Raw genomic sequence first — 59,382 nt, forward strand, 5'->3', positions numbered from 1 at the left:
AAAAAGCACCTGGGCCTCCCCACATCGTGGCAGATGGAGGGACAACCACACACCCACTCAGGGCTGCAAGCCCCGCTCTGTGGGTCCAAACATAACAATAACCCTCGCGCTGGTCAGCGCTCAAACGCTGCTCTGCTTTCAATGAATTTGCAATGTTGAATCCAAGGTTTTCCGTGGTCATGGCCAATGAAACCTCGGTCCAGCACTGCTCTACCCTCTGTGAATTTACAGTGAATGATTTAGTGCTGGGTGGGCATTAATAGAACACATAGGTGCAATAACTTGATATCTGAGTGGGGTAACTAGACAAAACAATATCTCCATTGTATTACATAACTCCACAAAAGAACATATGAGTGGTTTTCCATATTTTATCCAGTTTCCTACACATCACAAATACATTATTGCAGGCCATTTTTTCAAAGTACATCATAAAACAGCAGTCATTGTTTTATATTACAGTCAATGCAGAATGAGGATGACACCTTAAGGTAAGTAGTGGCCCAGTAATATAAAATAACTATGATGTTTGGCAGTTAAGGGGCTCAAACTTGCAGAATCATTGGAAAGGTCCTTAAAGCTGACTTTGAGGTGCGGTCCAGTATGTGCTTCAGTGTGACGCAAACATGAACTGTTTAATATTCACATCAGTTGGTCTTGTATTTAGTCCCTTTTAATAGGGCAGATACCATCTTCCTGATTTACTGCAGGGAATACCTTTGCAAACCAATAAAACTGCAATTCAAGAAGCAAGTGAAAGAATTCTTCCTCCCCCTGCTGGACATGTGCTGGCAGTGCACCTTTTCACAGGCCGAATCAGCAGTTAAATGTTACTAATTCTTATATTTTTCTAACTGCAAGCAAAAACACCAATTACGTTTGATTATTTAAGGATTACATACAGTTTGAAGGGTACTGATTTATACGGATTTACAGATTATCAGTTAAAGTACAATAATCCCCTTCTCTACAGTCACCATTAACATTAACAAACTCATTTTTATGTAGCAAGCTAAACGCACTTCCACTAAAGGCTGAAGGCAGAAAAAGTTCATAAAAAACAACAAAGTCACTGATAGTGGTGATAAATCAGGTAGAGCAGAGGTAGTGTAAAAATGAATTACTAGACTACAGTAACAAGAATATTGTGTCTGGAATGTACATATATATCTGTGTTTATTGCTAAGAGAATCATGACTGATGCATTAATTTTTCCATGAAATAACATACTTTTTGTAATACAGAAAAGAAGCAGTTGGAAGACAAAGTAGAGTGTATTCTAATTTAATGCTGGAAGTAAACAGAGATAATTAGACATTAATTGACCATGTACCTTATAAATAAATGTCTTTGTAAGGTTTATCAGCTCTATACATGTGTCAAAGGTATTTGAATAGAAACTTAGCAGTGCTCATGTTCACACATATTAAGCCCAGTATTATTATGAAGTGCTTTTCAGACTCTTGTACATAAACATTTGTCAGATGTTGACCTGAATTGGACTGTGGAAATGAGGATGTTCACCTGGACCTGAAGACTGTGACACTACAAACTCTGGAGTGTATAATAATAAACAAACTGTGACCTGAGCAGCGAGCATGAGAACTTCCCTCAACACCACATGGAAAATCCCGAGATCATTTACTGTCTCAGTCACTGCTAAAGCAAGAAGTTTCAGGGGAAAATAATTAATCACAATGGTGTGTGGAATCAAGTAGACACTAAACTTAAAGTGTGGTTGATTTTAGTGATATTTTATACTGACAAAAAAAGGAAAAACATTAAGATCCAAATATATTCTATATATATTTGTGTATATATATATATATTATTTGATATTTGTGATATTTGCGTTTCTGCTATTTCCATGAAAGGGCATCATTGTTTTGTATGCATTTCAGGGGTATCAGAGCAGAGCTGTCGACTAAGATAGAAATCAGTCCGTCTTTTCACTGCGAGACAGGAGCCATGCTACATCAACAACAACTATTTATGTGGCACCTTCGCTTGTACCCAATTTAATAAATACACAGGATTACATTTAATTGTTAATCATAATCTATATGTTATCAGCTATACCGCCACTCACCTTGTGGGATTTTCAATACTTGCAACAACACCGGAAGCACTCTAGTTTAACCGGAAGTGAGCGAGACTGTTTCTCTTGCTAACCGCATTTATCTTTGTGTGTATCAGGCCGACACCGGCTTTCGGGAGGACAGACAGGTAGTCCACTGAGGTGAGTGGAGCATCAGTTCCCCTTACAAAACGAATTTAACAATAAACCACGTCCATGTTCATGGACTTTTATGAGTACATTTTTTGTGTTTCCGTTAGCTTCTCGTGTTTTCTTGACCTTTCCGTCGTTTTCTGAAGCAAATAATAAGCGAGCTACAAAACGTCGAACGTAAGATAACACTTTACTGCTAGCTAACTGCTAACTTAACTTCAGTTATTCAGTTCGGTGTGTTCAGGTTGAGAGCGTTGATATCTTGCCTATACGCGACATTGTGAACAGCTGGTGAGCACAAGATACGTTCACGTTTGTTTGGATAGGTTTGTAGCGTTAGCCGCACTGTAGCTCATAGCTAGCTAACATCAGTTTTAATTTTTGATGTAACGTTCGTAGCCCCTATTAAAGGATTACGTGATATTTGCGTTCTTCTTAAGCCGAGTGTATACAGCCCTGATGAAGCTTGAAACGATCAATTTGCTCCTCGCGGTGTTAATGTGGAAACACCCACTAGATGGCGCCGTGATACACATAAAGAAAACTGGGTGGCACTCTCCAACTCACCTTTTGTAAAGTTGTAACTAATGCCTTTCTTAATGCTTTATAATCCATTTACTAACGTTTGGATTGCCATGTTGTGAAAAGTCAAGTCATTAATTGAGGTTAACAAGTGTCATTAGCATTCAAACAGTTTCAAGTGTTAATTAGTGAGTAATAACAAGGCTAAGAACAAAACTTACTAATTTCTGTAATTCTAAATGTTTGATAAGATAGTAAGAAATACATTTTGGTCCAGATGCTCTACAGTATTTTTTTAAATCCTTGTAAACTAAAAAGCTGGAGGAGGAGAAGGAACACAACAACGCATTAACTAGATCTCAATGAAGCCAGTGGTTACAGCTGATAAACTCTTTACAAAACGTGCCTGCCAGAAAACTGCCACCACAGTAAACACCTTGCTTGGGAAGTATTGTTATTCTATGCTTTGCTTGTTGTGTGTATGAGTACAATGTAACAGATGATCACTTTCCCTAATCCTTGATCTTTGGTCTCTGTAGGTAAGGCAGCCCGAGTGAACATGTAAGTTCCCTCTGTTCAAATACAATGTTTTAAAGAACAGAGTGACAGTACTTTGGGAAGAGTAATATCTTAATGTATATATTTATTTTTTCTCTTGAAGGTCTGGCTTAAAATGTCACATGTCGCTGCCTGTGGCAGTGGGTGTGTTGTTGGTTGGCCTCCCGTACTCCATCTCTCTAGCTGCTCAGTGGCTTTATGGCTGGCCCAACAAGCCTGGATATAAGAAGTACATTGAAGCACTGAAACCAAGGTAAGTTGTAAAACTCTGTAGATCATGTTTGGTTCTGCTTTTTTACTCACTGAGAAGAGCTGGTTATTAATACCTGTTTCATGTTTGGCCTCTCCATCAGGCGAATATACTGTTTGACCAGAGCTGTGTTGGAAACTCTCAAATATCTGCAATATGGGAGACTTTACTTTCAGTGGAAGTCATGGTACAAGAATGCCGAAAACCAAAAGCATTACGAAAAGGTGTGTTAAGCATAAGATAGACTCATTGATGAAATTACCACATTTATTTCTATGTGTCTTTACATGGAAGAGACCAGGCATTTCTTTAACATCTAAAATTAAATAATCACAGATATATTTGTCTCTTTGTCTCTTTTACCGCTTGATGTGTTCCCTGGAAAATTTGCTATGTAATACCAAAAATTGTGTCAAAGTTCACAGCTTTGTCTGTCTGGAAAATCCAAAGGGCATCACATTTGGCCGCCGAGGCAACAAGTTGGACTTGTACCACCCTCCAAACGTGGACAGGTATAAAGATGCGCCTACACCACTGGTGGTTTTCATCTACGGAGGTGCGTGGGGGTCTGGAGAAAGATATATTTACTGTTTGCTGGCCAGGCAGATGGCTGAAGAACTGAGTGCCACTGTCATTTGTCCCGATTACTGCACCTATCCAAAGGTAAGAGCTGCTGGCATTCTGATTATAGATTTTTAGCACATACTGTATGTAGAGCATGAATGACTGGAATTTAAAAAGTACTTCTCATAACTGTGAACTTTAGGTAAGATTTATACCGCAGCAACCCAAACGGCAGATAAGAAATTTAATTATAAATGTTACTGTGGTATCTGGACTGACTGCTGGTTTCATCGGATCGCCAGGGGAACGTTTTAGGGATGGTCCAAGATATTGCTGACTGCTTGATTTGGGCCCAAGAGAGTGCACCGAAGTTCAACTTTGACAAAGTAAGATGTAATTTCAAAAATTTTTTGGAAATTGAGGAAAACTGTCAGATTAGAATGTCAAGATGGCCAAGACTATTATGAACCCCCCATAGAAGGAACACTTTTAACTAATCAAAATACTAGTGTTTTCTTGGAGAATATTTATTTATTTTTGCTTTAAGATATTCATACTGAGTTATATTTGCTATATCCGCATTGATCCAGTGTTGTTGTCTTAATTTTCTGTATTTCACAGGACAACATAGTGTTGATTGGCCATTCAGCGGGTGCACATTTGTGTGCACTGACCACACTGTTCCTCATTGATGCAAGAGAGGAGCTTTTCATAGAGGCCAGCAAGCAGAGGGACATCACACTGGCGATGAGAGGAGTCATTGGTAAGGATTGCACTGCACAGTGCATCACCAAGTTTCAGTCACAGTTGCAACCACATTTTATGCTGAAGAAATCTCAAATTTTTGTGTTTCTGTGCTGAATTATTTTTCTTCTTTTTATTGCTCTGACCTGAGGGCCTGTGGAGTTCTTCAAATACAAACTTACACAATGAGTTGGACTTCAAACAACTGCCTCTTTCAGAGTTTTCATGAAGTATTCTCATATTTACTCATATTTCTCACACAGGTCTGAGTGGTGTCTACAACATCATGGACCATTATGAGCACGAGCAGAAGCGAGCAGTCGAATACGTCTCTACCATGCACAAAGCCATGAATGGAGTGGAGAACTTCCCGTATTACTCACCAACTCACATACTGGAGAAGCTCAGCCAGGACAAACTGAGCAGGTGTTGCAAAAAGACGAAAATAAAATGATATTGGATTCAACAGCAATGATCTTTATGAATATTTTTGTTTATGTGTGTTGCATCTGGGATTTATTTAATTTCTGAATTTTTAGTATGAAAATTTTTCACCCATGGTCTTCTCTTGTTTTGTTTGTTTTTCCAGAGTGCCTCCTTTTGCTTTGCTCCACGGGACCAGTGACATTATCGTTCCTGTTGCATCTTCCACAAAGTTCTCTGAGCTACTCACCTCCCTGTCCATAAAGGTGTCGCTCTACCTGCTGCCCAGAGTTGACCACACTGAAATCGTCACTGACCTCATGGCGACCGACCGGCGCTTCTACCATCTCATCTACAGCTGCATCAAACAGGAGTACAGAAAACTTTTGGGAACCTGCTGATGTCCCATCAGATCATGAAAACATCAGTTTATCCTAATATTTACTGATCATGCCATACACTTACTTTGTTTACATTATCTGCTCTAATACCTCAAAATGAATTGCATTTAACCTTGAGTTTCACTTAATTCTCTGCGCTGTAATTCTGTAGTAATGATTTGGCAACGCTTTATATGAAGGTACACACATTCAACATTAACTAGTTGCTTATTTGCGTGCATATTGGTAGCATATTGGCTCTTTATTAGTCACTCTAAAGCATTTATTAATGTTATATACTTGGTGTTAAGGTTATTGAGGGTTAGGTTTTGGTTATTGAGATTGTAATTCATGTACAACAACTTCCTTAAGAAGAAATCAGTAATCAGCAGTAACCAGTAATTAGGATGTTATTGAGAGAAAACTCTGAGTTAAGTTAATTAACTCTTAGTTGTAGAACATAATCATGCAGAATGAGTCATTAATAAGTTCTTTTTTAACTACTAATAAAAAGCCAATATACTACTAATAGTTAGTTAATGGTGAATATGTGTCCCTTAATATGAAGTGTTATCAAAGATTTATATGTCATACAGTTCTTTGATTCTAACTGAGTAAATCCAGGAGCTGCATCTGATTAATTTTTATTTTATAATCTGAAAAAGTGCACTGCAATTGGGCTAACATCATTCTCAGAATGTAATGTAACGAGTCATGAAGCAATATCATTACTGTACAAAACATGTAAAGCACAATGCATAACATAAAAATGAAGTCCAGTTAGCAAAACTGAATCTCTGAATGATGTTCCACTGTTTTTATCAAATGAAACTTTCTATTAATTTATTGGAATATCTTGAATAACTACAGTATTTATTGATTCCAGACATATTAAACCCACCTGAAGGAGCTGATTTTGTTCACCTTGTTTTTTCTTTATCAACTCACAACAAATCTCTCACACAGAGGGATATTATACAAGTATTTTCTTTTTTTGCCACGTAGCAGCAAAAATATCATGTACATTGTAAATTGTGCAACCTTATATTTAACATAAATATACAGTTACAATATATAAAAATCTATTGAAGCAGGAAATATCAAGAAAATGCATGCAGTATGATTACATATTCAAAATGCATCCAATGTGAAAATGTGAGCATTTAAAATTACATTACATTACATCGCAACATTAAAATACATTTCTGTGTCTACAGTTTGCAGCAGGGACAGAAAACGTAGAAAATGCAATATTCATAATTTTACTTTCGACGTTATAATTTGCTAGTGGTGCCTACATTATGCTAAGCTAACTGTATAATGCATTTCAAGCGGCTCTACCATAACTTTTTAAGGACTGTATGGAAGTAATTGGGGTCTTCTTCTGCTGCTGCCGCTGCTGCTGCTGCTTCCTCGTTTTCTTCTTCTTCTTCTTGTGTCTTTTATTTTGAAAAGTGAGAAGAACACACACACGGGCACGCGAGGCGGAGTTCACGAGGACCTACATCGGAGCCTCAGTTTAGTTCAGGGTCTGCTGCATATCTCCACACTCAGTCATTCTCAGCCGTAACGGTTGTGTTTGACGGTACCGAACCGTGAAGAAGTGAAAACATGCCTGTAAATATGTAACTGCGCAGTACGCTAACATGAGTGTTTCAACCAGGAGAAGAAAGATGGACTCTGTTGGGAAAAACACCCAGAAGAAGTTGTGGCTCCGCGGTCTGCTTTGGTGGTCGCTCCTGTTCGAGCTGGCGTCCGGAGGTAACAATGCAACTTTTCGACTTTTTCTTTCAATGAAAACAAAACAGAGATTAACTTATTTCATGGTGCCTTCAGTGACGAGGTGTTTATTACTGTAACCGTACCCTACAGTTGGTTAACGTTAACGTGTTTGTTCCCGTGTATGTAGTTTACTGAGGAAATACCTTCACCCTGAAGGCTACTTGCCAGGTTTTAACTACCCTTTCAATGACCATAAACATTAGCATTTACCATTTTCCCTTCTTTTTGGTGGCTCTGATTTCCTTCATATGCAGGTAGCAGCTCTATTTCTGTAACGTCATGAGTGCGCCCTCAAAAGCAGGCTTGGTATCACTTTTCAGAGGATTGTTTTGCTTTATATAGATAGATAGATAGATAGATAGATAGATATACTTTATTTATCCCAAGCTGGGAAATTGCAGTAAATTGCATATACGTGCTGTTGCGTTGCTGTTATGGTTTTCAGGTATTAAAATGATAACCCCAGTGTACAACAATTGAATAAACTGTGTATAATTATAGGCTTGTCCAAAATCATCATCCAAATTATATGATTTTAATGATTCTGCATGGATTTTCCAAATTAAAAGCATCAGTGTTTATCTCACATAAATGACTGGCAGTAGACTTTGGATAATCTGTGCATGCATGGTGCACTCACAGGATATGCAGTTTATCAGAGGCAGCAGCAGAAATGGGACTGTGATGCCCACTGCACTGGAAGAACTATCTGACTGTGACAATAACACACTCAAATGAAATCATAGAAATGGACAGTCGTGAGATCTAAGGTGGAAAATGTTGGGTTTTTTAGTGAGTTATGGCTTCAGATGTACATTATTTACACCCATGTGTGCATGCATTAGCCTCTCTGGTTGATTTGATCCTGGGCATGTGTCATCTTAATCAGCCTTCATCCAGGCTTTGCCCCTGGGGATAATCAGCAGTCATTTCACCATGACTCACACTCGCCATATCCTTCATTGAAAATAATCACAGTATAGACGTTTGTTTGTACTCCAGTGCATTTCAGATTGTGTACATCCTCTGTGTAGCATTCTGAAACAAGCCTTTGCTAAAACATCCACGTCCCAAGCTTTGACAGTGCATCAGCAACAAAGTGGCATGACAGTCTACAAAAACCCAAAGAGGCACTTCAGTCAAGTTGCATCTCTGATTTTGTTGTATAAACGGAGCACACAGGCAGTGACAAGCACTGGTCTTACCCCTCAAATTAACTGTAAGCGGGTGTTGGCTAAAAGGTCACTAGCTTTGTTGTTGTGAAATGTTACAAAAAAATGTCCCTGACGCACAGAAAGCTGCCCCTGCAGACATGAAAATTACAGAACCACCTCCAAACACCTCCTGTTTCTGCTTCATAATGCACACAGTCAGGTGTACACGGGTATGTTTATGTGTGGGTATTGTTTTCTGGCAGTCTACTGTGCCCTTTCATTTACAACCCCCCCCCCCCCCCCACCCCCCCCCCCCCACCCCCCCCCCCCATGTCCATGTTTAGGCACTTACATCAAACAAAAAAGCTCAAAAAACTTAAGTTTTCTTCCAAACACTTTCTTACCTTATTGCCATCTTCTTTTAAAGCTTTCCAAGATTTTATTTCCCTGCGGGGTAGTGAGCTGAGGGGAAGACCCCTTTGTTTTAACCAGACATGACATTCAATAATACGATCTCATTGTGACAATGCGAAAATACAATTGAGCATGCATGTCCATCCTTGTGAATTTAAGGGAAAAATGTCATTTCATTCCTCTTGGCCAGTTTTTAGAAATGCTCCCTTCCTGCTATATACACAGAGCCAGTCAGATGAATGGCCATGATGTGTAAATGAGACAAAAACTCAGTCAGTCTGACTCAGGATCAGAGTAAGGAGAAGTAATGCTGCATGCTGTGTGCCTATGTGGGCCAATCAATTTGTTTTTTCCCAGCTGTTTTTAATGGTTGTTAAAGGCACATTACACCTGACTGGCCAGTCTAACTCTATTAAACAAACTGGGCACAAAGGGAGTTAGCCGTGACAGTTAATTCTATGTAAACAATTGGAATAACTGCAATTTAAAAGTAATTTATTTAAATAGACACACACAATCACACACACCTGTATATTAGTAGATAGAGCTTTGGGAGGAGTCTTTGGTAAGATAAGAATATATTTATATATTGTTAGATATCTTAAACTTTTTTTAACCTCTTGTTCAACCTTGTATCTGCCTTTACTTGATAATTTTAATGTGCCTTAGTATTGATGTCAACATTTGCTTTGCTGAGAGAGAAAGAAAAATTAGCTGCTTACTTAAGGACCAAACCTAAACTGCACATTTAGGATAACAAAATATTACATTTGTATGTAAAATCTTGTTGTATATACAGAAGATTGTCTGAGAAGAAAGACCTGTATGTGCCCGCTTGAGATCTGGTGTTTTACCATTCAGTGTTGAAAATTGTTTCAATCTAGAAGAAAAAAACAGATTTCCTTAGAGTGCCATCTCAATGACACAGAATTAGCATCATTTTGTTTTTACTGGGATCCTGGCAACACTTTGTGCATCAGCCATATTTTGAAAAATCATTTTCTGACTGATCGGCTGTTCACGTGCCAAACATTTAAATTATCCAGATACTTGGACAAAGCCAGCAACAGCTGTCCTGTATTGATATAGCTGAAGGGTTAATTTACATACATTACTTGTTTAATTGTGTTAATTTATACTGCTCAGTCCATACCGATTGGATTTGGCCAGGCAAACTACCCATTAGTGCATTAAACCATTTAGGAGTAAAAACAGTGTCCCCAGTCATCGTGTCCCATTAGCAGCACTGTGTTTCTTTCTCTTGGTCTGAACTGCAAATAAATCAAACGTGCAATGGACATGTTTCTTCACCGAGGCGAACATGTTTGTTAACCTTTGACTATGCGTGGGACTTGGAAGCTCATTAAAAACTGAACTGGTGGTGCCCGGGCATGGAGGCTTAGATGAGAAAGCTTCAGAGCGCGTTAGCCCAGATTACAGGGTGATGCGAGATGGCTGGGAGGTGAGGTAGAAGAAACAGCTGGGTCCGTCCGCCAGGCTCTTCCTGGAATATGGGGCCACAGACAACGTGGGGACGTCAGAGCCTTTCATGTTCAGGTTGAAGGTTCCTGTCAGGGCAGGGCAGGCCCAAACATGTCTGACTCCCTCCAAGCCACCTCCACATCCACCGCCTCAGTTTGTACACAGCTGTTGTGGCGTTAAAGTCAAATACCTCTAAAATTAAATTATGTCATTCCTATGGTTTTGGACAGTACATGAACAGCTTTCTCCAAAAGCTGCAAATGAATGGAGACATAAAACTGCAACTCAGGTGCAATGCACAGGCGGGGCTTTTGTCTAATCCTGAAGGTGGTTATTATTCTTCAGGTAAAGCTGTGATGCGTCATAATTATACTCTCACTCGCACTTGAATGCATGTAAATCTTAATGGTTGAGCACATAAAGTAAGAACACAACTGGCCCACCAGGAAGGCTATGCTCAGCAGAGTCTTAAAAACATACTTTTAAATCAGGTGAGGTATAATATGCGCACAGTGTTATAATGCTCTGTGAGTGTGTGCGCACGTGCACGCGTGTGTGCCTCCCACGTACTCAGACTCTGCTCGACTTGTAAAGAACAACCAGGATGATAATTAGCCTGGCTTTTATCTCTAAATGTCACATGTTGGCTATATTAAGACCGCAATGCCTGACTTGACTTGCTTTGCGTTTGCTGTAATCACTACTACTGTACTTTCTGTTCCAGCTCTCCTTCTCTTTCATACTCAGCTTTCTTTAAATGAGTGTCGAGCATTGATTCAACGGCCTGTAAAAGATAGTGAACACCACATTTCAACACATTCTCCCTCTTGTTTCGCATTTCTTTTGCTTTTTTTTAAAAAAATATATCTATCTCTAATCTCTCTTTATCCAGCTTCCTTCTATGGTGATGGTTTTGTACAGCTCAAGGCAACAGAGTCGTCCGACCATAACACACTGCGCATTCGCTTCCGAACCTCCAGCACCAATGGCCTGCTGTTTCTCGCCGCCGGCCAGACCAGCTACTTCCTACTAGAGCTCCATGCTGGTCGCCTGCAGGTCGGTACATCCGTGTCCTCAGCATATGAGCATATGTGCTCAAGCATACATGAGCACACACATGCATATATATGTACAGGCATGCAATACACACAGATCTTTGTGTTTGAACACATGCACGCGTATGAAAAGACATGACAGACACACAATGATCACCTTAAGCTATTGCTCCATCTCAGCTGACAGTGTCAGTCTCTCAACACAGTAACACAACCGGACAAGCCTACATGGCGTTAGCTGAGTGTTAACTCCATACCAGTCACTTGTCACTATGGAAGCTAGGAGACTATGAAAGCAGCTGATCTGTGTTTTTATTGTATTTGAGTTATTGAGCGATCAATGCATGATTACAATGTAGATGTGAGCCAGATGATTCGTGACTTGATCACAGTGCAACACACATCTACTTCTACCACCTCTGTCCAACAATTTCATAATTTTCTTGCATTATAAAAAAAAAACTAATCAGTGTACTGGTTGTATTCACTTAGCTTCTGCTACTGTAATCACTCTATAATGTAATGTAATGTGGTTTTTGATTTTTATTATTAACAAATTATTCCATGAAATGTGAGAACATTATGAAAAATTTCCATCACAATTTCTCAGAGCCCAAAGTGACATCTTCATATGTCTTGTTTTGTCTGACCAACAGTCCGAAACCTAACCATATTCAATTAAGAATTATATAAAATAGAGCAAAGCAGCAAATCTTCATTTATGAATGAAGAAACAAAAAGATGACTGAAATTATTAATGTTGAACAACAAATTGATTAATTGACTAGTCATTTCAGCCCTAACATGATGTGCAATTCTCTGTATATGATGTTATATGCAATCATTTGAAGAGACCATGCTTTACTTTGTGCAGTCCTTTTGTTATTAACGCTGTCACTTCCTGTATTACTGTCCTGCTGTGCAGCCATAACTGTGTCTGCTCAGTGACTGCAGTGCCTTTTGCTCAATTCCATCACGAGAGTTACTGCTAAAAATGAGCCTTCAAAGCTTGCTAAGTTGAAAAGCAAAACTTAATTCATTTCAAGAAGCTCAGATTTAAATTATGCATTATACATTTTTTTAAAAAGTTACTAAATTTGAAATCTGCAACAATTAACATTCCTATTTGTATAGGGTGTATATCCATATTGAAAGGTACTGAATTCCATAGTAGAATAAGCTTAAATTACTAGGTCAGGAAAAAGTCCACTTTAATGTCAAATTCAAACTGTGATACTGTCAGCAGTAAAAAGACTAACACTACCACAATATTTGTCTGACTCCAAATAAAACAGAAATAAGCATAACATGCGATATACACCTCATGAAGAAATATTTGTATCTTGGGCATACTTGGGCATACATTTAGAATGGGTTTGTGTCCCAAGACAGATGCACTATTTTTAGCTCGCAACACAAGCCTTGCTGGGAGGATTTAAGGGTGAAATACATGTGCCCCTTCAAAACCACTCTGAAGACTACTCTAAAGCATCCAGTGGGCAGCTCTGCCAGGCTAAATCAGCATACAAAATGGACAGATGTACTGTAGAAATGTACTCTACTTCTTTATATACAGACACATTCATAAGAAACATAGGAAACCCTGAGATATGCATTGTAGCTTTTGTGCATCAAACTCGAGAAATCCTAGTGACTAAGCTTCTATTCGCGTTAGACTTGTGCTACCAGGAATGAATCACACTGTCGACTGTGTTGCATTGTCGTACTTCAGTGAGCATGAGGAGTGAATCGCTCATCCCTGTTCCTTATACTGGCACAGGTCACCAAAATAATTTTTTTGTTGACTTGCAAACGTTATCCCTGGGCTTGGGGTCTCATTCAGTGTGAGTCAGTCATGAGCATTTGCTCCCTGAAAACCTGTGCATGAATAGCAGGGACTCAGCAGCAAGCCTTGACAAGCATGTCATCTAAATGCAGCATTAGTTTGAGATGATGACATGATGCTCTGAGGACGTAGCCGAAGGCAAAGAGATAATAGTTCTCTTCCTGCTTTAAATCACGGACAAAGCTCACTGTTATAACAACATGTGACATCACGGAATATAAGCAGTGTAAATCCTGTGTTTCCCTTTCCAGGTGTCACAGTGTCCACGGTTAATCCTTTAAGACTTATAAGTCACAATGTTGTAGGATATAGAAACAATTCTGCCACCCGATACAATCAGAATTTTTAAGAATCTAGTATTATTTTCCTATTTGAAAAGCAATATTTTATATGTTAATAAACAATATTATCCCTGAGCGTAGTTATAGAAGAAGATTTGAGGCTGTACAAGGATGTTAGTCCGTAGAATATGTACAGTGTTCTCCATTTGAGTTTAACGTGACCTGATAATGGCACTAGATGAAAAGCGAAGGAATCACCAAAGTTAATAAAATTCATCCTGAGGGGGACATAACGTCTTTCAAATTTAATGCAATTCGTCCAATAGTTGAGACATTTTACTCAAAACCAAAAACATCAACCTCATGGTAGTGGAGGAAAAGTCAAGGGATCGCCAATGTCATCAGGATTCATCATCACGAAGCAAGAAAGTCTATACAAAAACTATGTACCCATCCACCAACTAGATGAACTGATATTTCACAGAATAAGTAAAAACATTGATCTGCTCTGGGTGCAAAGTGAAATCTAGCATGTCATGCAATAATTGGCTGGAAATTTCAGTAAAACATCTGAATTAAAGTAGAGCTGCAACAATGAGTCGATTAATTGATTAATCATTTCCGTCATAGAATTTTCTATCGCAAGGATTTTCTGCTCTTCATTGTCATTTATGATAGTACAAGAAGATTCTTTTGGTTTTGGACTGTTTGTTTTACAAAATAAGCAATTTAATGTAATGCAATGTCTCTTTGGGCTCTGGGAAATTGGGATCACCATTTTCACACGATTTTGATATTTAATAGACTAAACGATTAATCGATTAATCTGGAAATTAATGGCAGATCAATTAATAATGAAAATAATGATTATAAGCACATTTATAATCTAGTGGTTTTGTTTCTTCTCTTAGCTGAAACTGGACCTTGGATCGGGGGAGCAGGTGTTACAATCAGAGAGAGGCACCCAGCTCAACGACCTGGCCTGGCACTCGGTGGAGGTCCGCCATGTGCAGCACAACGTCACCTTGACCCTAGACAAGAACTCTCACACGAGAGCAAAGATGCCAGGCTCCCATCACAATCTCCACATTTTAGATGGTCTCTATGTTGGAGGCTCTGGAGGCCTGGATAGACTTTATCTCCCCAGAGACCTAGTTGGCTTCCGAGGCTGCATGGACGAGGTGGTCTTCAATGAACATGACTTGTTGTCATCACTGAGACCGTATACTGGATTCAAGAATATCTATGAGGTGTCTTTAGGCTGTAGTCCCCAATTCTTTGCGACAGAGGATGATCCTGTCAGCTTCTTCAGCTCCAGAGCTTACATTTCTCTTCCAACCTGGAACGCCCAGCAGGAAGCGCTTTTCGAGTGTGCTGTGCACACTTCAGCCAAAGAGGGAATTATCCTGTACAATTCAGCTAGAGAGGGGGGCTTTGTGTCTGTGGAGATTCAGGAAGGTTTGCCAGTGGCCATTGTTGGCAAAGGTGGGACCAAAACTGAACTTCGCTCCCTCACGTTCATCAATGACAGGAAATGGCACTCTATCAAGTTGCATTTCAGTTCCAAAAGCCTCGAGCTAACTGTTGACGGAGAGATGGTTAAAAGCAGCATTAGCTCTCGTTCAAAGGGCCTTCAGCTTAAAGGTTATCTTTTTGTTGGAGGTATCGATGACAGCACCAGAGCAGAAGTCAGAAAAGTGGGACTCGTCTCTGTGTCTGGGAAGCGTGTCAGAGGAGGTTCCTTTAAAGGATGTTTGAAGAACATTGAAGTCAATAGAGTGAAGATGGGTCTCTCCAGTGCTGTAGTCACCAAGGACATCTCAGTTGGTTGTGAGCCAGAGAAAGAGCCAGAACCATCAACTACTGTGAGCCCAACAAGTGCTATGGGATCCCTCTTTCACTTGGTGACACCAACTCCGTCACTTCACATGTCCACCCTTGCATGGGGCTTGGACAGAAGGTATGGCTCAAATTTTGTACAACTCAAAAACCTTGTGGTCCAGGAAGGTGGTCGAGCTTCTCTAGAGGCAAAACACATCAAGGTACTTTTAGACTTCAAGAAGCTGGGCATTCGACAGTCTCAGATCATGTTCCGAATTCGGGAACAACCAATTCATGGTCAGATAAGGCTTGATGTTGATCAGGATCAAGAGGAGAACACCTTCAGCATGTTGGACCTTTGGCATGGACGAGTGATGTATATCCATGGAGGCTCTGAGGAACCGGATGACTTCTTAATGTTTTCAATTTATTCTAGCAGTAGAAAGCAAGTTCCTGATTATCTGAATGGCAACAAATTGTACCGCTACAACATTACTTTGACACCCACCAACGATTCGCCTGAATTAAGTCTTCCTGAAGGGAATCTTTTTGTCCTGTTGGAGAACTCAAAGAAACGCCTCACCACAGATGTTCTGAAGGCAACAGACATTGACAGCAACTACACCAACCTTGTCTTCTCCGTGCTTGGGAACCTGAATGCAGATGCAGGGTATTTGGAAATAGAAAACAACCCTGGCAAGGCGGTGACTTCATTCTCATATTTAGACTTGGAGGAATTGAGGGTGTGCTATGTTCACACAGGGGTTCGAAACTCAAGGATAGTTCTTAGAGTTAGTGATGGGGAAAAGGTCAGTAACACTGTGGTTCTAAGAGTCATGGCTGTAGCGCTGGAGTATAAGATTGCCAACAACACAGGCCTTGAGATCATTCAAGGAGAGTCGGCTATAATTGGTTCAAAGCAGCTGGCCGTGCAAACCAATGCTGTGAAACAAGTTGTAGACATCCGGTATGATATAGTTGAGCCCCCTCAGTATGGTGAACTCCAGAGACTTCACTCAAGCGGTGAATGGAGGCATACTGACTCATTTTCCCAACGGCTCCTAGAAAAAGAGCGCCTGAGGTACGTTAGCACTTTTCAAGAAATCCAGACATCCAGCGCCACAGATTACTTTAAGAGCAAAGTTAATGTGGCTGGAAGGGCAACCACTGAAATACTCTTCCCAATCACTGTAAAGTGGGTGAAGTACCACCTGGTGAGGAATGGCATGATAGACATGGACAAAGTTAGAAAAGTGACACTGAATTCAGAGTATCTTTTTGCCACAACTGAAGGTGTGGCCCTCTCAGAAGATGACCTTTATTTTCGTGTTCTCACCATACCGAAGAAAGGGAAACTCTTGCTCGACACCACGGTCTTGAAAAAGAACTCAACCTTTAGCCAAAGAGATGTAACAGATCTAAAAGTACATTACGAGCTCGTCGACAGACCTCATGAGGATACAAGTGACAGGTTCAAATTTCAGCTGGTTTCCAAACATGCTCAGTCGCAAAACTATGATTTCCAGTTTTCCATCAAAGCTGATGTCAACAGCGTGTTTATGAGAAATGATGGACTCTCACTTCTGGAGGGAGAAAGTAAACTTATCACGAAAAATGAGCTGTTTGCAGAGACTTTGAGTACAAAGGAAATGTACTACACAGTAATAAGGAGCCCCAAACATGGAAAACTAGCCCGTATTAGTCAGTCAAATTCTAATGCTAGCTACAACAACATCTTAACCTTTAGTAATCAGGATATATTAGAGGAACGGATAATGTACATCCATGATGACAGTGAAACAACTCAAGATGAGTTTACTTTCATAGCCTCCACCAGCCAAGGGTTCAAATCTTCCATCGCAGAAGATGATATTGGTGCCAAAGAAGGAATCTTCAATGTATCTATTCAGCTACTCAATGACCAAAAGCCGGTACGTGTTATTGATAAAGTTTTCCATGTTGTAAGAGATGGACAGAAATTGCTCACTATAGAGGATTTGCGTTATCATGATGCAGACTCTGATTTTGATGATGGCCAGTTGATTTACACTCGACGTGGAATCCCAATGGGAGACCTAGTGCTTGTTAATGACACTACTCATCGGCTGTTCCAGTTTCGACAGAAGGATTTGGAAGAAAAGCAAGTGTTGTTCATTCACAAAGGTGTAAGCACTGGCAGGTTTGTGCTCTTTGTCTCAGATGGAAAGCATTTTATATCAAGCCTTTTAGACATCAGTGCACATGACCCTTTCTTGAAGGTTGGCAACAACACTGGCCTACTGGTTCAAAAGGGCCAGTCAGTAACCTTTTCCTCCAGTAATTTTAGTGTCACATCAAATTTGGACATTAGAGATGACCAGGAGGTCATCTTCCAGATGGATGAGGCTCCCAAGTATGGAGGACTTTATCGCAATGAAACAAAGGTGGAGTCATTCACACAGTCTGACCTAAAACATGGGCTGATTTCCTATCGTCACAATGACAGCAAACATCTGGCAGACTGTTTCAACATAACAGTGAAAGCTAAAGGTCTTCGACTCGCAGTGAGCATCAATGTGAAGGTTTACCTGGAGAGTCATCAGAGGCCACCCATTGTGCAGCATCACAACACCTTACTGGTGGAGGAGGGAAAACCAGCGAAGATCGATGAAACAAAACTAGAGGTGAGTGTTTCAGAAGACAAACAGATTGAGCGTTTCATCAGTGTTCATGCAACTTGTATATTGATTCAAATAATGTATTTATAATAAATAAATATATAGTATTTTGAATGCCAATGCTGTCCTTTTTTATTCATATTGCAAGATCTAGTGTTTTATTTATATTGAAATATCATTACAATGTCAATTTTTTAAATGTATTATTTAACCAGTGGTCACTAAACCTCTTCTTTACAGATGATAATACTGATAAGAATTATAATTAAAACTTTAATAACAATAATGTGCCTACTTGTGGATTCTGAGCGCAATGTTTAGTTTATATATTTCAAGCTAAAAGCTTCCAAACATGAGTATGGATTCTAAAAATATGTGCATCTCGTGGCATAGTTATGGTGTCAGAAGGGAACAACACATTTAGCAGATAATCTAAACTGTAATTAAAGGACAGTATCACACTAATATTACATTGAAAGACCAGTTTTTACTGATCTGGGTTTTAAGGCCACGAAAAGGGTAGAAACTGAATGCTGACCACTGTTTCCTGTTACATTTTACAATGATGCCTTGTTACATTGAGAGCAAAATGAAATGTAAACTTTAGTGACACATGGAACATTTCAAATTTAACCACTGAATATGTTTTTGATTGTTGCAGGTCACTCACGAGGACAACCTGCCATCTGAGATTGTATTCAAAGTCAAGGTAGCCCCGTCTCATGGCTTTCTCCGGCGTTTTGTCAAGGAGCGCTACATCGGAACCAAACAATCCCCTGTCAAGACATTTACCCAAGAGGACATTAACAGTGGAAACATCCAGTACATGCAGGTAGAGCCCGGCAAAGTCAACGACACTTTCATCCTCGATGTCACCAACGGGGTCACTGATGTCAACGACATTAGGATGTCTGTTGACATCATCCCACGCCTAATCCCACTCCAAGTCTTCAACATCACGCTGAACGAGGGCGCCTCTAAGGCACTGACCCAGGATTTGCTTAAAGTCACGAACCGACACTTTTCCGGAATCAACTTCCTGTATAGTTTGACCATGCCCCCGCAGTATGGTCACATTGAGCACTCCCGACACCCCGGTGTGCCCATAACCTCTTTCACCAGGAGGCAGGTGAGACATTCTTACAGACAATCTTATAGTTGCCATTGAAATATAGACTTGCAGTTATCGATGGATAAATAATTTGATGTAGTGTGCCAGTAATATTTTTAATGTGAATAACTGTCTTCAGTCGTGTCATGTCATCGGATGAGAGAATTTGACCCATTTTGACAGTGCCTGTAACCTAAAATGCCTTCTTAATTAGATTGTTGTTTAGCAATATATAGAGTAATTCTTTTAGACTGGTCGATTGATGGATAAATAATTTGATTGATTATTATTGAAGTGATTCATTTCAGGCCTGAAAGAAACACTGAGGCCACAGAGCTTGTGTCCTCTGTATTTTTGTGCTACATTACACATGGACTTTCAAATTTGACCTTAATCTACAGGCATGTTTATGACATTTGTAAACTAAAATTCGTCCTAATTAAATTGCAAAATTATAGGAAGGTAGTAATAAAATAACCCTGGCTTGACCCCCTTTTCATTTCATGTTACCTCACCCAAAATCTCTTTGCCTTGCTATTTGCTTATGTCGTGTTTGTGCTCCTAATTAATTTTTTTTAAATTGTACGAAGCAGTGTTTTTAGTTTTTGTCCCTGTATGCATGCTATGACATGGAAGAAGAGATCACAGTGAGCTGTCACAATTCATTACAGGGTTTTGTACCTCTGTGTTTTGAATAAACATTGTTGAAGTTTTGATCTCAGGTTCCCCCTAATAATTTCCATTTTGTTTAATCAGGTGGAACACGAATTCATTTACTATGTCCATGACAGCAGCGAAACCCTAGCTGACAACTTCACTGTGGTGGCCAATGACACAGGCCTGAGGAAGCAGAGTGCAGCCCAGACGGTGTACATCCAGGTTACAGCTGTCAACGATGAGCCTCCTGTTATTACAGCCAACAGGGTCCTCAGGGTGAGTCTGCACTGCTGCTCTATATTTAAACTCTGGACTTTTTTTACTAGTAGGTCTGGCACCATAGCTTACTGTCAGATAATCTTCATGTGGGCAGTGTTGCAAGTTGCCATGGCTGGCTGGATGAGGGAAACTATGTTTGCTATGTGGAGGAGGGTCAAGGGGGACTAGCAGCACAGAACAAAATTGACATACACTTGGAGGTGGAGATTTTGGAGGATAGATTGTCACAGTTTTGAAAATAAAGCAATCTTTTTTGATGGGTCCGTTTCAAGCAATGCTGCTTCAGTGATTTGAAGAGGGAGCTGCAATTTTGCATAGTTTGGGTTGACTGGAAAGGCATCTTATGAATGCAAGAGTTTAAATCAAACGGAGAATAAACCCCAGGCATTACTCGGACATAAGGTTTTGCTGCTGAAAATATGTCACTTGAATTTAGTCACAGCATCCAAGTGTTGAGTGACATGATGGCATGGCCTGGAAATAGCAAACAGTGTGACCACATGCTTTCAGTCCAGTTTTATCTACTTCACATCTCTCTGCCTATCCAAAGCAACCCTGTTGGTTACTACCTGTCTGCTAAAAGCGCTATGGTAGCACTTTATTTTAAGGTACACATATTCACCATTAATGAGTTTCTCATTAGCATGGATGTTAGTAGCATTTTTGCTCTTTATAAGTCATCCTAAAGCCCTTACTAATGCCTTAATATAAAGTGTTGCAACCACTTCTACCCACATCCATTTTAAATATTTGACTCGTAAATTAGACTGAAGTTTACGTTTGTGCTGAGCAGTGCTGACTTTGCTTTAGTGGCTAGATTTGGGAGAGGTCCAGCTGCAAAGAGAGGCTGAAGTGTAGGTCTCTATTGTCTGCACAGCTTTGCCCCAAATGCCTGAAATTCCTTTGGGATCTTGCAGACTCAGAGAAGAGCAACCTCTAAAATTTACTGCACTGAAGAACATCAGGAATCCAGCTCAGTGAAAGTAGTTTTAAGTATAGTGTAGAGTATTTTTTGAAAGGGAGCTATTTTACATTTTTTGTGACAGTCACTGACAAACTGGTCTGCTCATGTTGATGATCCATTTAACTGGAATGTGATCATTTCACATTTTGTCACTTTTGATTAGATGTTAGGTGGAACAGATCTGGAGTCTCAGTGTCCACAAGGTGGCTCTCTGCCACTGCACTTCATGTTGGCTCTCAAACTTGTACTCTGAAAGATTTTAAGAAATGTACAGGTCCTCTTAAAGTGACAGAGTTGTGTATTTCTTCATATAATTTATCATAAAGTTTGTCTTAAAACAGCTTTGATGTTTTCTGAATGAATATTAATATGAATATATAAGGCCTCGTCAGATTTTTATTGCTGAACTGTGCCACAGGGATTATCTTTACAAAATTGCTAAATATGATTGGCAGAAGGTACCAAATAAAACATACTATAAAATGGACAAATCTGTCTTAAAAATATAAACCATTCATTTGATCAAAAATGTATCAGGTTGTCTCATAGAGCTGTGAGTATAATGTATTTAGGAAGTATTTATCTTACATGATCTCCTGACAAAAGGGGGGGAAGCTTACGACCCGACAATATGTGTTTAAATAAGATAAGAGAGAAGATTAAAAAAAAAAAAACATGTTCATTAAAACACCTCAACAAAGAAGATTTGGTAGTGAAGACACAGGAATTCAATAAAAGTGGATCAAAGATGTAAGTCTGTTTTGTTTAAACTTGACTGTTATCTCCCTCACTAAAGCTGCTGCCTCATGAGTGGTGGACACCCCGTCATGTTTGAGGGATTGATCTCAACCCCAGGGGGCTGTTTGTGCAAATTGATCTCATGTGTCTTTTCTTTGAATGCGGTGAATCACGCTGGTGGTGTTCATCAGACTGAACAGGCTGATCCTGCTGTGACCTCCTGTTAAATGGAGGATTAGACTAACTGTAGTCATTTCCCACATGATTTACAGGTACTGATTTGAAAAGTGCAGTGTCCCATGCTTCTGTTCCAGCAAGTAACACTTAAAGCCGAGGGAGAGGCCAGCTCAACACTGTTACACCTCAGTCTTTAATTTGGTCATGTTAGGGGAATATAAGAGCCATTTAGACTCCAGTATTATTTAGCAGTTTTAAAAGGTAAAATACACCCTCATCACCCATCATGTGATGTTTGTGATACACCCCTGCAGCAGTTTTATGTTTTTAGTTTTAAGTGTTGCACTCACTTCTGCCCACCCTATGTGCCTGTGATCGCTGACATTTCTCACATGAACCACCTCTCAACAGAACAGCAGGAGGAACTTTCCCTTAAAAATGCTAGGCAGCTAGCGTGTGAACACTGAGATGTTGCTGTGATCACACCCGTTTTGCAAAATGCTGCATATCTTGTGGCTGCATTGCACTTCAGTACAGCCTGCCAAAAACGGTTCTAACAGGAAATTGAACTTGTTTGTTTAAAAAAAAACAGGACTAACTGTAATTTGTATTGTACAAATTGTACAAAGCACTCTAGACCATGAGACCAAACCTAATATTAACATTTATTATGATCTTAAACCTGCTATAATAAGTATCTTTCTTTAAAAAATCAAATTACTACATGTAATGTGAAAGTTGTCCCTCATGGTGACAAATCTGCAGATAATTATTTTAACTCTGCAATCTTCTCAAATCTACAGAGCTCCTCAGTGCCTTTTATCTAATTACTTGGCTTTGCTGTTTTGGTTCACTCTCATTGCTCTCATCACTGTTGTCTCCAGCGGCAGCAGGCAGCTGTTTTAATTGAAAATAGCTCTGAATACTCACCGCTCGCGAGCACCGTCAGACAAACAAAGTTAGCGACTAGCTGATGAACATAATGGAGCATTAAGCAATTAAAGAACCAAATATTTCTCTTAGGAGTTAATGGAGACCAACATGGAGCTAAACGAGAGTGAATATTGGACTCATCTTCCCCAGGAGGCCCGAAACACAGCTCCAAATAATGTTGCTTTTTGTCTGCTGAAAGAAGAAGAAGTTTTCTGTGTCAACTTAAAAAGGTGGTCATATGTCAGTGTTTATGACCTCTTTCCATTGCCCCAAAGTGGCCAGAAAATGCTCAACCTTAAAAAAACAACAAACAATAAAAATAAAGGAGGTGTTATGGTGATTTTGTGGGTTTTCACAAAATCATCGCATGACAACCACATATAAAAGACATTGTGGTATGATAAGAAAAGTTCAGAACAATTACCATGACAAAAATAAAAAATTAAAATATAAAACGGAAACAAAATGTATTTTGTCATATTTCTGAAATTCATGATACCTTATGACTTTATATTACTTTGCATATTCCATAACAGCAGACACTGATCACAGAAAGCATTGCCATGCCACAACAGCACAGGCGTTAATGATAAAAATTCCATTCAGCTGCTTCAGTTTCAGGGTCTGTACATTTTACAGGCTGACTCACTGTCACACTGTCATGACATACTCTACCTCTGCTTTTCCTACTATGACAAAGTCTAAACGTCTGCTGTAAAAAAGGTGATGTTCGTCACATCCGTCCACGGATTAACTGTCCGGCACACAGCTTGTAATTCCACAGTGTCGTATTATGCAATAGTTGCTCTGGCCTGGACCATAGAAGCTCATCCTTTGTTGTCAAGTGTCTGCATGGTTCAGCACTTCTGTGTTCTGTGTGTCAATGAGTTCCTCTGTTCCTTCGTGTTAGCTCGAGGCTTTTGAATTTGCATGGAAGCAGGACCTTAACTGTGCCTCACGAACACGCCGCACTACATCCAACGGTGTTTACAGTCTGCACGGCTATATTTAGTCCTGAGATGTCCTTCACTTGAATTATGTTGTTGAATGTGGCTTGAGTGATGTTCAGAGAGACATTTTTTCCATAGGTTGTTACTGTCTTGCTGTCTGTGCGGGATTGTTACTATAGCAGTTCTGCTTCGTCGGACCATAAACTGTACGATGGAGAATGACAGGAGAAAAAAAAGAGGGAAAATGTGAAATAGCCTTGGAGCTCGATTCACAGACACACAGCATCCTGGTATACTATATATGGTAATGACTGACATGGACACATTAGCTGTTTCTGTTCCATCTTTTATGTTTCTCGTCTCCTTTTCAATCGTATTATATCCATGCAGAGAGTAGGTGTTACCAAAAAGTATGTGACGTAATCCAGTTCTAGCCTACAGACAATTTTGTTAAATAATTCTCTCCACAGCACCTGAATTATAGCTATTTAAACAAAGACTGGCATCCACAAATGGAAATAAGCTGCAACGTTTAGTCTTTTGCTCTATGGTATAAGAAATTGTGACAGTATTTCATTCCATCTATCAAAATAAATGTCAACTCGCATTTGGCTGTCAACTACTATACGTCACGAGCCATGTCAAACAAAGCATCTCTGTTCCCGTGTCCCTGCAGGTCTTTATTTTCATGCAGATAACAGATGGCACCTGTTGTGTCCTTGTCCGTCTTGTGTCTAGGTTTGGGTGTCCTCAGTGACAGAGATCAGGCCGGAGGATCTGAGAGCACAGGACCTGGACTCACCCTCAGAGGAGCTACACTTCATGGTGACCCCACCCAGCAATGGACACCTGGCTCTCAAGAGTGCCCCCATGAAGGCAGTGCTAAACTTCACCCAGGCACAGATAGACCAGGGACAGCTGCTATTTGTTCACAAAGGTAAAATCAATTTTTAGTCAAACACTGGAGAAGCCAGAAGAGACTAAATAACAAAAGAACAAAAATAAAGCTATATAAAAAAAATATTGGTAAAATTATTAGTGATTAATGTAAATAACAGACACAAAAAGCTGCAAATCAGAAGTAACAGTAACATCAATTCATTTTAAACATTCCCATGAAGTAAATGCAGTTTAAACAGGGTTGAACAATAATTCAATACTTGACCTTATCATTTATCAACTATCAATTGTATTTTGATAATATGATCAAATCATGTGTTCAATCTGTTGTCCAAATGAATAATTCCAACAAACTGTAATGAGAAAATAACAAAATTGGAGAGTTTGATCTTTTTGTTTTGTATGTGTGAAGTTAGTGATCACATTGTCCATTCTGTTAAGCAGCAGACACCCTGTGGTATATACTGATATTGGAAAATGATATTGAAATTAATATTGTGACACTGCTTTCAATCACAAGTCCTGCATATAACCTGTAATTAATAGCTCTAAATGTGGTCAGATAACTTGTTGTTGTAGTTCCTTTTGCGTCCACCAGAAGATGCTGTTGGTTTGATTTGTTTTCTACTTGTCAACTCACAGGGAATCACAGTCATCAGCAGGAACACTGGGCAGCTTCTCATTACCTTCATTAGCGTTAAATTACTTGCAACACTGATACAGACGGACTTTACTGAACGCCATGGTGGAGGTGGTAATGCTTGATAATTCTCTGATTTAAAATGGCAGAAAAGGTCTGTTGATGGTGTCAGTATCAGGTCAGGTTTCTGCTTACTGTTCTGATTTCTACATTCTTTTTTCTTTGCTTGTGCTTGTACCACCAGGAAAAGTTGTAATAATAGTGTGGACTCGCCCCACCCTGTTTGTTGAAGAATGCCTCTTTCCTTTTTACACACGCACATACACACATAGACAATTGATTTTAATTCATGTTCCCTTACTGAGAATGTTTAAGCTTGCATTCCTGGTTTTCTTTCATTCATTTGTATTCTTTTTCATGTGTATAATGCAGAAACCAAATGCAGCTTATTTGTAAATATGCTCCAGCCAAGAAAATAGTGAAACCATGTACTCACAGAGCTGAGATGCAGTTGTCTCTTTATTCGCTGCAGCAAACACAATCTAACAACTTTGCCTCAGAGGCTTCTTGACAGGTGGAGCTTTTAATTCAATCTGTGGTTTCATTGCTTTTCCAGGTGCCATGTCTGGAGGATTCAACTTCCAAGTCAACGATGGTGTGAACTTCACTCCCAGGCAGATCTTCAGCATCACTGCTAGAGCTTTAGTCCTCAGTTTAGAGAAGAACCGTCCACTCAAGGTGTTTCCAGGTAAATCGGCCTCATCATTAAAGGATAGGACGCCATTATTCTATATTTTCATGATTGTCCGAAAACAAAGACAATGTGCTAGTCTATCTCATTCTCACTCACTCTCAATGTTTTTCCTCTTCTCTACTCTGTGGCACTCTCTGAGACATAAACCTTGAAAACAGGTCACAAATGTATTGTTTGGTTTTTAAAAAGGGTTAAGTATATTACTAAATCTTGTGAGTGCTGCAGTTTTTCACAGATGTCAACCTGAGGTAAATAGTGGATTTTCTGGCAACTATTTCCAAATGAGAATGAATACACATCTGGTGCCCTAGTGAGTATTTACAGCAGAGCAGTGTTTGTAAGATTGATTCAAAATAAACTACAGTGCCATGTTTCTGGTAATGAAGACACACAGTGCAGTGCAGCAGTGTGGCTCACTGACGTGTTTTTAGTTTTTGGACAAGGTGATTCAGAGAATACTTTTCTGTTCTGAAAATATCATTTTTGGAAGCGTAATTCCTCTTTTATATGTTTTTGTGTCACAGTAAAACTACACAGCTGCCTCGTAAAAATGAACTGAAAAAGTGTATTTTTGTCTGTCTCTCTGTCATCCATCTCTGTCACAGACTCCTCTTTGTTGTACTATTGATATCCATGAGCAAAGAGATTATTTCCTCTTTTTTGTTTCTTTTGTAAGGCCTCAGTTAAAGGTTTTAACTGTGTGTGTGTATGTCTTTGTGTGAGACATCTTGCCCTCCGATTTGCTGTATTTTGTCAAATTAATCCTGCTTGTATGCACAGCCTGACTACAGTCTCTGCCCACAGTCCCTTTGGTTAAATAATTCAGCACCTTTCCAACAGTCAAGCCATCTTCCTAAATACCAGACTGGTGAATCAGCTGCTGTCGCTGCTTAATGTTTTGATGTACAGAATGCTACTTTTAATACTCAGGAGCTAAAAATAGGCTGACTGGGTGTCGTCTGTGTCTGCACACACATTTCAAGGTTTTCTGAGATTTCCAGTGGTCTGGTTTGTGAGTTAGCCGGAGAGGATATTGTGAGGGCAGCAAACTGCCAACTGGCACGCTCTGCTGAGCTTCCCAGCCACAGGGTGAGTGGGTACTTGAAAAGCTGTGCCACTGTCTGTCTGAGGCAGCCCTGTTTGTGCTTTGTGCCAGGCAGGGCAGAGGGAGGGGGATGGGGGTGGGCGGGATGGGAGCTTTAACTGACAATGACGGGTTTTGATGGGGGTGAGGGGTGGCATGAAACACTTTCACACTGTGGAGGTGAGATTAATGTTTTTCTTCGTCCTTGCAAAGTCCTCAACTGTCTGGGTGCTCTCTGTAAAACTGTGCAAAGACTCCACACTAACTGGTTGCACATGCCTCATTAAGAAAGCAGCGTTTACCTGAAAGTATTCTGACAGTCGGTCATTGCAGTGCCTGCAAATACTGCACACAACTTGCTAAAATGATTGTTTGTATGAGGAAATGTACTTACAGTTTTGTCAACCTCTTCCTGAATATGCAAAGCTCTTATTTCATGCTGTGTGTGAATACAAGGGCAGAATTATGCTAGTAAACGTGTTGTCTGACCATGTCTAAAGGCAAAAGTGTTGCGCTTTCCACAATAATAGATGTAATAATAGATGATGTAGGCATACCATAAATAGAAATTCTGTGTAATCCGCTGTAATAACCCAGCTTGAAATGCTTTAAATTATTTCCCTTTGTTTCATATTGAGTTAATTTATGATAGGTAATGTTGTATTTATTTGTTTATTTAGCCTCACTGCAAAGAGAGCTTATTTTTCGTTTAATCATAGCACTTTTGTAGGAGAGTATTAATTGCGGTGTAGCATCTGCGGGACTTCCTTTCAGACTGCTTACAACCATAACAATATTCACCATTACGGTAGGACAGTCTGTGTGTAGCCTGAGAAGTGAAAAGCAGGGTTAAAATGTTGCCAGGCATTCCCTGTGCTACCCCCCTGCTGCTCATTAAGATTATACAAGCCTCAAAATAAGAGAGAGAAACTCAAAACCAGCCAACTTTCTCACGTCTGGACAGCTGGCCAGTCATGGCGTGAAGTGGGTGAAATGTTGGATTGCTGGTTTCAGAAAGTTCGAGAAATGGTCAGATTCCAACCACCGAATTCCAACATCACCAAAGGTGTGGTGGGAGGGGGTTTCCAAAGCAGTTCAACCATCTGACAAGCACTTCTGATGGCCTAAATGATATTCTAATATGGATTCTCTCAGTTCCATGTTGATGTATTCCTATAATTCCTTTTCATCATCATCATCATTTCTAAATGTATTAACCCAGTGAATTTTTGTGGGTTGGGGTTTATGTGTGTTTTTTACAATGTTTTGCACATTTTTCTCATCTCACAAGCGTGGACTAAACAACTCACATGACAGGATCAAAGTGTTTTGACGTGTTACGTGTTTTGGTTATATTTCTGTGAGCATTTCTACATTTTGCATGTCAACATATGACCATCCCAAAATGCTGCACAACTATCTGACAATATAGCAGAAACCCATCTGGTACAGATTTAGTGCAAGATTGGTTTTCATTGTAAAAAAAGACAAGAAAGACAATCCTTCCCTCTTCCTCTAAAAGGGAAATTTCCCATGAGAGACAGACAAGGATGGTTAGAGTGCTCACGACAAGTGATAAATGAAGTTCACTGTGTTTCAACCCCTCTCTCCCTCTATCATTGCCTTCCATCATTTATCAGCAGTCTTTTTTTAGGATCCTCACAATCCCCACAGTGGCAGCAGGGCTATGGAAATCTATGTAATTCATCTTTGGGAGAAAAGAAGCCCTCAGTTGTCAGCTCTCTCCCATCATCATGCACAGGAGATGTTTCTCTTTACATTTTCCCCAAGTGGAAGATTTCTGCGCCTGCGAGGAGCTGCTCCACTTTTAATTTCTTGTTTGGATTTTATGTAACACCCCGCACTGCAGTTGGACAGTGCTGTAAAAAGTCTGTGATGTCTGCAGTGCAGCTTTAATGTGACACATCAAAGGACTTTCATCTGTCTATTCCAGAGCTTGTTTTGCATAATTTGGAGTCAAAAAGATGTGAAATGCTTTCAGGGGGGAAAACTTGCTGTTTTGCATTTGATGTAGTCACACAAGTTTTTTAACAGTGTGGTCACAGCTAAACTGAATATCAGACAAGAAAAACACGTTTTCTTTCGTCATCAGTAATTATTTTAACTCAGTTTCGAACCTTTCCCCCAGGCACTTCTACGCCAATCACAAATGAGGATTTACAAGTAGTGACCAATGACATCAGCAACACCTCGAACCGCACCATCACATTCAGTGTGATTCGGCATCCTAAGCTGGGGCGTCTGGTGATGAGGCAGCCTGATAATTCAACTGTGGACATCTCCACTTTCACTCAAGACATGGTGAGTGAACAGCTGAAGGTCATATCAACACTTTCCTCTCATACGAATATTTTAAAATTTAATAAGAGGAATGTGAAACAGATTAAATTTAATTAGGCATTAGGGTTCCTCCATTCATGTAGAGAGTTGCCATATTTCCACCGTATGAATAATTGATATTCTGCATCCTCATTCAGGAAATTGACTTTGTGCTTCTTTAGCTAAATGGCACATGTAAGGCTTTTATGTAATCAATTTCTTCTGTTGGATTATAATCGGACGCAGCTGTGTGTACTTGTACTGCTGAGCAAAGCAGATTTAAATTAATGATGAAATCTTATATATACTGTACCAATGTCTTTCAGACTGGTGAAAAATGATTGAGGCCACTGAACTGTTAATACAGTTGATAAAACCATCAGTTGCAGGATCTGTGCTGTTTTTGTTCCTCAGGTGGACAGGAAAGAGGTTGTGTACATTCAAACCCCCGTCGAATCAGTGGGCTGGGAAGCCATGGACTCCATGACCTTCTCTGTGACATCATCGCCTACTTCTCTGGACAGCCAGACCTTCAAAATTGACATTTCTTATGAAAACACCGGGCCCGAACACAACACGGTTCTGCTTGCAAACACAGGTATGAACAAGGCTGAACAGTAGTGCTTTGAGCTAAATGCTAATGTCAGCATGCTAGCATACTCACAATAATGAAGCTAATATGCTGACATAAAGCTGGTGTAGCGGTTGATATGTTAACCATCTTGGTTTAGCAATTCAACATGCACATTTGCTAATTAATGATGTTAACAATGTTCAAATGCAGTAAGTGAAACAGCCCCCCTAGTCTGTTGCATTTACATTTACTGGTCACTATGCTCTTAAGTGGACAAAATGAAAATGTAATTTTCTAACAACTCGAAAATGCATTCGACATTTCATTTTCAAAAACTTAACCTGCTCGAAAGTGTAAAATATTCAATTACAATAAAAAGGTGCTTTTGGGATTCTCAAGGCCATAGTGTGGATCCTCTGATGGATCAAAGACAACCTGATCTGTAGATGAGCCAAGCCATAAAGCGCCAGGATCTGGTCCTCCTGAATAGCATCTGCCTCAGAAAATCCTGTACAGAGCTCAGTTTAGTATGGCATATTTCTGAGGAGGTAAATCTAGGTCTTCATGGTCGATGCCCCCTAGTTCCAATCTTTATTTTGTGAGTAATATCCCAGGTGACCTCAGGAGATTTTAAGTGCAACTGTTGATGGTCACTACTGGTGAAGTCCTTGTACAGTAGATCTGGTTAGCAAAACAGCAACAAACACTGTAACAAATCATAATGCTGCTATTCTCATTGTACTCTTCACCTGTGTCTTGGTCTTTTTTGGATACTGAGAAAAAAAACAGAAGTCAGGTCATTGAAACTGCTCATACTGTCTTTAAATCTAGCCAAACGTTTACAGACTGCAAGCTAGGCTCGGTTATAGGCGAAATTACTGGCCCTCATGATTGTGGACATAACTTGATGTGAACAAATGGAAGCCTTTCTCTCATTTCCTTGTGGGTGCAGGTTACAGTGCATCATTGACATTTATTCGTGGTAAATCTCGCAGACATCCCAAAAATAATTCCATTGTTGATAGCATGGGCTACAGCGCCCGGGACTGACAGGATACATTTTCATTTGAATTTTGTCCACTGTCATGTAATGTAAGTTAAGTAAACTGGAGCTGCAGTTTGTCTTATTGCATTTAAATATTGTCCATTTTAAAGCATTTCAAGTCTTGAAAATGAAATGTCAAACAGCTCTTCCATTGTTATTTTAATATGGTCATTGAACACCAGACGAGTGTGTGAAAATGAAAATTATTACTTATATAGAATTCAACAATGTTGTCCTTGGTGATTATTGTAATATTTGCTTGGTGATAGGTGCTGAAGTAACCGAAGGGGAAAGTGTCATCATAGATGAATCCAAGCTGGATGCGTCTAACCTGATGTCCAAGCTGCCGACACCTCAGCGGAGCTCCCATGAGGTCTGGTTCCAGGTGACATCTTTGCCTCAGCATGGTGTCATAGTGGTGGGTGAGAGAAACCTCACCAAGGAGAAACCTAACTTCTCCCAGTTCATCATTAACAAATACGGTATCACCTACAAGCATGACAACTCAGAGACAACTCATGATGCTTTTGTATTCAGTGCATGGCTAAATCCTAAGGGCAAAACAGTGCAGCGCCCTCAAGATGACAGTGATGTTGTTGAAGAGCATTTTAACATTACAGTCAGACCTGTAAATGATCAGCCACCTTTGTTAAAAACCAAAGCCCCAAGTCTGACAGTGGTACAGGGAGATACAGTAGCTCTAAGGCCTGAGAATCTCCAAGTTGAAGACTTAGATAATCTTCCTGATGATATTAAGTTCTCTGTGATTAGTAAGCCAAACAATGGTTACCTAGCCCTTGAGGGAAGTTTGAATGAGTCAATAGTGCTCTTCACCCAAGCCCAAATCAATAACAGAAGCGTATATTTCATCCATGACGGAAGCTCTGGATCTGGGGTGTTCTACTTTAGTGTCACAGATGGCCATCATAAACCAATATATAAGATCTTTAACCTAGAAGTGACAGAAATTACAATTTCCCTGGTCAACTACACTGGATTGACACTGGAGCAAGGCAAGACTTCAGTGTCACTGACCCAGCACAACCTTGCTGCTAAATCCAATGGGAAAAACATCACCATTCACTACCAGATTACAAGGCCTCCAATTTTTGGAAAACTTCTGAAGGAGAACCAAGAGGTTACACAGTTTAAACAGGAGGATCTACAGTCTGGAAGACTGTCCTACCATATGATCTCCCTGTCCTCTGCAGAAGACAGCTTTGAGTTCACTGCCTTCACTTCAGAGGCAAACCTGACTGGCCAATTGCTGAACATAACTGTCACACCTTTGATCCAGGTTGGCGAAGGTAAGAGGATTCCCAATGGGATTGCTGTCAAACTCAATACTAGCTTTCTTAATGCAACTGAACTGGCTAATATCAGTGGTCATGACCCTGTATTTGAAATCATCTCCCAACCTAAATATGGGAAGGTGTTTCTGACAAAACCTAAAATGTCCAGAAAAGCTGGACCAGTTCAGTCCTTCACCTTTCAGGAGCTGATGCAGGAGAAGGTGGCCTTGCAGCTGAATGCCAATATGACTGGAGTTCAAGAGCTAAATGACTCACTGGTGTTTGTACTGAAAGCTGATAACATCCAACCTGCTAAAGGGGAGTTCCACTTTACAGTTGTGCCATATGATCCTGCACTTTTTCCACCCACAAATAGCCCCGTCCCAACTACATCATCTGTTCCTCAGACCCCAAACCAGACTTCCAGAAATGGAACAGCTTCACCAGTCCTGTCTACAGCTTTGTTCTCCACCCAGCAACCAAGCAAAAACCAGCAAAAGTTCAAGGGGCGCAACCGCTGGGGAAACTCCAACAGAACGAGCATTTTCAGTACAACTCTCGGGAAACCAACACGTGGAACAGAGGATTTTCCCTTTAGGAACACACCAGTTCGTGTAGAGTCCTACCCGCAAAAAACCTCCAATCCACTTTTAGTTATCTTACCACTGCTGGCCCTGCTGCTGCTTGTAATCATCTTTGTAGTCCTGGTAGTCTTTCTTCGACACCACAGGCAAAGGAAGCAGAGCACTGCTGCGCCAAAGGAGCCAGCTTCCACCAGTCTTCCAAGCAGTCAGTCCTACCAGGGTCAAACCCAGAGGAGCACAACAGTTCCCACAGTCACTGTCACTCCATTAAACCACACCTGCCCAGGTAGCCCTGTTCTTGACCGGTTATTGACACCAAATCAGGGCTCAGCTTATAACACGATTGATTCAAGCATGCTTATAAGTTCTTGGAGTAATGGTTCCCCTGCTTTGTCCTCCCAATTTATTCAAACCGCCACTCCCACTCTGCAGAAGAACCAGTACTGGGTATAATCTGCCACAAACCAACTTGTAGCTATATGTGTTGGAGAATAGTGTTACAGGGTTTGATACCAGATTGAAATATGTTGTGTTCTTGAATGAGACTGCAATGAATTATTACCTGTTGCAAGTTAAATCTTAAAGTTGCATTAATTGATATTTCTGTTTTAATACAGAATCAAATTACACTGTCATGTGTAAGATTTCACTCATAGTGACAAACTCAGAACTATCCCCCAATTCTGCAGCTTTATGGAGCTTATTTGCCCCTTGTAGTTCATTGTCAGTGTCATTTTTTATGGTACATTACTGGATGGTTCAGTTTCAGCACTGTCATGCTCATGAGCCCCATTTCCAGCAGCAGCGGCAGCAATCACCTAACAGCAAACAGACAAAGTTAGCAACTAGCTAAAGTCAAGCTTTTAGGAAGCTAAAGGCCAAGACTTTTTGTGAAGAGTTGGTGGAGGCCAATAGGCCACCATATGGCCATAAACACAGCTCCAGTTGGATGATAATGTTGATCTGTGTCTGCAGGATTTGTAACCAGGTGATGGATTTGTTTGCTTACTTTAGGAAAAATAACTTTGAAAGGCCATAATGCGTTGTACTTCTCATCAAGGCTGTGTGTTAACTTATTTTTGAGTCTGACCCCTAGTGGCCAAAAACAATCCTTGCAGCTTTAAAGATGCATAAAGAAGAAAACCACTATGTCCAAAGTCTTTGGTACTGAAATCCGCATAAGGACAGCTTTAGATTTGGAGTCACACAGTCCATTGAAACACTGGATCATAATCCAACACTAACCACTACCGTATATTGAGTTGGTGGGACAGACTTTGTTCACTTGAGCATTTACAAAGCGGTCATCGTTGTGGTAAATTTATATTATGTTTGGTGCCTAATATATGTCTAATCACTCACTTTGTCATCTGATCCTCATGCACGTTGAAGTCTTCCATTAAGAGTTATGATCATCAGAGTGGAAGATGATGCTGATAACAGCTTGAAACTGTGAATTAATCAGACTGACACTGGTGTAAAGATGTCTTCTCTACTCATTTCAATTGATTGTGCAGATTTTATATTGTTGTTATGTATTATATATTGTAGAGTAGCATTTTTTGTAAACTCAGGTATTTTATTAACAGTCATTTACTTCATGTTACCATTAATGACGGTTGCATGTATTGTCAATATTCAAGGTCTTTGTTTAACATTACAGGATTGAGCGTTATAAAACTGACCATTTATTGACAGTCAAAAATGCTTCCCAGTGTCGCTGCGTATTTAAATGGGACATTGAAATGGCTGATTTTGTACAACTATTAAAACTGTTTTTTATAGCCCCAATCAAATCACACTGGTTAAAATGTTAACACTGTTTTTTATGTTGTTTTAATTTTAGCATAGTATTTATATGTTTTCAACATGAAAAATCAAGGCACTGATCTTAAAGATTACATAGATTTACAATGTGTTCTACCTGCCATCACCTCAGTGATCATAATTGAAATAGTAGGTATATTCTGTTATCTATTCACAAATTCCTCTACAGTTGAATAGATCTGGGGGTCCACCTACTTCTAAGGAGACTGAGCAGCTAACTGTCTGTCTTCTCAGACAGATTACTGAGAGAAGCTGAAACTAAAGAAACTATTGACTGAAATGAGTGCTGGCATTTGTATTGATTATTTAACACTTTAACTTGTCATCACATTCTTGACATTAGCTACTTAAGGCATCAGTTGTTTCTCACTGTAATGATGTATCTACTGTAAATTAAAGGTACTGTTCTGACATGTTCTTGAAAGCTATGGGAGATGAGAAATAGCTGTCATAGAAAACTACTGTAAACTTACATGTTATGAAATCATTTTGTACTGAAAAGAAATGTCCATCCAGTGTATTCTAGTCTCTGAATGATGTAACCCGAAGTGTCATATTTATTTATACCATATTTATAATAAACCACCTTAAAATATTTCCAAGGAATTGTTTTCTGCTATCATACAGTAACACAATCATACAGTGTTTGTGCATATATAACCTGTGCAGTATATTTGACTTAGTATCTGCCCATTTCTCCTCTTAACACATTTATTAGTGTCCAAATGATCTCTTATTTCTTCCACTTGAATGAGTTTCTGGCAGTTTTCTCAATAACTGTAATTTAGACTGTACTTGCAGCCTGTGGCCCACCTCATAATGGTTCTTTATTCAATCCAAACAAAAGATATTTTGCACCAGAGGACCAATTAGAAAAAGATTAATTATCATCATCACTTCTCCCAGTTTCCTGCAATTACTTAAATTGTGAGTTTCACAAAAACAATAAAATCAGCAGGATGTTGTCATATGAGCTGCAGTGAGGTGTTGTGTGTCTTCCATCTGAATAGGGGATGTGTCATTGCCAAAGCAAATGTCCTCTAAAAACCTCAGCGGATACCCAGAAGGTAAACATGTAATGTAATTTGGAAAAGCACAAGGATCTTCTTCTGCAGCTGAAGTTTAGCCGCTGTGAGTCAGTCTACATGACTGATGGTGTCATGCGAAGAAGGCAAGTGCTTGTTCTCCTGACCCCGAACACACCACATGCTGGGGACATTAAGGATGTCAGTCATGTGCACAGGTGTTAATTACACATTGCAGTGAGCTCATGAAGAATGCACACTGCTCGATCAAAGATGCACCCAGCTCAGGATTTGTGCAGAATCAGTGCTGGTGTGCTCACTGGTCTTGTTGACAGCAAATGAGCTAATAGGAGCGGTGAGCAACGGCATCACATGGGAGCTTCAAACTTAGCACAATCATGTCAGGCCAACAGGAACTTCAGTGGGATGCTGTTGTTAACCACAATGTTGTCATTTTTTAAAAGGAAATTCAAACAGAACTCAAGCTGAATGTGATCAAATTTTTCAGCTTTTGTTAACAAGCTAGTCAGTAGTCTGACGCAGGAAAAGATGAACTGAATCAGGAGAAACAGCAACACGGAAAATGTGCTTCTAGATATGAGAATGCAAGAGCTCCGCTGATACCCTGGCTGAACTTCTTCATCATTCCCATCTCCATCAGCCACAAACCAGATCTTTTTAGCCCCAGTTCGCCAATTCAACCTCATTGGCCAAGTGTGTTGACACTCTCAAGGAATTTGGTTGTTAACCCTCCAGCTCCAAAAACAAATAAATGGAAAGATACAAACACAGAGAGTTGAACAAAGACAACAAAGTTAAAGACAAGCAAACATAACTGCATCTGTGGCCAGAGAGGTAATGTGAGCGATAACAGATAGCTGTAAATATTTGCTTGGTCTGACAAAATGGCTAAATACACTGAATGCATTTACATGCAGAAAGTATTTTTTGCCCTTATTCTGAAAAAAGACAATATTCCTACTGAGCTGTTTAGATGGCTAATAAAAAAGGACATTGCACTAATATTCCCATTTACACACAGCTGCATATGCCGTGCTACAGTACGCACGGCTCAAAGTGGGGCAGGATTTCGATGATTGAGATCACCCAGTCGCTCCCTCACATGTAAACACGCGAACAGAAAAGGAAAAAGACAGACCACGCTCTCCTGTACTTCCCCAATCTGAACTGTCAAACCAACACTGTTTATTTGTGGCCAAAGCGACTTTGCTTGAGCGCTTTCATCATCACACGGGCAGAAGTGAAATCATGCACACACACACACACACACACACACACACACGCTCAGTGAGGCCGTCCACGTTTGCGTTGAGGAATGCTTATGATCTAAAAGACTGAGCCAAGATTATCCAGACACTGCAACAAGCCCGCTCTATTTGTTGCCTGAAATCGTTTGCAGAGATGCATGGTTTGTTTTGCATGTCATGTCAGATTTACAGTCTTTTGTCTGTCTGGTGGAACACAGCAGACTGTAAAACAGGGCGGACGCAGGGGCAAAGTGAAGGAGATTAGATGCAAATGCAACATTTAATGGTCCCGTTTCCACTGTAATACTACATGGTGATTTTAAGGTTCTACATTTAGAGCTGGTGTTGAGACGAATCATATGGTTTTATGTTGCATTTTAGTCCTGTTGGTAAAAGGGTTATGATTTTAATGACATACAGTAGTAATAGTACTGCTTCAGCTCTAACAGCCGTAATTACACAAGTGAAGTAAAGATTTATGTAATCCAATAGATTGGGAGTGGAGCTAATACTACAGGATGTAAAGCAATAAGAGGCTTTGCATTCACGTATTCACTGTAATCAACTGATCCATACTTTTGGAAAACAAAAGTTCTCTGCAAGGTTGCACTTTGACACAGTGGTGCCTTGAGTTAACTGCTAACCATCTTAGTTTAGCATGTTAGCATGCTTGCATTTGCAAATTAGCACAAAACCCAAAGTGCAGCAGAGGCTGATGTCATTAGTTTTGCAGGTACCAAAGCAGAAGATACAAGAAAAATCAGCTTCATCCGAGTCATTAGGATTCATCCTCTGGGCACCATGAATCTAGGATATGTTACATTATTATGATGGCTCCAGCTGATGCAATGACATGGTATCACATTTTTTTTATTACAAAGGTAAATTTATTGCATGCAGGACTCATTTAAAATTGTTTGCAATGTGTACATTGATACATGAGAAAACTGTAACTTCTGCTAATGCCATGCTTCAAATGCTTAGACGCACCAGTGATTTGAACTTCCATGAACAAAAGTCAAATTATAGTCTCGAAAAGAGGAAATCAGCGCGGAGAAAATGCAGACATCATGGCATTTACAAGATGTGGATGTCTGGCAGGAAACGGTCACATGTTGAATGCTCAGAGCAGTCAGGGTTTAAATTATCATTCCGCTAGCTGTCTGCAGTGTTACACAGTCACAGCGTTAGCCTGCACAGCTTTCAGCCCACCCTTTAGATTGTGACACAAGAGTCAAAAGTGAGCTAATAGAAGTTACAATACAACTTCTACAATTTCCCAGAGCATGTGTTAGAGACGCAGACAGAGAGTCAGGGAGAGATAATTAGTGAAGATGAGTTCTCGCCCTCAGATATTAGATCTCAGAGCGATCATTGTAATTTAAGGGCTGGTAATTGTGGGGCGGAGGGTCACAGAACAATGGCACCCTGCAAGACGAGACGAAGGGAGACAAAGCAGTCTTGGCTCGTGTGGTTTAATAAGGTTCCACACAGACAAACGCAGATGGTTAATTGAATCACTTCGACCGCCGGTTGCATTTTACAAAGACTTTGTTTCACGATTTAAAAGACTCCCTTTTCTCTCCCTCGTCTTATAAACTATTGCAAGAATTGCGAAGTACTTGAAGTACCACTAACATATCCTCCACAAAGTGCAATTTAGTTTATTCATAAAAGCTAATCAAGGCACGTAAAATACTGCAGAGGGTTTCAGAATGTAGCGTGCCTGTGTTGAAAGCCGTGGCATTGCCTTATAGGAGAGAGCACTATTGCGCGAATGATGAAGTAAGCGCCATTCTGCAATCTAGCTCATTTCTCTTTCTTCCCGGAGCTTTTACCCAAGTGGCATCAGTATCAGTCGGTGTTTTATCTGCTGCTAAACTGGGTCCTCGTGCGTTTCTCATCTGCTGGGGGAGAGGATTAGCAGCTTGATTCATTGACAGGCCTTTCTCTGGTTTTTGGCAGTGAGCAGAGGGCTCTTTCTGCTCTGCACATGGCTGATGTGATCTGAAATGGCACCGAAAAGAAACAGGTCGTGCACACATTGCGAGTAATATATGGCCAGCAAAGTGCGCTGACACTGAATCATCTAATTTAAGTAACTCTTGGGAGTTAGCTTTTGCAGGAGTGAGCAAGTAGTAATGGAGATTTTTCTGGATAGATGTCATCCCTCATCTGTGGCTTTTGAGACAGATTTGGTAAATGGTGTATGACAGTATTTAATACATGGAGATCAGTACCTCCATTTTCTGCTCATTTTCTTCTTCTGATCTGTCTTTTGAGGACCGCATTCTTGGAATACAAAGCGACAAGATTGGAAGTGTTTTTGCTTAACCTATTTTGTTGCAGAACATTTTACAGTATGCCCCAAATAGTGTTCTTTTTCTAAGACATGACACCTGGAGCATGAGGGCACGTGACCCAGCCAGTGCTCCTGAGTATCAACACACATACGCAAATGCACATGTGGTCAACTCCCACGTGCCCCACTGCCCATTGATTTGGTAACGGCGGTCAATAGGCTCACCCATGTAAAGTGGGGTCATGAAGTGACGTTGTGCATCAGCCGTTCGGCCCTCCCTGGAGCCCTGCATGGAGTCCCACGTGAAGCAAATTGTCCCCCATTCTGTCCCCATTGTTCAGCGCGGAGTGGAGCGTAAGAGGAAGAGATGCGATGTGATGGGGCTATTGACATGTGAAAAGGATGAGCCAAAAATCAAATCCTCTGCGACGCGAGCACGTGGAACCGCACTGATCCGTGCGTGAGCTCGTGAACAATGAACCTGTACAGTCGGACGTGTGTGTTCAGAGAGGTCAGACCACCAGCAGTCCATGTCAGCTGGTATATTTGATGACTGTGGTTGACTGTGGTCTGTGGGCGGCAGTGGACAAAGGGTGGTCAGCCGGTCAGCACAGTGAGTGTGTGTGTGTGTGTGTGTGTGTGTGTGTGAGATATTTGAGAACAGGTGACATTTTGCTGATCTCACTGTCTTTAAGAGGCTTTTAAGTTTAAAATGTGCAATCTCCAGGTGAGTACAGACATCCTGCTAATGTGCAAAGACACGCTGAAAATATCCTGCACTTCTGGGTTGCTTGTTTGGTTCTTTCTTGCAAGAACAAAACAAGTCCAAGTGAGGGTCTGGCTAGTCTTTCCAGGGCAGAGAAACATGAATATTAACATTCTTGGGCATTTATAAGCTTAAATATCTCACGTTTACAATTAAATTATAGCAAATACAGCTTAAAAACAGAGACAGCAGGGATTCTCACTTTCCATGTAATTTCGGGACTGATGGCCTTGATAAGTAACCTGCTCTTCACTGCCGAAGTACCACCATACGGTTTATTTTGAAAACAAGAAAATACCTAGCCTAGGATATATGATTGACAGACATACGAGAGGATCTTACCCTGAGAGAGAACTAACTTGTGTGAGCAGGGGAAGTGGCCTCTCCTCTAGTTGTTCTTGCTTGTTTATTGTAATTAGAGCTATAAATGAAACTCTCTGATGGCGAAGGGGGAGGGGAGAATGCACAGTGGCCCACAAAGACAAAAAAATGTGTTTTGTGTGTGTGTGTGTGTGTGTGTGTGAGTGTCTATCTTGGAGAGAAGCCAGAGAGGTGGGGGTGGGAGGGCAGTCAGCGTTTTTCAGACTGCATGAATGAGGCCCCACCGGAGTGAGCTTCCTGTGTGAGGGCTATAAAAACAAAACCGGGCCCAAAGAATGCAGAGTGCTCCCACATTCCTGAACGTTCTGCAGGTACAGGACACAAAGCATGCGCCCCCCACCCCCCTTTCCTTGAATAAATAGAGAAATACAACAATTCCCATTATGCATTTCTGTTAATTAAAAACAAACAAATGCAGGTCTGTAAAGGTCTGCTGTGCTCGTCAAGATTTATGCAGGACTGAATGTTGAGGGGCCTGCTGGTGGTCCAATACATCCCACAAAAATGTTGCACAGAACAGAGGAGGAATAGATTTTCTGTTCTTAGAGCCCGACCAGTCATGTGGCTGAAAGTGTACAGTTTATCCTCTTGAGACCATGCATCCCCCCAGCAAACGTCTGCCCATTAGATCATTGTAAAGTTATTATACTGAAGGTGGTGTAAAAATGGTGCATCCTCTGGGGAGAAGAACATGCTCACAAAACGCCTCAGCTACATTTTGATATTCCGTGCAAGAGGACATGTCTGGACTGGTGGTGACAATAGAGGAAAGGTCAGGGAGGTCACCAAAAACATGCAAATTCACCCCCGGAAGTGTGAATATCAGCAGCAGATTTATTGGAAATCTGCTTTTGTTTATGATTGAAGGAAAACATTATTAGTAGCTGCTACTTTAACAAGAAGGTAACTCAGCAATGGAGAAAATAATTGAGACAAGCTGGAGTAGCCTGAAGTCTTCGATAAAAACTATTTAAGCCGGCAAAAACAGATTGGAAGACATCTGTACTTGTATTCTGCAGTTCCCAGTAATGCTGACAGTGGGCGTGGCTTTGGCAGGATGTTGATTCCATCATGCCAGCACCATATAAACCCAAAGGTAACAGATTTAGCTGTTTTCAGCTATTTCAAAGCATAGCCGCCCACACAAACTGCCACACTGGATTCATTCTGAGTTAGATTAAGCCCAGCACAAGATTTTAGCCTAAAATAATGTTTATAAGCAGGGTGTAGCGTGTCTGAGCCTTTTTCCAGTACCCGGGGCCTGGTCCCAGGGAGTGGGCAGGGTGCTGCTGTGCTGAGGTCAGTGGATGATCTCATGGGAGCCGCCGCTGACCAGGCCCACATGTTTGAATAGTCACGCTTCCTGCAAAACCAAGAGCTGCGCGTAACGCCACCGTGTCATTATCCGCTGTGGGCTTGGCTCGGTCGAAAGCTGTTTTCGGCAGGTTTTCTGTTTCCTGAACTCAAATAAAAACAAAATAAAGACCCCAAAAATAATGAATGAGAGCATTACAGAAATCTGGATCAACAAAATGTCTTGGACTCCGGAAAGTGGAGTTAAGTGGCGAGCGGTAAACGTCTGGACAAGCAACATGACCCCTCGGGATAAGTGCTTGTTAGACGTAATTAAATTTCAGCACCAAACAGGCGCTGGCACATACTGTACCCAACACACTGCCTGTAACAGCATCAGGTGCTTTCAGCTTCTAAAAACAAGACGGAGATCAGACATTTCAGGCACGTTGCATGTCAGGCAAACAACAGAAGAAGAAGAACGCTGATGGAATCTTTGTTCTAAAACAGAGGAACATGCTTGACCTGCGTACCGTGAAGTCATCAGCTGCCTGAAGATAATCGCACTGACTGAACCCTCACGTTACACACCTACATGAACACAAGACTCGCATGACAGAAAAGGACGAAGGTGCAATTTTCCATATCGGCGGAGACGCAGTATGCCCAGTGTCATGTGCAAATTGTTTGTCGTATATGTGTTTGTTTTGAGATGATCAGCTCCACCTGATGGGGTTGAGGGTTCAGTTAATGCAGTAATATTAAGGAGATGATGGAAAAAGTAAAAAAATATAATGAGAAATTCCCATGGGACCAATCTGAAACAAGTCTCAGGAAGTAGCCAGGAGGACTGAACACATGTCTTATCTCACACACACACACACACGCCCAGGGCCTCAGCGCTCAGCGTCCCCTCTGCTCCTGAGCCTGTCAGCTGTGTCAGGACGCGGTCTTCCCTCTGCCTCCGTCGGCCCAGACTCTGATCAAAGGCCAGTACAGACCCGTCTGTAATTGAAAGCAGATCCAGCCAGAATCCCCCTCCAGCAGGAATATGCTGAGCACAGGCAAACGCCTCGAATTCCAAAAGCATGAACTCTGCAAAAAAACCCCAACAGTCATACGGAACAGAAACAGCACTTGAAGTAGCTTCACATGTGCAGAGAAGGGAGGGGTGGGGCACCTGCAGCACATGATTTTCTCTGTCTCAGCAACTGCACGCAATTTGCCTATATTTTATTAGTTAGTGCCAGGGCTGTAAAATAACAATAATTCTTGAAATAGTTAGAATTAATGTAATGAAACAGCAAAGATTAACTATGACACCAGAGCCAGATTTAATCCCGAGGCAACACAGGATGAAATGCTGCTTGAGTCAGTTATTAAACGTGCAGGTGCTCTTTCAACATGCACACGTGAAGTGACAAAAACGTGGACAAACACGTCTCCTTTTGCACATTATGAGTCCTGGATTCTGACTTCTGGTTTATGTACGTTGACCTTTATTGACCAAAGCCCTGCAAAATATTTAACATCCCATCGGTTTCATGATTTAAATTAAAGGAACATTCTGTCTCGCTTAGAATGAGATGAAGAGATGGACACCACTCTCATGTCTGGGTGTTAAAGCAGCAGAAATTCATATTTTTATATCAACAATAGGATCACTTGTATGTGAAAGGTCACTCAGAGAATTACGGCCTGACTCTGCACTTCCTGTCGGCAATACAGAGCGTTTTAATGGCTTTCAGCACATTGTTTTGGGTTTGCACCCAGCTCGTGTTCGCCAAGAATGTGACGTCCTGTAAAACCACAGCCTGGCACGTTTTATATTTCGGTTTGTGTACAGATTAAACAAACAAAGAGATACTACGTGTTCATTAGTGAGATTTAGAGTTGTTGGGAGGCATAGCTTGGAATTTTGGACAGAGTTGTTCCCCCCTGACTTTATGCTAAGCTAATTGTCTGCTGGCCCTTGCTTCATAATTGGCTAACACACCTGACAGTGTTAGCAACCTTCTCATTTCAGTCTTGGCAAGAAAGCAAATAAGCACATTTCCCAATATGTCCAACTATTGCTTTAAGGCCACATTCAGACCAACTTGCCCTCTCATTCATTTCAATGAGGCCAGTTCGGTAGTGGGGGTGTCAGCACACCGTGCAATAATAACATGTCCTGTTATTTCACACTCACACCTTGACTTAAAATATGGCAGTGCTGATCTGAAACAAGCCATTTCCTTCTAACAGAAATCCTGTGTTTGCCTTTGCACTTCCTCTTTCAATTTATTAATATTATAAGAAGAAATACGAGGGATGGAGACTTTGTGGTTTGCCTCGGGGCCTTTCCTGCCATTGTAATGTATCATTTAATCAGCTGAAGCAATAAGAGGAAGTCGGGGTCAAACTCACGATGGCATCAAATGAAATTATGTCACGAGAGTGTAAGCGCACCAAAGAGGGAGGTCAAGAGTGGAAGGTGTGCTCGTTAGGGATAATGTGGAGCTACGTACAGCTGTCAGGATCTGAGCACATTAAATCTTGCATATAGAAATGAGCCTGAACTCCCAGTTTTGGCGTTTTTTTGGCTGAAGAGTCAGACCCGAGTGTTGCACAGGGAGGGTGCAGGAGGAATTGGGTGTAATCTCATCAAGGATCTCGAGACCGATCCAGTCCTTATGAAAACAATGTGGTCAAATGCGGCGTCAGTGCCAGGTCATTAGTGTGGTTCTCTCAACTACTGTTCTGCCTCTCAATGCCAACTATTGAAACTGAAGGAAAACAAACCCATTTCTAGAATGTGGGGACCAGTGTTGTGAAAACAGAAAAATACTCAAGAGGCCAAAAGTTATTGAAAATTCAGCTGTGATACTGCAGAGGTGAAAATATGCTGTCAAATCATGGCTGTTTTGCTTGTGTGAGAGCAGTAAATGAGCAGCTGGGAGAGGGCTCGGACAGATTTTCTCATTTTTGGGTCAACGCTTACGACAAAGGTGCAGAATGTTTGTGGGTTACATTCAGTGAATTCCAGAGAGCGGCTGCGAGTCCAAAAGGAAGACGGCCAAGTCTCAGAGGAGCAGCCATGACAACTTATTTTAGACACGTGGTGCTTCTTATTAGAGCTGAGATGTGTTGCCTCGATTGCAAACTCTCCCAGAACGAATCCTCCAGAAAATCGAGTTCAGCCTCTTGTATCTTCCATGTTTTCACCCTTCAGTGATTACGCTCGTGTCATGCTCTGTTATCGCGCTCTCCCGCAGCATCTGGAAGGTATTTCCGGCGCTCTTGTGGCAATCGGTTTCACACACTCGACGTTTGTGTGTGTGGAATGTGGTCCGCTGCTGACACTGTTCTGTCGCAAGAAAAATCCGAGTCTGAATCAGGCGGAGCTGTTGTTTCCCGCATGCTAGACTGTGGTGAGGATGAACACCCCCGCTCTTAGAATAACTGCACTGTGCTGAAGACGATGACCTAACACAAAACATCTGCACGCTGCGTGTTTTTTGCACAACTTTAAACGTGGCAGAAAAAAAACAAAACACTATGACGTTATTGTTCTTATCATATCTGGATCGACCATTGTTGTAATTCCGATCATTCACACGAGTCATGTCTAGCAAGAGTAGGTGCGTGCAAACCCTCTTGAACAAATCCTTTCTTCTGAGCTCTATGTGCCTAACATTTATCAGTTTTACCAACTCGGTGCAACCAAAGCTTGAGGCCGGGAAGAGCAAGAATGTAAAAACAGGAGCACCCATTTCCCCGGGCGTTGGCAGTATTGACAGAAGGCCTGAGGGATGAGATTACTACAGGCTGTGTGCATCTTGTCCAGTTTATGCAGAAAATGAAAAACAGATATAATAGAAAGAGAGAGGACAGGAAAAAAGAGAGGAGATGGTGAGATTTTGCACTTTCCAAGCGGAAAGCCACTTCTTCTCAATCAATTCTAACAACTTTGGTGATCCGCCAACTAGTCATCAATAAAAGCCTTAAACTGCTACAATATTAGCTTATGAACAAATACCTGCAGGACTAACTGACATCCCATCAGCCTCTGCTACTTTGCATTTAGTGTTAATCTGCAAACGATAGCATGCTAACAAGCTAAATTAAGATGGTGAAGATGGTAAACATTATACCTGCTAAACATCAGCTATTAAGCCTTGCCACTGTGAGCATGTTAGCATGCTGATGTTTGCATTTAGCTCAAAGTGCCGCCACACAGAGCTGCTATCGCGGCTGACACTCTTAGACTTGTTGGAGTTAAAAGGCACATGCTTATCCCTTTGGAAATGGACTCATTAACTATACATAAAGAAGCTCTAATGTTTGAGAGAATGTCTAATTGCGTTTGATCACAGCACAGAATACCAGCACCGTGCATTTAATTAATAGATTTTCAAAATTGCCTTCAATTAGATATTGGCAGGAGAATATGCAGTTGGCAACCGTTTCTATCACTGTTTCTGTAAACGCCTGTGATCTGGTTTCAAGCAGTGGCAGAAAGAGCAGAGGGGAACGTCTTAACACTGAAGATGTTAACTGATAAACATGCTTTCTGAACTGGGGGGGTTGTTTCTTAAGACTCAGTGTTGACAAAAGCTGCTGCTATTTGTTATCTTCTGCTCACCATCACATCTGTCAAACTCGATTCTCATCTGGCTGCACAGAGACTGCACTGTTTCACAGTGTATGTTCCCCTCAAGATGGTAAGCCATCTGTGCGAGGAGAAAAAGTTACCTCCAACACTCAGTTATCTTGGTAATGCTGTAGGTGGGGGTGATGACAACTACTGAGAGCCTCTCCCACCTATTTTTGACCTTTTCCTGTTCATTACGTGTTCACTGTCATCCGCTCCGGCACTTCTAACAGTGGCCAGATGTCCCAGATGGCGAGCTGGACTCTACGCTGTCAGCAGATCTGTGAGCCGAGTGTGAGTTTAGCATGAAACACTGACACGGCACACCGGTCCTCCAGGGATGCAGCCAAGGAAACCTGCACGTACGCTTTGCTCTTTGTCTTACAGCCATTATAAAATGGTAAGGTGGCTACATTACACGGGTCATATAGTGTGAGAGTCTGAGGCCCCTGGGAGGACTGTTGAAAGGCAAATGAACCTATCTGTGCATATACAGTTTTTATTGGCTCTTCCCAGTTGCATTCAGGCTCTAGACTGAAGAGATCAGACACTTTCAATGCAATCAAATGAACGAGAAAAGACAAGTGTAATCACGCATTTTCAGTACTTGACAAAACACACGAGACCAACCAAGAGCTTTCTCTGAAGGAGGAATTTATTTTTCTGTCTCTGCTTCTATGTTAATCTCCTCATGATGTAACCAACATCATAAAGGTCAAAGCAGCAGTACAGCTGAACTGTCTAGAAGTGTGTTATTAAAATGATGGCATTATTAATACAGATGAGGAGCCCTGTGCCCTCTAACGGCCTGCCTCTGAACACTAACCCAAAAATTAAGCCTGAAAAACGTTTTGTTGACACTATTTCAGGTATTTAGCGTGTGTGCAAGTGTCCATTATACACGTCCCTTAAATTCTGCAAGCTTAAATCAGCACCAGTTCTGGCTGTGCCATGTGTAAGGCGTGGGTTCCTATTGTCAAAGCAGGTAATCCTCTCTTGATCCTGATTTTGCCAAACTGTGAGCATTGAAAATCAATCCCTGGGCCACTGGGGGAAAAAACAGCATGATCAAACAATATTATCTCCCATGAAAGACACTGCCTTCAGTCAAAGCACAGTGATCTTTTTTTTTTTTTCAAAGACTGCAAAATTTGTAGCATTGTAAAAACAAATAGAATATATTTCTACATATACAGTATATAAAGCTTTTTAGTAATTGGTAACAAAAATGACCAGAAAAACGTAATCAGAAGGCACAGCGAGACAGTGGTGACTGTAAACATTTTGTCCTGTTTGCCCGAGGAGAGAGATACCAGGAGGGGCTTGAGTGTTTCCAGAAGGCAGTGTGTTCGCCACTGGAACAGTGCTGCTCCTGGAGTGGCAGTCGCTTAAAAACAGTCGTTTAAAAACAGTGTCGTAAGGCTAAAAACACTTGATATATGAAATCTTGCACCGGGTGTGTAGGCAGCAGCGGATACAAGGTTCTCTCTCTGCAGGTCATAACGTTGATTAGATTGAATTCACCCACGCACCGGACCAAGTGGTGGCCCGTCATTATCGCTGATTCTCGTCAAATCTAAAGGCAGAGACTGTTTCTTTGTATTACAAATTGGCTTAACTTCATTAAATTACATGTCCTCTCTTAAACAAGGACATCCAGTCCCCAAAAGAATCTGGCCAACACACACAGAAACCTGGATTTGGCAGAAATGTCGTTATTACGGCAGCGTAATCTCCTCGAATGTCCCTCCCTGCTGGATGAACAGCATTCAGCAGCATGTGGTGCTGGCTGCTGTTTGCCAAAACTCCACCGGCTGGTCGAGGGAGGCGCACGGTCATGGCTCACAAAGGTCTAAACCGACGGGCTCTTACGCGTTGTCGTATTTCTGCAGGGCCTCCTCTAGCTTGCCTGTGATTTTTTGGAAGAAGGCGATCTGCTGCTGTAGGTAGTGCTGCATCTGTGCCTTGAAGTCGCGCACGCGGATCTGGTGGAAGTGCTGGATCTCAGCCAGCGTGGCGCAGGAGATGATGTTGCAGCGCTCGTTGATGCCTTCCGCCTGTGCCCGGTCCATCTTGCCCTCCTCCACATGCTTCTGGCTTTCTTTCACCTTCGTCAGGGCACCTGAGTGCGGTGTAGAGAGAGCAAAAATAATATGATTTATCTTTTGGTTTCATCACAGAGGAAATCATCCAGATATTATTTTAACCTGTGTGGGAAAACAGCCCACTAAACAATACTACTTTTGAGACATGCAATTTATTTCCTTAAACCCAACATTTAACCCATCAAACAGACTTTTAGACTCTCTCACAAGAAAGTTAATCAATAATCTTAACAGTCTCTGCTATTAAGATTCAAGACCACAGCTTGACAGTGAACTTATAAGCCAAAAATAGTTTGATGAACAGTTTGTTCCAAACTCCCTGAGAACCACATCTGTGTCTATATTTAGGGATGTGAGGGGGCCCAACTCTAAAAAAACATCCACTGCATTAAGTCACTTCAAAGGCCTTTTCTAAACAACCATTTAAGGGGATTTTGCTGGCAGTTTGATACCATCCACCAAGGAGTTGGCAATTTCAAGGACATCATCTAAAAATTGACAACTGCTAAAAAACTGTGAATACGTCTATTTTGTAACTTAGCGATTGTTTAATGCTGATGTCACGGTTCAAGAATTCAGTTTGCTAAACTCCACTCCTGAACAACAGTTGTCCAGTAATATCTTAGCAACAGTGACGAAGCAAATCAGGCCCGTCTAGCTTTGAATTCTCCACATGTTGAAACGATGACCACAAGGTGCTCCGGATACGCAGACAACACACACACACTTTAAAATGTACGGGATGAATGGAACGAGTGTTTATCTGTACGCATGACATGAAGTAAGAGTCTGATCTTTTTATTTATACTGCCATACAAGAACACTGCCGGTTCTTCATTTCCATTTCTTCTACATAGATCATCTACTGGTGGGGATGCTGCAACATGTAGCTTTCGCCGCACAATATCAGGCACTGCTTGACATTTTCAGATCCTTTCACACAAATCAACCCGAGTTCACACTATTGAGGGAAGTTTGATTCTCGCGTTTCAACTACTTCACTACTTCCCATCACTGCCATTTGATGGTTACTGATAAGTTTCACCTGCTTTAACGTGGCTTTGGTGAATTTAAATAAACTGTACAATTACAAACTATAGCTTGTGAAGAAGAAATCAGGCATGTCACACTCATACCGAGAGTAAAACACCCTGAGGTTCCACTCTGCCGGTAAGAGCTACTTGCGTCGTCACTGTGGTGGACTCTTGTGGCAAAAGAGGAGAAAGAAGCGATGGTTTACAGACCTCCCGTTTTGACACATATGAACTGTCACTGCTGCTGCTTCCTGAGTTTTGCTTGCTGCAGAGAAGCCTTCAGCCACACTGGTGCCAAAACATGAAAATTAGCCTACAAATTTCCAGACAGCTAGTTCGCAGGGAGCAGAAGGCAGGGTCAAAACACCAGGAGCTCATGACAGATGACTTATCAAACTGCTGACATTTTCTGACCGAGTAAAGGAAGAAATGTCATGAGCAATAAGTATTAAGTTGAAGTGAAAGACACACTGACAGGATATGACCTTCTGCCCGCTCCAACTACTTAAAAAAGTTCACATGTCACAGCTGGACTCAAAGAGGACATTCATGGGTTGTGACGTGAATGCTAACGTATGTGTGCTTACACAATTCCTTCTTGTTTGTTCTTGTCAAAAATGGTTCTCCAATTTGCACAGTGATTTTGTTTCCCCCCGTTTCTCATCAACTTTGCAGCTCTTGTGTGAGAGGCAGAGAGCAGAGCCACCAACATCAAGCTGCCAACGTCAAAAATACCCAACATTTCCTTCTCGTTTGTGAGGACTTGTTGCTTCTCTGTGTTTCAGGTACATTCCTCTCTGTGTTTCGGACTCTCGGCTGGACAAAACAAGCTATATGAAGACGTCACATTGTGGTTTGGAAAACAGCATTTTTCAACATTTTCTGACTTTTCACTGGCCAAACAATTAATTAAGAAAATAATTAGCAGATTAACTTATCGTGAAACTCATTTGGTTTGTCTTTTTGGTTGAGTTCCTGGTTCATGTGGCAGCAACACTGATTGGCTCAATACTTTAAAACTCGGGAACCATTGCTGACGTACTATATGTGGGTGTGATGAAAACTGACATGTTGTAATCACTCGAAATGACGGACAACGAGTAAGAGGAGTGGAACTAAACGCATGAGAGCTGACAAACAATGTCATCTTCATGCTTTCGCTTTAGTGTGAAGGTGAGATATGTACCCATAAGACATGCAACAAAACTTCCCATATTGGCCTGTCATGGGATTTTCAAGTCATTATGTGAGCTTAGTCACCACCACTTTGTTGGAAGCCTGATTCAGCCTGCTTGTCCTTTGAAATGTGAGACCACAGAAGATTTACTGACCTAATCCTGCTCTCTTCTGGCTTCTGTCTTCCCTTGAAGTTGACAAAAATGCACAATGGCTGTGTTTTTCTTTATAGCTTGCTACACTCTGCATGCAAAGCTACGTATTACAGCACGTAGAGCAAAGCTAACAAAATTCCCCCCAAAAAGACATCTCTTCACCCTTCCCCCCAAAATCTGCCTAGTTTGCCTCCTGGCCGTAGGTCCCTCAGCTGCAGTTTAACCCAGATCTTTGAAATTCCTCTAATGCACAACAGATTGAACATGACAGAACGAGAGGCAAAGACAACAAGGGAACAGAGATGGGGAGGAAAAGAGAAGACGAGAACAAACACAGCTGTCCACAGACTTAAATGCCAATCCCAAAGGTGTTTACTGTACCTCAAAGGTCTCTGGCTTCCTGCGTTTTAAAAGCCCACTAATGGACCAAGAAGGAATTATTGTTACCATGGAGACTTTATGAGAAAGGCAAGAGTTCAGTCAAAAAAAGATGGTGTCAGCAGACTGTGGTATAAAGAGCCACAGCATTTTTACAGCTGCTGCAAGTAAAGCTTTGCAGGCATGCTGCCAAAACACAACCACTAATAAGACACTGAGTCTGACAAGTAGGGCTGCAAATTAGGGCTGAACAATTAATGGAAATGTCATTGAAATTGCAGTACAGCCAAGTGCAATATCAAAATTGAAGGATTGCTGCAGTTTTTTGATAATGCTAAAATGTGTCACAACATACCAGGATAAATGAAGCATTGTGGTGGTACAGAGATACCCCGGCCTACAATCATATTCTCCAGACCCCACCAAGAATCACATCATCATCACTTTTTTCCAGTGAAAATTAATCAGCATTCCCCACTAAAATCATGACTCATATTGCAATTGCAATATCTGTCAATTATAGTGATTGTTTAGTCTATGAAAGGTCAGAAAATGGTTAAAAATGCCCATGAGAATTTCCCAGAGAACAAATGTGAAGTCCTCAAATTGCTTGTTAGTTGTTTTGTTGGAGTAACAAAGCAAAAAACCTTAAGATAATTTATTTACTGTCACATGTGATGGACAGTGTGCAGGAGCGTTCTTCTACAAAGCTTTTGAACAAACACGCTGTCTCTACAACTGTCTGCAGTGCAGCAACTTTGCAGTAGGTGTTACTTTGCAATGAATAACAAAAACAAGAAAAAAAATAAAACCAGATTCTATCACAATGGATCCTCTGTTAGCTTGAGTCATGCCATGTATCTGATGTCTTGCTGTGCAACCGCTGCTTCTGCTTCTGCCTTTGCTTTCCCAGGGTACTGCTGCTGAGTGACAGACAGAGAGATGCTGCACATCACCAGTATTTGAGATACATAATGTTCTTATAATATAAACGGATGAAGATTAAAGAGCATCATCTATAGTGATTAAGGAGTTTTGTAGCATACTGCAGTGTCACGTTAGAAATAAAATCCTGATGAACGCCTCTGAAGAAATCCTCCCCGGGTGTACGGAGGTGGCACCCAGCCCTCCTGGACTCACTGGAGGCAGCAGCCTCAGCTCTTACGTAATCCCTGGTTACACAACACTGAGCTACTGCGAGCTTGTGACCTGAACAACCAGTGGCAATCCCCATCTCATCACTGCACCACCCTGGTCGTGCATTTGTGCTTTGGAGGACATCTGACTGGCCTGAAACAATATATCAGACAGACCTGCAGCGTTTGCACAGAAGGAGTGTCGGCTTAATGGCTGACTCAGCTGGAAAACCTGATGTCTTCGTTGTTTTCCCTGACTTGCTTGCCATTGTTTTATCATTTTACTGTGTGCGGTGATAAAACTGTAATAACATCAGACAAAGTACACCTCTTAGTGACTTGCTGAATAGATAAAAATAGCAAAAGAAAGACAACTCATGAATACAGCCAGAAGGGACATAAAGTAGGTGAAGCCAAACTGCATTTCACTTCTTAATTACTCATTAACTTAACCATAATTCATTCTGTGTTCTGTATGCAGACCATGCTTTTAAGCCAACGGAACTAAACTACAGTATGTACACATGATCAATATTATCACACAAAGTACAACAGCATAACTGGATGCATTTTAACAGTCTACAAATAGACGATGTGAGCTGTGATGAAAAAGAAGTGTGTCTGCTGGACCATTTTTAGACTGCAACGTATGCAGTCAAAGGTTTTAATTACTACCTCTCTTGAGATTCAATAATGCTGAATGAGAGCATTTAAATCCTTCACTTATAAAAACAAATGTAGCTTCTTTGGTAACCAGCCAAACCTGAAACTTTGGACTGAACTTTGGACTGAACAGCATTCACAGGATGAAACCTTTCCCCCTCCTTCCTCTTTCTTACGAACTTGAAAAACAACAAAACCGCTGTCAAGGTCACAACATCAGAGAAGGACAGAAACAAATGATGAAGCTCAGTATGTTTTTGAAAGCAACACCAGATATGATGTCAATATCATTGTCCCGGTCAAGCGCCACGCTAATGGCTAGTGGTCCCTGAAGAGGTGGGGATCAATAGGTTGATGTTTGGTGTCCCTCTGTGGGAAAGCTCACATTTCACTGGTTATTGTCCATGTGATCAAATAAAAACACATCTGGTGCATGAAGTCAAAACGAGACAAGACTGATGTTTGACAGATTTATCCTAAAGAGAGCAGAAGTGATATGTGTGCAACACCGCCTCAAGAGATAACTTCATAAATAGTGACTGACGAAGCTTATTAGCTTTAATCCGTACGTATGTATTACATTCCTTCTGACTTCTTCAAATCTTGATTATACCTCGACCACTGCATGGCTACAGCGCTGTTCAATGAGTTTCTGTGCGACCACTTGTGCTGCGGAAATGTGTGCTCTGGTTAATGACAACAAAGGATGTGGCCTAGCCTGTCTTCAGTTGTCTAACAGGGAGAGGACAGCGACAGGCCTCACTTCATAACAGAAGATCAGCACTTGTGAACATTTCCTGAACAGGTTTATCAGGAAAGACGTATTAAAAATCGAGCAACAGACGGGATACACCTGGATGAAGTGTGATCTATTAAATATATGAGGAATTGAGAGAAAGGGCCAGATAAAATGCTAAATTCAGAACATGTACATGGCTGGTGTATCTTTAAACTTGCAGCTGTGCAATGACATGCCAGTGAAATTTAAGCTATCAGTGTTCATGGCTTCATTAAAAACCACCTTTTCTTTCACAAACCTTTCTCCGTAATTACAGACATTTCGCAACACTGTTAACAGTTGTCAAGTGCTGGATGGTTACACAAGATTTTCAGGTGAGTAGACAGCATGAGTAGACTTAAGAGTGTAAGAGGGTATTTGCATGTATCGCCTCCCTGGAAGCATGTAGGCAATTTGAGTAACAAACAGCCATTCAGTTGTCATGAATGGGGGCGCTACTATATTTAATGTAATGCATGCACATGAACTGAGTTTTTAACAGAGGATAAACTGGCCTGATTCTGTATTTTTTGTGTTTTACTTTCCCTATAAATAGAAAGAAACTAGGAATACGGGTTCCTCACTTATATAACGATTAAGGGGAAAGGAATGCAAAAAACCTGGCTCAAAATAAATAGAGAAACTAAAAAGCCTCAATCCACTAAACACAAGATGAGATCAAAGTAATTTTGGATTCAATATGCTGCACACAGCTCTTCTTTCATCTGCTGCATGCCCTGGATTCCCCATCAGCTTTGTTTCCAGTCCAGTGTGGTGAAGCCCCGTTTCACTGCGCTCCATCTTTTCTCAACATTGTGCCCCCAGCAAGGTCTTCCATTTGTGGTCTCAAACCAAGAGTTTCTTATCTGTGGAATTAGGCTGAGGCTTATCACGCCAGACTGTGGCTGTGTCACCTTAATTGGGCTGTGCATGCAGCCTACGTGGCGAACATGATTTGAGCTGACTGGGAAGTTTGTGTCCCACTGCAGCCTAAACACAGTCTGTCCTGTTTCCCCAGTGGTGTCTATTGTGGAGTGAATGGGTCCAGTGTTTGTAGGGGGAGCCAAACGATAAACCAAGATGTCCACAGGAAAGGTGGGGGAATTAAAACTTGTCACCAGCAACAGGCCATACTTAAGTTGTGGCTCTACGAGTTCACTTGGGCAAGTTATGGTTTGAATTTTTTTTTAAAATCTATTTATCTGGTACATTAAATAATGGACATCACAGGGGACTCTGACTGGATGAAAAAGTTTTCCCACTCTGATCCTAAGAGTCTTGTGATTTTAGTAAGTTAGGACTGAACATACTGCACGAGATGAGAAGGATTAGTTCACATCATCCTCTCATGTTCGCAAGTGTACAGCATAGGTGTCCTACATGGCACTGTTTCAAGGTGAATGTCCACCTGTCAGGGATTGTTAAGACTTACGTTTCATGTATGTGATTTAAAGAGAGAGCTACTGGATGAATGTCCAAAAAGCAGTGAGTCAGGTATAATCTGGAGTAGTTTGGTTTGAGCTGCGTGTTTCCTTTTGATTATTATTTTCTCGTTCCCATTAGAGGGATGCAAACGTGCCACATTCTCACATATGGTAATCACCAGCGAGAGCTTCCCTCGACACACAAGAGACACAATGCTATGCCTCTTGCGTAACAGTGTTGCCTCTCATGAGAGTGACATTTTGCCACACAATGAGAACAATCACAGAGTTCTGGGTCGTGTAGGAGCACGGCTTAGATTAGTGCAACATTGACTTTCTGTGCAAAGACTGCAAACCATGTGGACAATCACTGACGAAGGATTCAGCTGCAAATCTTATTGTGCGTCAGATTTGTGATCGACAAGCCAGGTAGGACAATCTTCGTCTCCAGAGCACTAATATGCACTGTAATACTTCATCTGTAATGGAAAATCAAACAGGGCCAAACAGGTGCCACCCTTTCCAGTAGGTGGGACAAACAGGAGGCAGAGGCACATAAACCAATATCCAAATGCAAACAACGGCTTATTTGTTTTGCAAAGTGACTTAAGATATAGTTGTAAGCTGGCTGCTGTTTGATGTTGGCAAGTCTAATAATTAAAACAGGCTGAAAAAAATGGCAGTGTTTGTCTTTCTTCGGAAACAAACACACTTCACCTTCAGTATGTTTTCAGCGAGATCTGTCTCCTAGTGTTGCTCTGGTATTTGAATGGTGTGTATCTTTTACACATTACCTTTCTTGTTCAGTTTAGTTTTGTGTTTATGCTAACTGTTTATCTTTAATATATGTATGTATGTAACTGTATATCCTTAGGTTTAATTTAGAACTGTCTTATCTTTTGCCTGTTTTTTTTCAATAATAATAGTTGTTAATGTTCTAGAAGAAATGTAACATTAAAGGTTGGCAACAATCTGCGACCTGCCGTCATGATCAAAAAACAAACAAATGATAATAATTTGGCTCCTGAGAGGCTCCTGTGAAAGCAACCTCATGGTAAATGATAAATAAATGTAAAATGTGTGTGACTGTTAGGGCAGCAGCTAACCTGCAGGTCATTGCCATGATTACAGCTCTACCAACAGTGTTGTTATTTTACCTTTCTGGACATGAATGATGTCTGGGTAGTTTGCCAGGTGTCCTTGGTAAAGACCCAACAAATCCATGATGGGGTCCAGATCCTTGCTGGGCTGCTCAGCAAAATACTCTCCGATGCATTCATATGCCTCCCCAGTGAAGGAGATGGCTTGGTTGAGTCCAGCCGAGTACACCTGCTGGTCCATTTCAAAGGCTTGGCTGAGAACCTTGAATGACAGCCCCACTTTCTGATACTCCTTCTTAAAGCCGCTGATCTGCTTGCGGGCAAACTCATTGACAGTGGCGTTGAGCTGCAAGGTGCTGTCGTCCATCCTTTTGGTGAAAGTCTTGAACCCGTCTATTTTGCTCTCCACCTCCTGGAAGTCAAGCGGCGCTGCGGGGGTGCTGATCGTGAGGAAAAAGTTGGCTCCAACCATCTCATCCTTCTCCGCCTTCCTCTTACCCTGCTTCCAGGCCTTTTCGTCTGTGCTGTTGCAGGTGAGGAAGTGCTGGAAAACGTCACACCGGGCCAGAACAGGGTGGCTGGTCATGTGGTTCATCCACCATATGAGGCCTTTCCTCCTCTTTGATATGAAGTCCTCTTCAAAGCGCCCTGTGGCCTGCTTCTCCGGGATGTGTGGCACCGAGATAACAGGGAATTTCTCCACCAGCCGAGTGTACAGCCAGTCAAAGTGCTTATACCTCCTGTTCACCTGGTTCTGCGTGTGGGTGGGAGTCAGCTTATAGGAGATGTAGCTTTTCATCCCCTTGAACTTGGTCTGTTTAGTGGGGTCGTCAATTGTGCAAGCGAATGGGTACGGGTTCTCCTGCCACTCGGGACCATACTGACCCATTACCACACAGATCTTATCCCCATCCTTCACAAAGCCTGATGCCTCCCCGAGCACAAACGCCTCTCCTCCTGACTTCACAAATGTTGAAAACCTGTTCAGGTTTCTGCTGACAGTGGCGGAGCTCTTTGCATGCTGTGCGTTACCTCTTGACATTGAGGATGTTGACACTCTGTAAGTGGAAGGCCCATTGCCTTCAAAGTCATACCTTCCTCCAACAGTCCCTGGCTCATCTGCAACAGTAGAGCTGTCATCCCAGTCATCATCCCAGTCATCATCGCTCCCCTGGATGGGCTGCTGGTAGGCGTGCTGCTGCTGCTGCTGCGGATGCTGCTGTTGCTGTGTGAACGTGGTGAAACCGGGCGAAGACGATTTAGAAAAGTTCTCAACTTTAGTCGGAGGCTTATAAGAGCCATCAAATCCTCCGGACGGGATGTTTGCGTATCGGGAGTCCGGGTAAGTGTCCCCAGATGTGCCGCAGCTGTTGTTGTTGAACGTGGAGGCGGCGTCGTTTCTCAGGATTTCCACGTAGGACGCGGGGAACAGTCCCCTCTCCCCTTTGCTGTTCGCCCCCTCAAACCAGCCGTCAATGTCCTGCTCGCTGTACAAAGTTAGGATTTCGTTCTCCCTCACCGACACCTCCCCGGGGTTTTCAGAGTTGAAGTCGTACAGCGCCCTGGCTCTGAGCGCCATGATTACCCGCAGCTGGAAGCAGACCAGGACAGCGAGCTAACTTACGGCTGGCTGACCGGGGCAGGAGGGACGCGCAGCGGGCAGCCAGGCTAGCTCAGTCAGCCCACCCGAAATTACTCTTGAAAGTCCGCGTTCAAACTTCTCGCCGTGTGAGAAAATCCTGTTTATATCCTTTTCTGAAGCGGCCCCTCCTCTTGGTCAAACCTGAGAGGAAAATGCGGTGTTTTAACCCGGAGGTTGCGGTGTGGGAAAACTGTAGCGAAGGTATTTTCCGCTACAACAACACTGATCTGTGCTCCTCCAGTGTCCCTCCGATCCCAGTCGGACGCTTCTGCCTTCACGCGCTGCGCAGCAACCGCACGTCGACCAGGCTGAATAATCGAGGGCGGAGCTACAAGATGCTGCAATCCTCCCAGACAACACAAATCAATCGCCTGCGAGCGCTACGACAAAGCTACTCCAGACTTGTTGATTGCTTCATGCCGCAAAAACGTAACACAGACCAGCCGCACCAGCCTGTCGGTGAGGTTTGTCCCATTTAGGAAGGGTTGTTTGAGAACAGGGTGATAACAGTGGAGATAGCCGTGGAAAAGGTAATGTCTCTTTACACGATGCTAGTTGCTCTCCCCCAGTGGTACAAACATACAGTTCCAAGAATAATTTACAGGAAGACATAAATAAACATAAAGCTAAAAACAAGGACAAAGCTGATCAAAGATCAAAATAAACATAAAGCTACTGTTTACATTCAAGTAGATGAAAAAATAGGTGTATATATAAATATATTGTATATAAAAAGCAACAATGACCAACAACCTACATCGTCTGTATATGTAATGTTTTGTAACTATATTTCAGAGGCATACTATTGTAGTTTTTACTCCATTACACTGATGTGACACCCTAACCCTAACCCATTACTTGTAAGATTATACATAAAAACTTTGATAAACCTATAAAACACAATAGATTCTTATAGATTAAGCTACCCACCTTAAATATCTATAATTAGCTCCACCTTCGCTACAACATTAAAATGGTGCTTACGTGTTGTTGCGTCACACAGTAATTCATTGTAACATCAACATAATATATAAAAATGTACCAGTGAAAGGGGCAATTCTACTGCATAATTTTACTTTTGCCACAATAAGTGCAATTTTCAGATAAT

General features: G+C 41.3%; 3 protein-coding genes across 3 annotated transcripts; 2 read left to right on the top strand and 1 right to left on the bottom strand.

Annotated features, from left to right (window-relative positions):
• The first annotated feature begins 2,193 nt into the window (after positions 1-2,193).
• On the top strand, positions 2,194-6,562 carry si:dkey-193c22.1 (uncharacterized protein LOC567837 homolog). Its single transcript, XM_041937808.1, has 9 exons — positions 2,194-2,239; positions 3,292-3,313; positions 3,414-3,563; positions 3,664-3,784; positions 4,011-4,223; positions 4,427-4,510; positions 4,746-4,887; positions 5,132-5,294; positions 5,458-6,562. Coding segments are annotated over exons 2-9 (1,110 nt in total). The 5' UTR covers positions 2,194-2,239; positions 3,292-3,311; the 3' UTR covers positions 5,693-6,562.
• Positions 6,563-7,317: 755 nt separating this feature from the next.
• On the top strand, positions 7,318-35,609 carry cspg4ba (chondroitin sulfate proteoglycan 4ba). Its single transcript, XM_041936410.1, has 10 exons — positions 7,318-7,432; positions 11,396-11,559; positions 14,597-18,169; positions 18,825-19,292; positions 20,031-20,207; positions 24,711-24,909; positions 26,129-26,260; positions 29,500-29,672; positions 30,105-30,288; positions 31,579-35,609. The coding sequence occupies exons 1-10, from the start codon at positions 7,318-7,320 to the stop codon at positions 33,636-33,638; spliced, it is 7,245 nt and encodes a 2,414-aa protein (XP_041792344.1). The 3' UTR covers positions 33,639-35,609.
• Positions 35,610-47,789: 12,180 nt separating this feature from the next.
• On the bottom strand, positions 47,790-58,533 carry snx18a (sorting nexin 18a). Its single transcript, XM_041936712.1, has 2 exons — positions 56,690-58,533; positions 47,790-48,805 (listed from the first exon to the last, which is right to left on the bottom strand). The coding sequence occupies exons 1-2, from the start codon at positions 58,209-58,211 to the stop codon at positions 48,552-48,554; spliced, it is 1,776 nt and encodes a 591-aa protein (XP_041792646.1). The 5' UTR covers positions 58,212-58,533; the 3' UTR covers positions 47,790-48,551.
• Positions 58,534-59,382: the final 849 nt, after the last annotated feature.

This window comes from Chelmon rostratus, chromosome 5 (assembly GCF_017976325.1).
Source record: "Chelmon rostratus isolate fCheRos1 chromosome 5, fCheRos1.pri, whole genome shotgun sequence".
Classification (NCBI taxonomy): Eukaryota; Metazoa; Chordata; class Actinopteri; order Chaetodontiformes; family Chaetodontidae; genus Chelmon; species Chelmon rostratus.

What these genes read in the sequence shown, in the direction of transcription:
- cspg4ba (XM_041936410.1), top strand. Translation starts at nt 7,318, where the DNA reads ATGAGTGTTTCAACCAGGAGAAGAAAGATGGACTCTGTTGGGAAAAAC. An exon ending in CAGCCAACAGGGTCCTCAGG is followed by an intron (nt 20,208 to 24,710) that starts GTGAGTCTGCAC and finishes TCTTGTGTCTAG; the next exon opens with GTTTGGGTGTCCTCAGTGAC. An exon ending in CCACTTTCACTCAAGACATG is followed by an intron (nt 29,673 to 30,104) that starts GTGAGTGAACAG and finishes TTTGTTCCTCAG; the next exon opens with GTGGACAGGAAAGAGGTTGT.
- snx18a (XM_041936712.1), bottom strand. Translation starts at nt 58,211, where the DNA reads ATGGCGCTCAGAGCCAGGGCGCTGTACGACTTCAACTCTGAAAACCCC. An exon ending in CATCATTCATGTCCAGAAAG is followed by an intron (nt 48,806 to 56,689) that starts GTAAAATAACAA and finishes CACCGCACTCAG; the next exon opens with GTGCCCTGACGAAGGTGAAA.
- si:dkey-193c22.1 (XM_041937808.1), top strand. An exon ending in ATTGAAGCACTGAAACCAAG is followed by an intron (nt 3,564 to 3,663) that starts GTAAGTTGTAAA and finishes CCTCTCCATCAG; the next exon opens with GCGAATATACTGTTTGACCA. An exon ending in ACCAAAAGCATTACGAAAAG is followed by an intron (nt 3,785 to 4,010) that starts GTGTGTTAAGCA and finishes GAAAATCCAAAG; the next exon opens with GGCATCACATTTGGCCGCCG.